The sequence below is a fragment of the Hibiscus syriacus genome, unplaced genomic scaffold (genome assembly GCF_006381635.1).
Source record: "Hibiscus syriacus cultivar Baekdansim isolate YM2019G1 unplaced genomic scaffold, ASM638163v2 tig00110009_pilon, whole genome shotgun sequence".
Classification (NCBI taxonomy): domain Eukaryota; kingdom Viridiplantae; phylum Streptophyta; class Magnoliopsida; order Malvales; family Malvaceae; genus Hibiscus; species Hibiscus syriacus.
The window spans coordinates 1,638,047-1,710,135 of NW_024062561.1; the positions used below are offsets into that span (position 1 = coordinate 1,638,047).

Below are 72,089 nucleotides of genomic sequence, written 5' to 3' on the forward strand. Positions count from 1 at the left end.
CTGTGAAAGTATACACAATCGAATCAAGTAATATAGGGTAAGAGAGTTATCGTCTCCTCAGGGATTGGTTGAAAGTTTTTAAGATTCACCACAACCAGAACTAGTTGTCACAAGCTAATTCCTACTATCTTGTCAAACTATAAAACTATTATTAATAAAACAGGAAAACACTATAACATATGATTGTAGAAAAGTTTGGTCGAGACAAAATAAATATGTAAACTGTCAAAATAAAATAAAGCAAAGACAAACGTTGATTCAAATATATTTCAAACAACCTCACATATTCAGACCTGTCATAGAGCACTTATGCTAATCTTTTGTATTGACCAACAATTATTCTAAGTCTAGAATAAATTATTATGACATGCTTAAGCTTCCCGACAGGATTACTAAGTGTTCTTAGACGGTTGCTATGACAATACTCCTCAGCGTTAGCTACAACCCTTGGTTTGTCATATTGTTGTTGTAGCAATACCTCTCAGCGTAAACTGTAGGCATTATCTATCCTACTTAAGCATCCAACCCTTTTAGTCGATTGAAACCCGCTCATTATCTCTAAGGTAGACAAGTTAGAACATCACCATCCCAGATTCATTCCATTGCTCACATAGATCTATCTTAATTCTCTCAAATCTAAGAATCAATATCTAGACAGAAGGAAATCTCTCGACGCTCTTATATTGCCAAGACATGTTTCACCAAGATCCCAGGTAATCTCTCAAAGCTCTTATCAAACAAAAAACAAAACAGACATGAGAAAATCCTAATTCATCATTAATAAAGCAAAAAATAATTGTCTAGGCAACACAAATATTAACACCAAGTAAGACAGTCATGGTGCTATCAAAAAGTCATCCAAGTATCATCGTTTTAATACAACCCCAATTACGTAAAGAATTAAGAACAAAGGAATAACGACTCCCAAAATTGAGGGCTCTATCGTGACAATTTTGATCATCACCGCGCCTGCCCTGGCGATCAGCCTCTCTCGAGACCTTATCGCCTCTCTGCTACAGTCTGTCTATGGATGACACCAAGGAAGGTCGATTGGTAAACAGTGGGGAAGCACTGCAGTTGCTCGCTCACACTTACAATAAAGCTCTTCTAACTTCCTTTTTTTCTTTGGCGGCTATGGATGGATATTTATATAGGGAATCTCCTAGGGTTCCGCATAAGTGGAGAATCCTTAAATAACTGTTATTGTCTTGACCAGCCTAAAAAGGAAAGGCGGTTGGCGGTTGTCAGAATTGTGAGGGCTTGGATGCACGTGAAGGAAGTCGTACAGCTGTCTTGTGACATAGGTGATTTCGCCATATCCACTTCAGACTTTCCAGATAAACCTTGCCTTGGCGAGATAAATCTGGTCCTCGCATTCTTTAACTTCTCTATTCCATTGGCCCTTACAAATTACATTGTCGCGACTGAAATGTTATTCCACAGTAAATTTCCTGCATATACACAATCCACCCAAACCCTTTCTTTTCAGCAACATCAGTCAAACCAAATAAATCTTACCGAAGCAAAACTTATCCACCACAAGAAAATATAACATAAATGCAACTAAATGCAACTGAAATAATGTGCATACTTTGTTTAGACGAGAGCATACTTTGTTTAGACGAGCAATAACTTAAGTGAAAAGACTAGAAATTGAGTCTTTTTACGGAGTTATTACATACCATCCTCAAACGAATGGCCAAGTAGAGATCATTAACTACAAAATAAAGCAAATCTTGGAAAAGGTAGTAAATCCTTCAAGGAAGGATTGGTCTTTACGACTTGACGAAGCTTTATGGGTATATAGGAAAGCTTACAAAACCCCTTTGGGATATTTCCTTATCGCTTGGTGTATGGAAAAGCTTCCCATTTACTTGTGGAGCTAGAACATAAGGTGATGTGGGGGTTGAAAAATCTTAATTTTGATCTCGATGATGCCGGCGAAAAATGGATGCTAGACCTCAATGAACTAGAAGAGCTTTGAAAAATGCTTACGAGAGTGCATGAACCTACAAAGAAAAAAATGGCATGATAAACATATCTTACCCAGGCAGTTTCATGTTGAAAAGAAAGTTTTGTTATTCAACTCTAACTTAAAGCTTTTTCTTGGCAAACTTAAACCTCGATGGTCTGGACCATTTGACGTAGCATATGTATATCCTCATGGGGCAGTACTTTTAAATAATTTGGTGGATGGGAGCACGTTCAAAGTCATTTGGAAACGTTTGAAGCATTATTACCAACAACAATTCCCTAGCATTACATCCATCACACTAAAAGAACCCCTTCTTTTTAATTATTTCTTGTTATAAATAAGTTAATTTTCTTGATATTAGTTTATATTCTTTCGTTTTTAGAGTTTAACTATTTTTTTCTTGTTTTAGCAGGTTGTTACTGAAGCTATTACGCTACCTTTTATCTCATATTACTTGCATGTGTTACATAGAAATTACTTTCAATTGTAGCACAGAATGCTATATTCGATGCTAGCAGGGTAAACTTTTGGCAAAAGTAAATAGTTTGAGCTCTAACCCACTATTAATCCTTTCGTATCCACCATCCAACTTACACTATCAAAACAATCAATCTCCTCTTATCTTTATCCTTATCACTCCATTTTAAATTTCAAAAAGAATTTGAAACATTTTTCCAACTTTACATGCCAACCCTTTAATACCCAACAACCCTAAAGAAATACACTTATTTCATTTTCCATCTTTTTACCTCCCTCTTCAGTCGTTTTTCCCTCATACACAAAAAAATCCTTCATTTTCTTTGAAAAATTTTCTCTCATTCCATACATTTTCTTCCTTCGACCATGGCTTCAAAATAAGGATACAATCAAGGGCTCTTGCAGCACCCCGACTCTTCAACTGTTGACTTCACCACCTCTACTGATGAACCATTGTGCTTTATGGAAGTCGAGCAACAAAGGTGATATAAGAGGAATTTTCTGATAATGAGTTCTACCACGAGCAAGGATTCGACCTATCCACCGCTGAAGACCTACAGGCCTTCGCCTATGTGAACGACACCATTGCGCGACTGAAATTGGAGACTATTTGTTCCAACCTTGGTGAAATCAACCATAATTGGCTCTGAGAGTTTTAGATCAACCTTGTAGCTGAAGAAAAACCTTTGGTTTTTTGTTCACAAGAAGCTAATCCATTGGTGGGCTAGACCCAAAAATGATTTGCTCATTCTAAATAAGGTATTTATGAGCACATTGAGTTTGTCAACAATCTCACCCCGACTGTTGTAGAGCAAGTTGGTGTGGAAGTGTGTTTACCATGCAAAACATGGACCAAATCTTCTTTTGGCGGACTATAAAATGACACAACTAGACTTGAAACATGAGGCACGGGTATGGTTCATTTTTCTTTGCACTCGTTTAATGCCAACAATTCACTTTTCAACAATCACTAAAGATAGGATTTTATTATTGCATTCTATTTTAATGGAAGAAAATTTGATGTAAGAAAAATCATTTTTGTTGAGTTATATACGTGCAGTAAAAAAACTACAAGATATTTGTATTTTCCTTCACTTATCACTGCATTGTGCCTTGATCACATGCATTTATGTGTGTTGTGGCACATAAATTTTTGCAAGTACACACAATCAATGCAAGCAATATAGCTGTAAGTTAGTTATCGTCTCCACGGGGATTGGGGGAATTCTTTAAATATTTCCACAACTAGAACTAGAAGTCACTTTTAGTCCTAAGTTTCTTTTTTAATGGTATTCGCAAAGAAAAAATAGGCAGTGACACATGGTATGAACAGATAGAAAAAGTAGGATGAGGCAAGAAAACTGTGAAGTGAAGTGAGTAAAAAAAATTTTCGTGGCAAGAAAAATATGCAATAGTAAACAAACAAAAGTTGTTAAGGCTAAAGTTCTGAATATAGAATGAAAAGCTCACACAATCATACTTCTAACTAAGCAATTGGGTTGGATTTGCTGTGGAGATAAATTATTCTATGCCTAGGATGATCTAGTATGCTATGTCTATGTTGCCCGACAGGATTTACTAAAGTGTTCCAAGAGGATTTCTAGCACATAACATGAAAAACTATTGCTAAGATAATACTACTCAACATAAACTGTAGCCCTTGGTTTGTCAAATTGTTTCTGTCGCAATGTCTTTCACCGTAAACTGTAGCATTACCCTATCTACTCAAGTATTTATCCTTCTTAGTCCCACGAAATCCTCTTCTTATCTCTAAGGTGAATTAGAATCTCATCATCTTGGATTAGTTCCCTTGTTCACGTAGATCTAACCTAATTCTCTCGATATTAGGTATCAACTCCTAGAAAAATAGATATCTTTCAACAACTCTTACAAAGACAAGGAATATTTTGCCAAGGCACCAAGCAATCTTTCAAAACCTCTTACAGTGCTAAGAAAAAAGATTAAGACAATAAAAAAAAATAACAATTAACAAAAACATAATCATCCATTAGTCATAAAATAAAATATCATCCAAGCATTTCCAACACCAAATAAAACAGTTTATGGTGTGGTTAACATCATCCCAAAAAATATTCGTTAAAGTACAAGCCCTTAAAAATAAGAAATAAAGAACAATGGGAAGAAAAACTCCCAAAACAGAGCTTTGTCGTGACATCATACCACCACCAAGACTGCTCTAGCGTGCTAGCCTCTCTCGAAGGTCTAGTCGTTGCTCCGAAGAAGCATGGCTATGAAGGGCACCAAGGACGGGCAAGAGTGGAATAGTGGAAAAGAGATGTTGCAGTTGCCTTTCTCCAATCCTTCTTTTTTTTCTTTTTAGGGTATGTATCTCTCCCCCTCTTTTATGGATGGTATAATGTGTTATTTATAGTGGGGAATTTCTAGGGTTTAGTGCCCTTGAAATTTCCCCAACTACCCATGAATTCATAGCCATTGTGTGAATAAAATGGTAGCTGGCAGTGGTCCCAAATCCTTAGTAGGGGTAGGAGTTTACGTGAGGTGCATTGGACAGCTGGCCATGCGACGTCATTAATTTTGCCTCGTATTACGTTAGACTTATGAGATAAAACTTGCCACAACAAAAATTATTCATCACATTCATCGTCTTCATTTCCTTTAGTCTTGGAACTGAATTTGTCTCGGCAAATAAATTCTTCCTTGGTCATTTCCTATCACTTGCATCATCACAGCCAACACACAACCCTTCTCATCAGCAGTATCAGTTTAATCAAATAAACTTTTTCACGGTTATCTACCACATGCAGAAATGTCCTAAATACAACTATATATAGATAAAATATTATGACAGTGGCTTTTAGACAATTAATAACTTGAGTAAAAAAATCCTAAAATATAGTCTTTTTACGAAGTTATCACACCCCCAACGTTAAGCTATTTCTTGTCCTCAAGCAATGGATAATGAACAGTATAAAAATAAAATGTCAAGGCAAAGTAAGAATTAGGATAGTCAAGTGGTTTAAAATTTCATCCCTCGACAACAAGTTTTGCCTTAACATGCTAGACTAAACAAGAAGTCAAGTACCTTTCCCTAGGTTAGGATCATTTGTCAGTGTGTGTGCGTGATTGTATCTAGTATATACTCAACGAATTTAGAAAGCTCCTAAGTGAATTCTTTTGGTTGGCAATGCAAAAAATTATTCATTAAGCACAATGTCACTCTTGTTTATTCAACATTTAAATTCATATTTGTTTAACAACACTGCTACGAAGGGATTCAGCCAATCACACCTACCATCACACACTCTAGGTGAAAGGGAGCATAGCTTCCACCCCCAAACTAGTCAGGTAGAGTCATCCCATGACTACTTTCACTCATTCATGTGTTAAGGCTACTATTTATTCAAGTAAGGTTTCCAGATAACGTCGTTTCATAGAGGAGTTCCCCTTTATAGTTATACCGAGACATTAATTTATAATTTAACATAATTCATAACACTAAGGAGTTCAACTTAATCTTTTCAATCATTTTATGCCACAACGCAAAAAATCTATCCTAAAAATTTTCTAAATACCTTAACCATAGAAAACATACAATCATGTTAAAAGAGTCACAAAGAATCAAGTCCTAAAGTTTGTTCTGTCCTCATCAACAGTCATGTACAATAATTCTAGCCAAGGAAAAATAAAAATAATTATTTCATCATTATTGGGAATCCTTAATTTATTCCATGTAACTACCTTAATCATAACCTATGCCATGACAAAAAAAATATTTCTACTAAACATTACCAATGAAAATAACTAAGTACGAAACACAAAGCCTCCCTCAAACTTGAAGGATGTATTGTCTCCAATACATGAAAACTAAATAAAGCTAAACTAGTCTAAATGCCATGCAAATACAAAGGTGGAGAGGTACCTCATTGTGGTGGGTTGGCCTTGTTGGATACTCAAGTGTGGCATCTCTTGAGAGGGGTGGGCTATCAGATCTGGTCTCTTCAGAGGTGATCAGTGATGGGGAAGTAATAATAGTGTGGTCGGCTGAGCGTTTGAGGTGACGCCTAGTCCTGGGGGAACTAACTCGTCGTAGATCTCCTCGGTGGGGGGATTCTTAGATGGTACTTTTAAGGGCTGGCTTGTTTTGGTCTCAGCAACAGGTTCAATGTTTAGGTCAGGGGTATGCTCATTGGTTTTCTCGGGAGTTGGTTGTTTAACAATTGAGTCAACAATAACTTCAAGCAGGGTAAACTCTTCTTCAAACAACTCTTGCAGAATCATCTAGAGGTTCTCCGAGGAGATCAGGCTAAGGTGTTTGTTATTTTGGCCTTGTCCTTCTTCAGAAACCAGAGAGAAATATGTAACAAGTGGGGAGCCTACAATCGGAGAGTCAGGCTGAACATTCTACATCGAGGCAAAGAATGTGTGCATGCCTGCTAGTGTTGGGTTTGGCAAGATCTCGTAAGCGACAGGTGGGAGACCCTTATTGGAGATTGGCAGTAGCGCCTTGAAGAATATATTGATCTTGGCATCCCTCACCTTAACATAATTAAATAAGCTATCCATATCGCCTTCCAAATGCTCCATTCTCTCTCTGGTCTCTCGGATGGTAGTCACCACATCAGCCATCCTCACCACGGCAATAGATTTTGCACTGCGCTCCAGTCCTTCACCTGGAGCATCATCATCAAAGCTCATTAACTCAGGTACCTTCTTAGCATTGCTTAGACCTGATGAATTCCTCTAGGGGCACCTCAGGTACTTTATTTTTCCTACACAATGCAGTGATTATATTTGTAAAAATTAAATTACCTCTATCATTCTTAGTACACTCATGGATTTGCTCGAAGATAACCTCCCCTGCATTGATTGAGAGTCCATATATGATAGAGTGAAGAAGTATCAGTTGCCTAAGCAACATTGTGGAATTGTGGGACATGGGCATCAGCTTGCCCTTGAGGAAATGGTTCCAAAGCTTAGTGATATGGTTAAGGGCACGACGATCAACTCACTTGTAGTTAGGAGTGTTTCCTCCAAATTTAGCCCATCCAAAGAACAGGTCTTTGAGCACCCCATCATATGTTTCAGAATCTACTTTGGCAACAAATTACATGTGCTGGTTCTCGACCTTGTCAAGCTTGAAGTAATGGTTGATGACTAAGGGGGTGAACTGGATGAACTTGCCTCTGACGTACACCGAGTGTTGAGATAGGTCTCCCGAATGGGCGTAAAACTCTTTGACCAATGTTGGTACCACGGCTTTTAGTTGCCTAGTGAATTTCTCCCAATTGTGCTTCTTAATAATCTCCATTACCTCAAGCCCAAATGACTCCTCATCGTCATCGAGAAACACAAATCCATCTTCGAGATAAACATGTTGTCGTTGTAACGCTTAAAATTTCTTATCGTATTCTTCACTTTGAAAACACTAGAAGTATGTGGCCTTGACATTTGAGGCTGATGCTCTAGGGTTTGGTTTTTAGCGAACCATGTTATCGCGATGGCTATATTTGAATGAAGAAAGTAAGAAAGTTTTAACTTGATGCGGAGGTTGTGGAGGTTTTAGGGGAAATTGATAAATTAAAGGAAAAAGATGAAGATGAAGATGAAGAAAAAGAAAGAGAAACAGTGAGAGAGAAAAATAAAGTGGGGTAGTTTTTTGAGAAAAATGTGGGTTAGTGGGGTGATTTTTTTAGGGTTAATAAATAAAAAGTAAAAATAGGGTTGGGTAATAAATAAAAAGATATTTGATTTGATGGTTTGAAAATAAATAAATAAAATAAAATATTAAAGGGGAAAATTCCCTCTCAAAGTTGTCGCCCAAACCAATTAACTAGGGTTTTTCTTCCTCCTTTCCCCTGTAACTTGTGCATCCATGTTAAGTTTCTTCATGGCCCAAAATTCCTTGTGTTCTAGTTTCATGGGAAAGTGACATGCCTTTCCATAAACTAACTTGAATGGAGACATCCCTAGTGGTGTTTTAAACGTCGTGCGATAAGCCTACAGTACCTCATCTAGCTTTGGCAATCAATCTTTTCTTCTTGGGTTGACCACCTTCTCGAGTATTTTCTTGTTCTCGCAGTTGAAGACCTCAGCCTGCACATTGTTTAAGGGGTGGTATGGCATGACAATTTCGTGACACACCCCATATCTTTGCAGGGCCTTGTTAAATAATTATTTGTCAAAGTGGGTGCTCTCATCAGTGATAGTTGCTCCTGGTGCTCCAAAATGCGTGAATATATTTTTTTGCAAGAACTTTAGCATGGTCTTGGAGTCATTTCTAGGTTTTTCGAAGGCCTCGACCCATTTGGACATGTAGTCCACAGCCAATTGTATGTATAGATCACTAAAAGACGATGAGAAGGGTCCCATAAAATTGATCCCCCATACATTAAAGAGATCAACTTCCAAAATATTTTACCATGTCATCTCATTTCTCTTTGATATATTCCTAATCCATTGGAAACGATCACATGACTTATAGAAGTCTTGCGCAACCTTGAACAAGGTGGACCAATATAAGCTATATTAGAGGACCATTGCAGCAGTCCACACCCCACCAAAGTGCCCTCCACACGGGTATGTATAGCAATGAAATAGCTTCTTCTTGTGTCCTTCTTCAGGGATGCACCTTCGGATTATGTGATCTCCACATTGCTTGAATAAGAACAATTCATCCCAATAATAATGTCGTACATCATGTCTGAACTTTTTTCACCCTTGGTAAGATAAATCTGGAGGCATAATATCACTAATAAGAAAATTAACTATGTCAACATACCATGGCGTTGCAGTGAAAAATAATATTTTCTCGTCAGAGAATTCCTCCTTAATTTCTTTCATGTCATGGCAATTATTTTTTTTTGTTCTCTAGCTTAGACAAGTGATCTGCTACTTGGTTCTCGGTACCTTCCCATCCTTCACCTCTAAATCAAATTCTTACAACAAGAGTATTCATCTAATAAGCCTAAGCTTGGCATCCTTTTTATTCACTAAGTATTTAATAGTTGAGTGATCAGTGTGTACAATGACCTTAGTGCCTATAAGGTATACCCTAAACTTATCAAAAGCGAATACCAAGGTAAGCACTTCTTTTTCAGTGGTGGTATAGTTAAGTTGTGCATCATTTAAGGTACGACTATCATAATAAATGACATGGAAGATTTTACCATTTCTTTTTCCTAGCACTGTCCCTACTGCGTAGTTACTTGCATTGTATATCAACTCGAATAGGGTGTCTCAGTTAGGTGGAATAATAATTGGTCTCGAGGCAAGTTTTTTTTCATATCCATGAATGCAATAAAAAATTCATCATTGAACAAGAACGATTGATTTTACTGAAGTAAAAGACATCAAGGCTTTGAAATCTTTGAAAATCATTAATGAAACGCCTATAGAACCCTACATGCCCTAGGAAACTCCTTATTCCCTTCACAGTGGTGGGTTGAGGCAAATTATCAATCACTTCCACCTTGGCCTTATTAACTTCGATATCGCGGCGAGAAATTTTGTGACCCAACACAATTCCTTCTGTCACTATAAAGTGACATTTCTCCCAGTTTAGCACAAGGTTCGCCTCCTTGAATCACTTCAGCACTTTAGATAAATTACCGAGGCATCGATCAAAGTCATCCCCTAAGATGGAAAAATTATCCATGAATATTTCCAAGAAATCCTCCACCATGTATGAAAAAATGGCTATCATACACCTCTAAAAAGTTATCGGGGCATTGCATAATCCGAATGACAATCTCCTAAGGGTATAGGTGTCATATGGGCACATGAAGGTGGTCTTCTCATGATCTTCTGGTGTTATGGCAATCTAATTATACCCATAATATCCATCAAGGAAACAATAAAATGCCTTGCCCGCCAAAAAATCAAGCATTTGATCAATGAAAGTGAGGAGAAATGGTGCTTCTTTATCGCCTTGTTGAGCTTTCACTAATCCATGAAAATCCTCCAACCCGTGACTATTCTCATCGTCAAAAGCTCATTGTTCTCATTCTTCATCAAGGTCAAACCACCTTTTTTCGACACGCATTGAATTAGGCTGACCCAAAAGCTATTGGATATGAGATATATCACTCCAGTATCTAGTTATTTAATGATTTCATTCATAACCACTTTTCCTTATTAGGTTAAGTCTCTTTTGGGTTCCACAGAATTGCCATGGCATTCATCAAACTGGATCTTGTGCATGCATATGGTAGGGTTGATTCCCTTCAAGTCTGATATAGTCCACCCGAGAGCTTTTTTATGTTGTGACAAAACATTCAACAAACTATACTCTTGCTCGGGGGTTAGACTAGAAGAAGTTATAACTGGCAAATTATCATCACTACCTAGATAATCATATTTCAAACGTGACGGAAAAGGTTTAAATTCTAAGGTAGGTGCATGTTGCAACGAAGGTTTTGGATGAATGAATTCATTAAAGTCAAGGGATTCAAATCTCATACCTGGTCTAGCTTGAAGTAAGATAGATTGTTCCACCTCTAATAAATAGTCCTCAGACTTCGCATTTTCTTCGTCTTCAGTAAGTCTTTCATTTGCCTCAATCGGGAAAAATTGCCTTGGAAAATTTTGTTATATGCCTCATTCTAAAAAAATTTGCTCTGACCAAAATTATTGTGTTCCTCCGACTGTAAAATATCGTCGTGGCAAACATTTTCACACACCATCTGAAAAATCTTGTCTTGACAGTGAATATCATACTCTACTAGATGTAACAATTTGCCATGGCCAAACACTTCTACCCCAGCTCCCTCCATCGAATCCATGTCCTCAACACAATGGCATTTTGTTGAATCATCAATATATTTACGAGTGTTGAAGACATTTATTGTGATGCTTTGATTACAACCCTCATCGTAAACTCTCCATTCTCACAATCTATTAGGATACACCCAGTGGCTAAAAATGGATACCCAAGAATAATAGGTGCATTGTCGTCAGCCTCACAGTCTAGAATGAGGAAGTCTGCTGGAAAAACAAACTTGTCCACTTTCATGATAACATCTTCAATTCTTACCTTGGAAAGAACATGTGATCGGTCAGCTAGTTGCAAAATCATAATGGTTGGTCGAGCATTATCCATTCCAAGCTTCAAAAATATAGACTTGGGCATTAGATTTACGCTTGATCCCAAGTTACATAAGGTTATCCCAACATATTTTTCACCCACAGAACATGGTATAACAAAGCTTCCATGATCTCTTTGCTTTGGTGAAAGTTTACTCAGTGCGGAACAATATTCTTTTGCCTTGGCAACATTTTCTAGTTTTTTCACCTTTCTCTTCTTCGTGATAATATCCTTCAAGAATTTGGCCAAGAAAGGCATCTGATCAACGGCCTCCCACAAGTATTATATGGTTGTTTTCGTGGCAATAAATTTTACTCCATCAGTAGGATGATTTGTTGAACCCTCGTCCTTTTCCTTCTCCTTAGGCAAATCATCTTGTTCATAAAGTTTAGCTTGACCTTCAGATTCTTCATGTGTAATACCGTGGTGAGAAATTTCTTTCTTCTTCCCCCAAACTTATCTTTCAGATTTAGCTAGGTACCACTCCACAACATAAGCGCACTGCATTGCTCCTTTCCATGAGGCTTAGTGACCTCGGTATCACTAGGAAGGCTTCCTTGTGAGCGAGAATGTAATATCATGGAAATTTGGCCCACTTGGTTATCCAACGCTCTCAAAGATGAGCTATGACATTACAATAAATCTACTTGGCTTTGCTATTGAGTGCCTCAGTTATTTATTTTTTATGAGTGTTCATGTAGCAGGGACTTTGTTGAAGCCATGAAATCTTTTATTTAGGCCATAAATTCTTGTAGTGAAGCTTCGAGAGAGTTAGAGTTTGAGGAAGATGATAAACCCTTATTAATATTTTATTAGGGCATCTGTTGATGCTGAAAATTTGGAGGTTCGGAAATATTTTGATGTGGCCTGTTAAGGTTGCCTGTATGGTTGTTGTTGGTCCCTTGATTACCCTAAGAAAAATTTGGATACTGACATTATCCTGGGTTATACATATTAGAGTAGGGGTTGTTATTGTTGCTTCTATTGAAATTGCCCACGAAATTGATAGACTCCTGATTTTCTGGGCATTCACTCTCATGATGGTTGTCGCGGCAAAAAATGCATGCTAAGCTGGTTACCTTGACTTCATTCATCTCGCCGGAACACTGCAACTTTTTCAACATATTTGTTATGGCAGAAAGTTGGGCAGACACTGAATCCTTGGCCTCAAGTTCAAATTCCCTAGACACTTTCCTTCTGATTCCAAGCCTTGTAAATGAGAATTGAAAATCGTTGTTGGATATCATATCAATGATATCAAAGGCTTCCTTGGGTGATTTATCAAGAAGAATACCATTCATCAAGGGATCCAACGTCACAACTTGAGTCTAATTGTGGAATCCATGATTAGTGCACTTGCGAAGCAAACTTTTGTATCGTTACTAGAACTCATACATATACTCTTCATCACCTTCGCGAAAACATGTGATGTCATTGCGAAACTGGGTGTTCTTGTTAGGCGGATTATATGGAAGCAAAACTTTTTTCCACAAGTCATCTCAAGACTCCATCGAGCCAAACGGGACTCCACTAAGTCAAGCTCTTTCTTGGTCATGTAAAGATTAGGGGAACAATTTTAGCTTCATGACGTCTTCGTGCACACCTTGTTGCCTAAACGAGCCGCACACTTCAAAGAATGCACGTACATATTGCCTAGCATCTTAATTAGGTGAGCCACCAAATTGACCAATAGAATTTAGCATGTTGAACATCACCGGATTGAGTTGAAAATATGCTACTTGAATTTTTGGTGCCACAATTCCAAGGTTCATATCATCGAGAATAGGGGTTAAGTGATTTCGTATAGCTCGTGGTCTTGCAATATTTCTGGGAACATTATTTACTACGACCTCGGGATCTTCTTGATCCTCCATTTGGTTATCAGCCTGATATGGCAATTAATTCATATTACCTCGGGCACGTTGAGCACGTCGCCTTCATCTGAACAATTGCTCGATCTCAAGTTTGATGGGTATTAATGGTTCATCAGTAGCTCCTCTGTTCATGCAATGAAAAAACCTACAAAAGAAATTAAGAAAACAAACAAGTAAAACTAAAATAAAATAAATAAAAATATAACAAGAAAATCAAATTTACTATGGAAAAATTTATCAAATTTCCTCTAGTTGCCAATCCCCGACAATGGCACCAAAAACTTGACATGTGTATATGTGTGTGTTGTGGCACGTAAATCTATGCAAGTATACACAATTGATGCAAGTAATATAGTAGTAAGTGAGTTATCACCTCTACAGGGATTGAAGGAATTCTTTAAAGATTGCTACAACTAGAACTAGGTGTCACTAATTAGTCCTAATTTTATTTTCTAATGATATTCACTAATGAAAAATAAGTACCGGCACATGGTATGAACATATGGAAAAAGTATGTCGAGGCAAAAAAGTGTGAAGTGAAGTGAGCAGAATTGCAGTAGTAAACAAATAAAAGTTGCTAAGGTTAAAAATGTTTGAGTTCTGAATATAGAATGAAAACCTCGCCAACCAGACTTCTAATAGAGAACTTGGGTTGGATTTGGTACAACGAGAAATTATTCTATGTCTAGGATGATCTAGTATGTTATGCCTATGTTTCCCGACGGGATTTACTAAAGTGTTCCAAGAGTATCTTTAGCACAAAACCTAACAAACTACTGTAACGATGATACTACAAAGTAAACTGCAGCCCTTGGTTTGTCAAACTGTAGCGCTAGCCTATCTACTCAAGCATTTATCCTTATTAGTCCCATGAAATCCTCTTCTTATCTTTAAGGTGGATTAGAATCTCACCATCTTGGATTAGTTCCCTTGTTCATGTAGATCTAACTTAACTCTAACGATATTAGGTATCAACTCCTAGAAAAATGGCTATCTTTCAACTGCTCTTACAAAGACTAGGAATATTTTTCCAAGGCACCAGACAATCTTTGAAAACATCTTACAGTGCTAAGGTAAAAGATTAAGAAACTAAACAAAAAAACATTTAACAAAAACATAATCATCCATTAATCATAAAATAAAATATCATCCAAGCATTTCCAACACTAAATAAAGAAGTTCATGGTGTGGTTAACATCATCCCAAAAATATTCCTTAAGTACAAGCCCTTAAAAAACTAAGAAATGAAAAACAATGGGAAGAAAAACTCCCAAAACATAGCTCTGTCGTGACATCATACCACCACCAAGACTGCTCTAGCATGCTAGCCTCTCTCGAGGGCCTAGTCGCTGCTCCGAATAAGCCTGTCTATGAAGGGCACCAAGGACAGGCAAGAGTGGAACGGTGGAAAAGAGATGTTGCAGCCGACTTTCTCTAATCCTTTTTTTATTTTTTTGAGGGTATGTTTCTTTCCCCTCTTTTATTGAGGGTATAATGTTCTATTTATAGTGGGGAATTTCTAGGGTTTAGTGCCCTTGAAATTTCCCTAACTACCCTTGAATTCACAGCCATTGCGTGAATAAAACGGTTGGTTGCAGTGGTCCCAAATCCTTAGCAGGGCTAGGGGTTCACATAAGGTGCATTGGACAGCTGGCCATGCGATGTCAGTAAATTTGTTTGTATTGTTTCAGACTTGCGAGATAAAACTCACTGCGAACAAAAATTATTCCTCACGACCATCTTCTTCAGTTCTTTTAGCCCTAGCAAAAAATTTGTCTCGATAATTAAATTCTTCCTCGGTAATTTCCTATCTCCTGCACCATCACAACCAACACACAACCTTTCTTATCAGGAGCATCAGTTTAATCAAATAAACTTTGTCGCATCAAAACTTATCTACCACATGCAAAAATGTCATAAATACAACTATATACAACTAAAATTTTATGACAATGGCTTTTAGACAATCAATAACTTAAGTAAAGAGACCTAAAATATTGTCTTTTTACAGAGTTATCATGTCATAAAGCGCAAGTGGTCTGTTTGCCTTCTGATCAGGTTTTAGAGAATCGGAGTGGTATTACCATTGCTGCCATTAAATGTACCTTGTTTAAGGAAGGCCTTGAGCTAGAATCATGGATGCCAATGTTTAGTTAACAACCTACCACTACTTAGAAATATGAACCCCAACCTGTTAATACGACCTTTGACCTATTGAATGCCCTAGCATCTATGGTAGCACAACAAGAGAATATAATGGCTATGTTGAGCACTACCATTCAGATTCAATCACAAATGTACTCATCTCATGTACAATATTTACAATATGCCCAGGCAAAATATTCAGTGATGAACAAGCTGTCAGCAAAGATATTCAATGATGGCAAGGTTATTTTCTCAGCATTCCCAACGAGTGTGCTTGCTGACCTCGTCCAATCAACTATGTCAGATGTTGCTGATATTTCTAATAGTGTTGGGGAAGAACCAGCTGCCAAAATTGATCTTGGGAAAGATTCCATGGAAATCGAAGTCAAAATCGATGAAGTGGAAGATAAAGAAAGAACCGAGGAAAAATATGAGAAAGAGGAATAGGCTGATTTGGCTACATTAAATGACGTTATTGCAGTTGTCTGTAATGATGTTGAAATTATGGAGACTAATGAGGAGACAACCAGCCAAGAGAAAGACAAAGAAGAAGCTACTAGCTAAGAGAAGAACGTTGTGAGGCAACTCTTAGACCTTAATGATGACAAGGCAGTACAAGATGTTGCATCCACTGAACAACAAAAGTTAGATGTTGCCAAGTTTGTTAGCAAAGTTCTAAATATGAAGAGAAAATTGTGAAAAGAAAAAAGTCTAAGAACCTTGTTGTTGAACCAATGGTTGACGCTACGGGGCAATTAGGGGACCTCAACGAGAAAAATCTTATTGCCATAACTATTGAAATTGTGGAATATGCCAAGATAATCAGTAGAATTGTCAAGGAAATTCAGCAGGCTACAACTAGCAAGCCTAAGAGCTCGGCCGTGAAGATTGTTGACAGCACTTAGGGAAATTTGGAGGACCCGGATTCTCAAAGTCTTGAACTAATCAAGAAGATTCCTCTCGTTATCCTTAATGTCGTTGTGGTGAAAACCATGTCAACGTCCACAAGAAAGAAGCAAAAAAACTCAATGAAGGAAAAAATTACATCAAAACGTGTTCGACCAAATATTACAAGCCCAAGACAACCAAATTAGGGGTGTTTTGTTCTCATTTCTCATGTTTTTTTATTTAATTTAATGTTTTCATGCATTAAGGGTAATGCACACCTTAGGTTTGGGGTGTATTGTTCAATTGTGTTATCTATATGTGTTTTATTTATGTTGTTTGCATTGATGCTGTTGAGCATTCTATCTTAGCATTTTGTTTAGGATTTGCATAAATAATACCATAGGTTAGTGTGATATCAATGGGATTTTAATTAATTTTTGTGATTCCCAATGATGAAGAATAGTTTAGATGATGAAATGTTATGGGATTGCTTAGGAATTTGTTCGAGTTAGAATCCATAGAAAATTTTTATACCTTAGGTGTATGTTTTCAATACTTAGAAAATTTAGGAAATTTTGAATTAAACTCACATCTTTATTAGATGATGTAGCATTTTCACAACTAGAAGTGCCTAAAACTGGCTCTAGTTAAAAAAAACTCACTCAACTAAAGGAGCCCGTAACTAGCTCTAGCAATAAAAAGGGTAAAAATAAGTTGGAGGTGTCTAAAAGTTGCTCCAGCATTAGTATAAATTAAGTTTCTATAGCATCGAAAATCATTAGCTAAGTATTGACTAAATACACCTAACTTGCACACTTGCACAATGTGGATTCTGATTTAGATAAGTTAATAATGTAGTTCCTAATTTGTGATTAATGGATGTTGTATGTGTTATTGTAGCAATTAATTGAGGGTTGAAAATTAAAATTAAATGCTTAGTTGATTTATTGATATTAATCCATGGTATTGCCATTTAGGTTAGATACATTTCATGCATTTTGTTGCTTGAGGACAAGTAAACACTTAGGTTTGGGGGTGTGATAACTCTCCAAAAGAGTTATCATATCAATCATTTGTACTTAGGTTTAGTTTGAACTTAAGCATGTTTAGAATCATTTTAGGATAATTTTTGTTACATTTGCATACATATTGCATCATGAGAAATTTGGTATATATTGGGTTAATTTTTATTTTTATTTCTGGAAAATATAAAAAAATGTTACAGCATTGGTTGAAGTTACAAAGGATGTTGAAAAGAGGTTGCAACAAGTGATGAATCATCACGTGCATAGCAGAATATTCTGGAATGGGAAGCTGGCTAGGACAGTTGTTATTTCTCCAATCAACACCTGATGCATGGAGCAATTTCATTAGAGAGATGATGGCTCCTTTCACCTATAAATAGGAGGGTCATTTCTTCATTTGATCATCAGGTTTTCAGCACTTCACTCTCCCAATACTCTCCACAAATTCTCTTGTCTTTTTCCATGGTTGCTTAAGCCACTCAGCCAGGGGAGTATTGCAGCATCTGAGGACATACTTTATGGACTAGCATCGGTAGTCAACTAATATCACTTCATCTAAACTTTCTCTCCACCTGAGATAGGGGAGTTACTAGGATAGTTTAAATTATATTTATTTTGTGGATGATATTGGATATAAACTTAGTTGTTTATTTGATATTTTTGCTATGATGTATGTTTTAAGTTTATGATTTTGTGCTTTGAGCTTTTGGATGGTTTAAGAAATTTTATCATCTTAAGTATGTTTATTCGTATAGTTTAGAAATATACATATTAATATTCATGTTATCTTTGTTGGCCTTGGTGTTGGGAGAAACAATATTGCATATTGAGATATATGTTACCAAGCATTTGACATAGATAATAGATGAATCGTTTGATTTAGTGAAAGTTGATTCTGAATTATTAATTAAAGTTAATCTATGTTAGATACATAGTACTAGATTTAAACACATGATTATAGTAGAAATTCCCCTTTATCATTCTAATTCATTCGATGGTTTATCTTATGCTCTACTCAATGCTGTAACATGACTTGGTTCCTTTATTATTGAAATTTACCCTTTATAACCTGTCTTCTATTGCTTGTCACTTTTAACCAAACACTTCTAACAACTCTTTTACACACTCTTAGCTATATGCGGGTTTGAAATCGAAAGTCTAGTAGCTTACACTTTTATTACATTGATACGATAGTGTATGCTTGCACTCTACTATAGTATTTATTATCAACATTAGTTATGTGTGTACATTTTTATTGTACATAAATAAAATCCAAAATTAACATTGATATATATTTGATATATATATATAATATTAAAATAATATGATTAATGTTGTTATATTTTTTAATAATATTCAAAATTAAACCCTAAGGGCTAGGGCAGTTGCATTATAAAAAGAAAAATATAGCCTAGTAGCCCTTTTTATCACATTACATTAAATTCTCAAATATAGTTTTTTAGAAAGAAAATTTTTCTCTCAACCAGGTGAACTGAGTAGAGGCTGAAACGTTATTTGTGGAGTCTGAGGATTCACAACTATTCGTGACTAGATTGGTGTTTTGTTGTTTTACTATGAACCCAAGGTAAATCACGTATCCCTTCCTCTTAAATTTGAATTTCGTACATGGACTCGTGGTGGGATCGTTGGATAACTTTTCTACTGTGCCATGGGGTGTACTGGTGATCCCAACAGTGGTATTAGAACTACTTTTTCGACGTGGATTCGGGTTAAATACTTGGTTGATGTGATTCTATGAGATACATGTTTTGGTTTTACAATTTTCTCGAAGAGTATGTGTCCGTGGTGGTATTATTGGATAATGGTTTTGCTACGCCATAGGGTGTACCAACAATCCCAACAGGTGTCCCCATGTCCATTAAAAGCTTGGCTTTCTTAGACCGTTCCTTGGTTATGCTCCTAATAATTGCCTTCAAAGTGATGTTCACCTCCTTTGGAATATCAACCTCAAACTTGATGGTCGTGAGTATCTTGGTCCTTTTTCCCTCATCTCGTTCCAGTGGTACAATGCATTGTTATTTGGGATCCAAGATGGTTAAAGCATCAACGTAATGGAAGATGAAAGCTTTAACATGGTCAAGGAAACTTAGACCGATCACAAAATCAAAGTCGTCCAATGGGATTACCTTGAAGTCTACCTTGTCCTTCCATTCCCCAATCTGGAATTCAATCTTCTGTGCCACTCCAGCAATCTCCACTCCCTTGGAGTTTACAGTCTTATTCATCCCCTTATTTTCTCCACTTAGAGATAAAGATTTTCTACAGCTCCTTTGGACATGAATAGATCGATTGCCTTAGTGTATACTAGAGCACTCTTCGATCGTCCCGCAACATAGTTGTTCACTTAAATCAACTCTTTCTTCTTCTAGCTTCCATTTGCCTTGATAGAACTTAGGATCATTATTCCAATACTCATAGCCTCATCAACTGTAGGATTATACTCCTCCTTGGACGTCTTGGCTTGATCCTGACAATATTGTAACCTTTGTGACCCCTCCTCTTGGTGACACATTGGTTTCTCCCCTTCTATCATCATCTTGACGGTCTTGATGCTCACAATCCTGCCAAGTCTACTTACTCCCTCTTCTAGTTTATCATATTGACATAATATGGCAGCAATTTTCTAATTCTTCAGGTAATTCCTTACCAAGTGCTTGTCCCCACAAATATACCATACCATCTGAGAGTGTCTTTTTACATGTACTATGAATATTTGCTGAGTATGTCGGATTTACCAATTTTTGGTTTCCCATCACCCTTTTGATTTTCATTGAATTAATCTGTGGATTCTTTCTCTTTATCTCCCTCACCATTTCCCCTGTATTTTGGATTTAGTTTGGATGGCTTGGTCTTTAAGACTTCAAATTATGCTATTGACTTGGTTACAATCAATGCCTAGGAGAGCTCGGTAGTCCCCTTCGCTCAATCTGCATCTTCACCCATCATTGTAACCCATCTATGAAGGCAAAGTAATATTTCTCCTCGCCTAAGTTCAAAATTTGCAGCTTGAGTTTGATGAAATTTTTTATGTACTACGGCATGGATCAATCATGCTTTAATTGTTTTAACTTTTCTAGGGCTTCGCACTGAGCATTCTTTGGATATAATTGTTCCTTAAATTCGACTTTGAACTCCCTCCATTATCCAATTAAGATTTCCTTACTCTTCTCCTCAGATCATTTGTGTCGTCACCATAAAAGAATAGACATCAATCAAATAATTAGAAGCAACATTTACCTTGGTGGCATCATCCTGGATACTCATGCGCTGAAAGTACTTCTTCATATTCCAAATGGAGTTCTCAACTTCTTGTCATGATCGTGCCCGTTTGAACTCCTTCGACTTTGGAACATTGATATTGGGTCTAGGTGTTGGTGCCTCTCATAGCACCCTATTTTCCACTACAACCTTATAGACAAGCAAATCGCTCTTGACTTCCTTCATCAGCCTCATCAACTCCATCCTCATAGCCAATAACATGCTCTCGAGACCCCTGGTTCGTTCATCCAACGTCTCATTCATCTCGTTGATGAGTCTTTGAGTCTTATGACTGAGTCATTCCTCTAGGGACATCAGCTTGATTAGGTAGGATTCTATTAAATCCTGAGTCTCTTGGATATCATTGCACAAATCCTCAAGTTTGACAGTCCTCCTCTCAATAGATCCAACAACATCCCTTTACTTTCCTCACTTTTTCTCACTGGTAGCACAGGTCCCAAACCCCTTCAAAGCTGTTAGGACCTCACCTTGATTTTATATGTCATCTCTCCTAACCTGGCTTGATACACTTGTCATCGCCACAAGGATATCGCTCTAATACCATTTTTCATGCCCTTAGAGCCTTAAACTTTGGAACGTGCGATCTTAGATGCCTCATAACACTTCTTGAACAGTTTTTCACTGAAGTAAGCCTGAAAACGCTAAGTGAAAGGGATTAGTTCAACACAAAAACACAAAGAACTTAGAAAAGAGATGGTTCACAAAACAAGAAGAGAGAACTGAGTGAATACTCTAGGTATTCCTCAAAAGTAAAGTGATTGTAAATAAGGAGATAATGCCTCTATTTAAAAGTTGAATCCCCTTACAATGAACGACTAAGATTAAAGTAGATCAATGGCTAAGATGAGCCCTATTAAATACAAATCCCCTAATTGAAGGGAAGACAACCAAACAACCATCTAATTAGTCTTATTATTTCCTTGCATGGTGTTCACACTGGATATGGTAAGAATCATCCACAATCTCTTTTGATTTGTTATTTTTTGTCATATTTAGTGAACTCATGTGATCAAGTCCTATATAATGCCATTTTCCATATTTTCACAACCAATGTGAATAGTGTCCTTAGCTTGCTCCGTGGATTGGGCCAAACTGATCGTCTGGATAAACTCAACATGTGACATATAACCTCTGTTGTGAACTTTAGTGCACATGTCTCAGGCTCAAACTCGCGGGACGTGACAAAAGGGATAAATACATTTTAGTGGTCTATTGTGAGACATGATGGATATATGTGCTATATACTTAGATTGGAGACATGTTGTTCTTTTTTTAAACATGTTATATGACAGAGGTATTTAATGCATTTTGGCATGATCATGTTAAATTTAGAGATTAAAAGATTAAATATATGAATATAAGGTTGATTGAACACTGTTTTTGAAATCTAATACAACTTATAGGTAAATATATAATTATCATTTAGGATAAATATCTTGGTAATATTCTAGATTAATATAGAAATAATATCTATAAATATATATAAAATGATCTAGATATTTGTATTATTTAATATTATGTCTAGAATTATCTATTAGAATAATCTAGATATTTGTAATGTTAAATGACTAAGATGTTAACATTTGTCAACAATCCAAAGACCACTAAAATCTATAAATAGATGTGAGTTTTATCATTACAATAAGAGTGAAAAATAGAGAAAAGAGTGTACCTAGACTAGGTTTTTCCTCTCTTTTTAAGGCAAAACTACTAAAATGATGTGATCACCCATTTTATCCTGGTGGAGACTTGTCATTTTTATATGCTATATAGTTTAGTATATGATACAATGGATTTCAATATATGGTTTTAAAAAAATTAAAAGATATAAAAAGGTGCGTAGTATATGGTATTAATGTGCATATGTTAATAGTATATAGTTTTCATATTAAAATGTTTAGTATATAATAGTGGACATATTATAACCCCATATTATAAGTGTTTTCCATATTTTTAGTATATGATATATTAGTGATTTAGTGACAAATTATATGTGTCATATTTTCATATTGTAAAGTTTTCATATTATAGTTAGTATAGTATGTTAAATAAGTATAAAGTCCATATTAAATAAATAATAGCTCATATTAAATAGAGTCCATTTTATAATAAGTATTAGCCCATTTTGTTTTTCTTTTATAAATAATAAACTTAATACAAAAAATACAAGCCCATTTTATTGAATAAATAGTATCTATTACATATTTTTTAGGCGCAAATGTTAGCCCGTGTATATATTTATAAATATAAAACAAACAGAAAAATGAAAAAAAAAACCTAAAGCTACAAGGCTTTGCTGCCACTTTCATCTTTGGTGAGGGGAAATATTTTCGACTTTTGACTCAGAAAAGGTAAGCATTAAATGGATCCATCTTTTTAGGTGCCAAGTTAGCAATCCTTATGTATATAAAACAAATCAATTTGGACCCATGATTAATAGGAGCGACGAGCAGTTAGCTCAATTTCGTGCTAAGAACACTGAGTTTATGAGATACATTGTGCAATTAAAGCAAGACTTGTTCCAAGAGCCGAGAAACCTCAGTGAGAGTCTTCAACAGAGGGATACTTTGTGTTGCCAAGTTCAAAATCTTGAAGAAGAGTTACATCACTGTCAGGAGCAGGTTGTCGACCTGGAGCACACCGTTAACGCTGCCAACGATGAGTGATAGGATGTAGTCGACGCTTGAATTCCACTTAGCATTATCATTCTCACTTAAAGCATTATTCAAAACATTGAAATTAATGTGTTCATCATTTAAGCGCGTAGTAAATTCTCCATTTTCAACATCAACTAAGACTCGACCAGTAGCAAGGTAAGGCAGACTAAGTATAATTAGGGCATCCTTATAGGCTTCAAAATTTAATATAATGAAGTCGGTGGAGGAAATGAACTTATCGACTCGTACTATCATGTTTTCAACTATGTCATTAGGATGTACAATAGAATGATTAGCGAGTTAAAGGGTCATGGGGTGGGCTTTGCTTCTCCAATGCCAAATTTTCTTAGAACGGTCAAAGGCATAAGGTTAATGCTAGCTCCTAAATCACATAATGTCCTACCTACAAATTGGTTACCAATAATGCAAGGAATATTAAAAATCCCTGGATCTTTAAGTTTAGGTAGTAAACAACTTATACCATTAACACTACATCCCTTAGTGAGTACAATAGTCTCAAATTCTTCAAATCTTCTCTTCTTCGAAAGAACTTCCTTCATGAACTTAATGTAGTTTGGGTTTTGTTCCAAAGCATCAATCAAAGGAATATTGATTATTAATTGTTTTAGCACATCAATGAATGCTTTAAATTGCTGATACCCCTTGGTCTTCTTAAATCTTTGGGGAAATAATGGTGGAGGTCTTGAATTGGGATGATTCATCATTGGTGGTTGTATCACAGGTGGTAATGTTTTAGGCATTACTGCTGGCAATCTCCTAGAATTACTATTTTCTCATACACCCTTTGAAGTAGCATCTTCAGTAGATGCTTCCTTATCCACATTCTTACCTTTAATGTGTTGCTCAATCCTCTCATCATCATTCTTCTTATTTTCTTCATTTGGCTTTACATGGTGGAGCCACTTCGAGTTGTTAGTGTCACTTGGCAATGCCCCTTGTGGTCTATGTGGAAATGTGTTCCTTCAATAGAGATTCCAATGTTGATGATGTACTAACTGAGTAGAAGATTGCCCTTGGTAATGCTACCCATTACTATGTTGTTGCTACGGCATTGCCTGATGTTGTGGCTACTGATACTACAGCACTGGTTGTTGTTGAGCATACTGCTATTGTGGATTCCAAAAATTGGTGTCGTAAGTGTTCCCATATACATTGGCGTTGTCATCCCTATTAAAATTCCATAGACTTGGTGTTTTATGGAAACTCTTCAAAGTTATGGCTATCTCCACAATAAACAGAAGAAACTATAAATGTAGTACCTCCTGGCTTTTTTATTTTCTTCATCATTTTGATTAGTGATTTGAATTATGATGCCAATGAGTTCAGCACGTTAGTATCCATTAACGTAACAATGCGCCTACCCAACATGATCTTGTATTGGGGTATTGATAGTCGTTATTGGAAATTTGCTCCAATATGTCATATGCTTTATTGCATGTTTTATCCAACAATGTTTCATTAGTAAAAGCATCAACAACCATCCTCATCTTCATATTGAGGTAGTTATAAAACATCCCCATCTCTGTCCAATGCTGGAAGCCATGCATTGGACACTTACGCAGTAGGTCTTAAAATAGCTCTCAAGCTTCATACAAATTCTCATCCTCCATTTTCTAAAGGAGGTACTGACATTTCTCAATAGTGCATTCATATTGGGTGGATTGAATCGTAACAAAAACTTTTGTGCAAGTTCATTCCATGATGTTATAGCACCAGGCAACAGCGAATTGATATGTGTTCTAGCTTTGTCGCAAATAGAGTATAGAAAAAGTTTCATCTTTAGGGCTTCCTCGGGTACTCCTTGTAGTACAAAAGAATCGCACACCTCCATGAATGCTCTCAAGTGTGCTCTAGGATCCTCGGTATACAACCCACTATATTGTCCCATGGATTATAACATTTGGAATATTACAGGCTCTAACTCAAAGTGAGCAGCATGAATGGCAGGCCTCATGATGCCAAGATTCAAGTCATCCATAATAGGCACAATGTGCTCTCAAATAAGCCTATTGTGGTCATCAATGTTGTAATAATTTGGTGGCATCGGAGCATCTCTCAAAGGTAGATATACTCTTTCATTTTACTATCGTTGGGTAGATTTTCATCATCCCCAATTTGCAATGGTGTAAAGCATTGTTGTTAGCACCATGTCGCATATTTTGTTATTAATGTCTTCTTTGACGGTACGTTCTATCAATTTTGGGATGAAAAGGCTCCAAGTCTTGATCAAGATCACAACAAACTTAATAAATCTTCATTTCTATAAATTCATCAAGATCACATACATAAAGATAACTTTATTTCTAAAATCATCTCAATAAAGCTCCAGCACATAGAAATATTGTCTAATAAAAAACATGAGAAAAAAACATTTCATCAAACATTTTATGTTCAAATCCAAATAACTTTCAAATAAAAGAACATTCAAACTTTATAACGCAACTTTCCTCTCTTAAAAAAAGGGACAGAAATAGAGTTGAATCCCACTTGATCACCGCTGCTACAAGGTAGTGCTCCCCTAACTGCTGCTACACTTCCTAGCATAGGGTTTAGGTGATCGTGGCTTGGAGAATAAAATTTGGTGAATAAAATATTTGGAGAAGAATGAACATCTAAAATGTGTGATTTCATCTCCTATTTATAGGCCTTGTAAGTCAAAGCTCTAGCCAATAGAAACATTGCACCATTTTTATAATTTTTTAGCCAATTTAAAAATGACGTGACAACTGTCCCAATTTCAAAAAATTCCATAACCACCTGGTGACTCAGCAGTTGCTACTAGTTCTGCTCATCAATTCAGTGTAGCATTGTAGCACATCATCACCTATAGCATAGAGCAATGCCATAGCATCAACTACAACATAGAGTAATGTCACAGCATCAACGTACCAATTTTCAGCATAAAATGTCAAAATCAGCCCAAATTTCACCAACTACTCCTATAATGCAAATAATATAAAAATATGTACAAATGATCCTAATAATGCTAAAGTTCAAGCTTAACAAGAGGTAAAAATATCCTAAATAATAATAGTTTTAGAGAGTTATCAATATACTATCTTGTAATCACCCTAGACTAATTCAAAAAAAAAAGAACTCGTTATTTCGAAAGTCTAAAAACAATAGTCTAATTTAAGGCTAAAAACGATAGAAATAAGATGCGACTGAAAATGTGATAGAAAATATAATATTTTAGGTTGGACGCAACATAAAATGTGACATTCTTCATAGCATTTTTAGTTACAAAGAAGGTCACATTTTCGGTTGCTAACCAAAAATATTACCAAGAAGGTAACATTTTAGGTTACAACTGAAAATGTTATGAAAAATGTCATATTTTATGTTATGTCCAACCTAAAATATTATATTTTTTTATCACGTCTCATTTCCATCTATTTTTAGCCTTAAATTTTATGTTGTGTTGCTACCCAAATAAATACGAGAGGAGTTCATGTATTATTTTCAATTTAATTTTAAATTTTAAAAATTAGGCTATTGAATATCTACATTATTATTGATTTGAAATTCTTCTTTTACTATTAACTTCCATCTAATTTTATTAATAACTATTGTCGTTAAAATTATAAAAAAAAATTCTTAATCCTCTGTATTTATAGTTTTTATTAATTTAATATTTAAAAAATATATAAAAATATAATTTTAAAAACTTCATATATTTAATAAAAAATATAATTTGGTTATTCAGCTGCTCCAGTGTCAGATTAATTTATCAGTGGTTTATCATCTTGTTGAGGTATGACAGATTTTAGAGGCTCATCCTCATATTTAAGTCACTTATATTCGGCGCACGGCCAATACTACGGTTAATAATCTCGCTGGTTGGGTTTGTTCTACTAATACTTCTATATTTTTTTTCTCATGATTGTCCGGATTCTATTTTCGATTATGTATTATATGATGTTAGTTTCTGTCAATATTAAGCAATGTTTTTAAAACCAGATCGGACCTTGAACCGGTGAAGGTACTGGTTCATTGGTTCAACCGGATTCAATCGCGGTTCAATCGAATTTTATATAAAATAATATTTTTTTTAAGTTTTACATAATATTAAAAACAATATTAATATATATATAACACTTTTTTTAAGTTTACAATATTAAAAGGTATAAAGATATCACAAATTATAATATATATAAGTTAAAAACATAAAATGAAGTGAAACAAAATGATTCAAATCAACTACAATATAATATTTAAGATAAAATATATTAAATATTAAATATAAATATATAACTATAATCAAAAAAATAAATTTGGGGCTGAAAAAAAATCATAACAAACAATGTTGTTTGGTTTAATTTTTTTTAAAAAAATAATCTCACATGGCTAAGAAACATAGAAGAGCATCCCAAAAGTCTAAAGAGTAAAAATATGAGAACAAAACAATCCCACATGGCTAAGAAACATAGAAGAGCATCTCAACTGACTTCTATAAATACTAGAGGTAATTTGGCATTCAAAATCATGAAGCCTTTTGGTGAGTACAGAGGAAACTATTCTTTTGCTTCAATTGAGCTCGAATTTCAGGCTTCAGTCGAGCTTCTAAAATTTTTTTGAGTTCGAGCCTTTTCAAGTTCAAGTTTCAATATTATATTTTGAGTTCGAGTTGAGCTTGATAATTTTTAGCTCGTGAGTTTTTTAGTCGAGTTGAGCTTACTTTTAAAGTTTTCGAGTTCGAGTCGAGCTCAGCAGTACTCGAGTTCGACTCGGCTCGTTTAACAAATGACGTCGTTTGGTTTAATTTTTTTTAAAGAAAAAAAGAGAACCATCGGTTCACACCGGTTTTACTTGTTTTCAGCCAGTTCACCCCGGTTCTTCCGGTTCTCAGCTGGTTCTTCCGGTTTTGTGCTATTCCGGTTTTAGGAGTTAACTGGACCTGATAGGCCACCGATTCACAGTTCAACTGGTCGAACCGGCCGGTCCGGTCCGATTTTAATAATATTGATATTAAGGATGTCTTCTTTTAAAAAAACATAAAAAATTAAAATGGCAAAAATCTTTAAATAAATTGAAAATTTATGAAAAACATAAAATCTCAGTAATTTTTATAATTTGATTTAAAATAATTATTGAAACAATAAAAATTACAAAATTATTAAACATAAAAAAATAAGTTGATACGGATATATCTAATCTGATGAAGACCCAAATCGCCAATAAGTTAATAACCTCGTTATCTTGTTGATGTAGGGACCTGCACAATTGACCATTAAACCGATTACAAATGTCATGGACCTAAGAAACCTGAACTCAGCGGGTATTTTAAGCGGCTTCAACGGTTCGAGCCTCAGCTGAAGCAAGGGATTGAGTTGGGCTGAGTAGCAGCAGTAATGGAAATGCAGTGCAGGTAGAGGTAGGGATTTAAATTGAGGTTGCATTACGTTTACTGTGATTATAGACATAACCAATATTGCGATTATTATGGGTATCGCAACCGTATAATAACCGTTTTAGATAACACCTTTATCACTGTATAACCATCGCTATTCCAATAGCGGAACGTAAGTGCCGCCATTGCAGATCAAGTTTTCCTCTTTTACAACATTGGTATACCATGTGGAGAAGGTACACGAACAGAAGAACAGTCTCCAGTCTATAAGATGTCCATTGATGTCTGCCCCAACCCCCAAGTGCAATAGAGGATTTCGTGATCCAGTTGCCCTAGCAGACAATGGCGAAGATAATAGAGACTAGTGGGACTATGGCCCTCAATAATTTTGAAAAATTATAATTTAGACTTCTAAATTTTTTTAAATATTTAATTTGATCCTAATTTTTAGAAATTTATATTTTTTTAATATTTTTAATTAATCTCTCTCATAATTTTTAAAAATTCTCATTAAACTTCTCAAAATTTTAGAAATTTTAATTATACCTTAATTTTTTTGAAAAACTATAAAATTAACCCTTCAAAATTTTGAAAATTTTAATTTAAACTTCTAAATTTTTTAAAATTTTAAGTTGACCTCCAAATTCTATCACCAAGTTCCGCCATTGCTTGTAGAGCATGTTGAGATGGATCACGGTGGTATTTCGAAAGCTTTAAAGAGGTTCTGGCGGTAAATTTGTGGATAAATATCATGTTCTATTGCTTACATTCTTTTACTGGAAACTGCAAAGTTGCTTTTGAGCAGTCAACCTGAGGTCAATAGATTTGTTTCATGCAAACTCAAATACTACTTTCTATAGGAATACATTAAGCTGCTTGTTCTCACCCACAGCATTTTTTTTATTGATTGATATTGCAGTCAATCCCGGGTACAAAATTATAAAACAAATCTATGAATGTTGATGATAAATAAAATTAAGTTCATTAAAATAATTGTAGATGATGTATAAATCTAGGGATGGACTGAGGGGTGTTGGGGGCTGGGGTCGTACCCCCAAAAGTATTAATTTACCTTGTATTTTATGTAACATAAATTCCTGTATTCGTATTTGTATAAACCCTAAACCCCGTACAAAAATCTAAAGGAAGGGTGACCTTTGAGGCACCCCTTTTCTCCTCCTTTTCCTAAAAGAATTAGGCCACCTTGTTGAAATCGGATCAAAATCTTCCTTCTTTGTCTCCTCCATCATTTCTTTCACACTACTGACCTACAAAAACAAAGCATCAAAATCGTTTTTTATTCTCCCATAATTACAAAAATCAATGAAACTTGAGACAAACGAAAAGGCTTCTTCTTACTTTGCATTCAATGGAGCAAAACTTTGTTGTTAAATACTGAAGTTCATACCCACAAACTTCACACTTTTCACCTCTTCCGCCATTAATGCGATTCTCATGCTCTTTCCTCCCTTTCTTGTTAATATAAACAAGCTTTGAAGAATTGCAGGTATAAGTCTGAATATCAGAAACGTCCATCAAATTCTTTATGCTATGAACCCTAAGCCCCGGTCTGCTTGAAGATTTGTAAACCTTTCCAGAAAAAACAACTAATATGAATCATGCATGTTATAATTATTCTGAGATCAACGAGAGAAGCAAACAACTTACTCGGAGACTTTGATGGCCGACATGTTTACGAGGGTGGTATAAGCATTCTTCACAGAAAGCTGATCCCATGCAATCCCTGCAGAAGAAACTGCACTGCTTTGAGCTCTCACATTCACATAGATTGTAGAATTCAGTTTGCAGCAATGGTTTCAGCCATGGCAGATTACTCAACGAGTCTCCTTCCATTGTTTGGGTTTCCCTTCGGTTATTGGATGAATATAATAAAAGAGTTTCTTCCATTGATGTTTAATATGCTATATATACTAATATGCTTAAATACAGTGAGGAAGTAGGGTAAGACTACTCTTACTAATGAAAAAAAATAAACCTACGAGTCATTATTTTAAAATAATGAGAAAAGGTTAATATTAATTAATATTTAATATTGAAAGAAGATTACTTTTGGGTCTAACGTCTTTTTTATTATTATTTTAACTCAATCCTGAAAACTAAAATTGATTTTTCGCTAATGTTGTATCATTAAATACAGTGGAAACAAACTAGCTAATTCCAATATTTAATTATATTTAATTGTAAACGTTTAATATCAAATTGTTGAAAATTATTTTTTAACAAATATTATTTTATATTTATCTCAAATTAATTAAGAAAACATAAGTAGAGACTCGGTCTTCGAAAAGATGTTGAGGATTGGGATATATATTATTCTGAGCTATCATATGGAGCCTGTGGCTTCAACGAAATAAGTTGGTATTTGATCCAGAAAGTATAAGATCCGTTTGGTTTTAGAAAAATATAAGTTATTTTTTTTTTCTTGGAAAATAGAAAACGTTGAAGAAAATATGTTTGGTTTTAAAATTGGAAAATGATTTCTGGAAAACGAAAACAAAAATAAGTGAAAATATGAAGAAGAAAAAAATACGTCAAACCCCTAACAACCAAATATTATTTTTGTGTCATTATTTTTCTAATAGTCCGAAGTGATTAGAAAGTAATATTTATTTATATTTTTTTAACCATTGACAACGTACATACACCTTGAACTCAATACCTCAAAGAAAAATAATATTCTTTCTAGTCGGTGAGATCGGGAGAACGAAGTTTAGAGGAAAGAAAATAAATAATTGTGTTCCAAAATGATTGTATAATCTCCCCAATCATTAAAAAAAGTTATATATTAGCTTAAGTTCTAACTAGTAAATAAATTTAATTTAATTATAACTTTAGTGTTTAAAATTTATTTGATGTCTAAGAGTCAGTTTATTATTACTTTTAAAAAGTATTATGGGAAAGTACTTTTAAAAAGTTTACTTGAAATTAAAATTTAATTATTTAATATTATTAGAAAACAATTTGAAACAAATAAAATATTTATTTTAAACGTATGTAAAATTTAAAATATATTAATTTAAATTATATCTTAATTCATTAATATGATTATATATGAAAATTTTCAACTTAAAATATTATTAAATATATCTCGATAACTCATCATCATCACTATTATTATTATTATTATTATTATTATTAGTATTATTATTATTATTATTATTATTATTATTATTATAGAATAACTCGTTATTAGCATTTGATGCTATGGAATATTTTTTATAAAAAAATAAATCTTGAATATATTAAAGGAAATAATATTATTTACTGGTAAACTTTTATTTAAATATATAAGTCATATTTTAAAAGATAAAATTACATGAAAATATAACTATTACAAAATCGAATATATTATTTTATATATTTAAAAAATCAAGAGAGAAATAACTGTAAAAATATTACAGAAAATACATTAATACTTGTAATATAAAGTGATTTTATTAAATTACGAGTTATTTCATTCACACTTTTTTACATTGATATGAGTTAATTCTTTCAAATAATAAACTATTAATACTTATTGATTTCTATGTAAATTAATTCTTTCATTTATTGAACTATCAATACTTGTTTACATTGATGTAAATTACTTATTTCATTTACTAAACTATTAATACTTGCTTACATTGATGTAAATTACATATTTCATTTATTAAACTATCAATATTGGTATCGATATTGTTCATATTATGGGTGATATCTGAATTTTATGGGTAATAATATCGATACCGAATGAATAGTTATCGATATCAGTCGCTTAGTATCGATATTAAGGGTAGTGGTATCGATATTAAGGTGAATTTTCGAACATCGAAGTTATATTTGATATTCATATCCATGGGTTGGTATCAATATCCATGAGTTGGTATCGATATCGTAGGGAATGGTATCGATGTTGAAAGTTTGTTATCGATATTTGAGGCTTGGTATCCAGACCAGATAAACTGGTATCCATTTTGGAGGCTTGGTATCCATGCTAAAGGTTTGATATCCATACCCGATGAACTAATATTCATATCAGATGAACTGATATTCATACTAGAGGCTTGGTATCCATATCGGATGGACTGATATCCATATTGAATATTGGGTATCCATACCAAAGGTTTGGTATTAATACCCAAGGAGATTTAGTGGACTACAATGTTATTTTAGGGACCAATAATCGATAAGAAGTATTGATACCCTATAGGCTAGTATTGATACCCATATAGAGATATCAATATTATCAGTAAGGATTGATTAGTGGACTTTGAGATATCAAATAGACTCGAGAACGAGGAGAAGTCTAATAGAGATTTAGATCGAGCATTTAACTTAAAAGTGGTAGCTTAAAGACAAGAAACTTATAATAGGTGAAGAGTAGAAATATGAATGAGTATAAAAGTATGATTGAAAATTGAGCTCCCGGGTGATAGCTTGATTAACAATGTGATTGAATAATGACAGAAGACTTGAGTGAAGAGTCTAAAATTGCTATAATTGATTAAAAATGGAAATGTTAATGATACTTGAATAATAATGTGAATGACTAATAATGGAATGTTTAATGATGTGTGCTGAGATGTTTAACTCTATAATGAGAGCTTGGTAATTAAGACTCGATAACAATAATGTGATGATAATGTTATATATGTGATAAGCATAAGAATATAGTGATGTGAGATTTCATAAGACTTATGTCTTTTTATTTGACACTCTAAAAACGATGAGAACACCTAGTTACTTGTATGTGACGATCTTCGATTATTTTTTATGGATATGTTTGATGGGTTATCTAGATATCCTAATATTCGTGCCAAGGCACTAAAAGTGTGTTAATCAGATGATGCTCTAATGCTCTTATGACCTAGACCTATCCATTTACTATAGAGGAGTAGGCTAGTCGGATGTATGCTCCTGATGCGAGAGTAACCCATGTCTCACCAAAGGTACTAGTCATTTGGGACCACTGGATGTACATTCTTGATGCAATTGTGACCCAGGTCTCACCCAAAGTACAAATGCCATAGGCTAGAGGGGTGTGAGTCATGTGATGTGCGTATAACTCTAAAGTATACCATGATGCTTGCTCATGTGTTATAAATGAATGTTTGATGTATATGTGACCCGAACCTATCTGGATGGATGTTTGAGTTATGTGACCCAAGACTCATCTTTTTTTTTTTTTGTATTGTGATCGAGATTGTGATTATGATGTGGATATGCATAAGATACATGACTAGATAACATTGATGACATTTGTAGCATTTCTTCCCTGACTATACTTGTTGACATACTTACATTATGAATTCATGTAGTATAGTAGAGTTATTGTGTGTCACTGAATTTGTGAGTTCAACATTTAGAATGTGTTTTCGTTCTTAGGATACAGGTTACGTGGAGCACGATGGGGAATAACAATATCATCGGAGGAGTCTCAACGGAGTTCCAGAATACAATGATGACAATTTAGTGGGCATGTAGATGTTATGATTTAAAAATGAGTCAACTTGTAATATTTTATATATTTATTGAATTTTTAAATTAGGGTCATACTTTTGTAAATTGTTACATTGTCATACTTAATGTAAATTATTTGAAATGTTGAGTAAATGGTTTTAAAAAAAGGAAATGGTTAGTCATTTCAATTATTTCATGTGACACTTTTTTTTTTAAAAAGTCATGTGATATTTGAATCCTTAGGATTAAGAGGTTATAGCAAGGGATGAGTGACATGCTGACGGATTACAAATTGGAGCTTGATCGTCTACCATTTGCGAAGAAATGGATCTTTATCGTCTATCATTAATAACCAAGTGAGTGTCAAAATGGATGGTTAAAGGATGTCAATATGACCAAATAATGCCAACTCAACCACCCAAACGTGCCACAACAATCTTTTGATAATACGTTAACGTTTGTTGAGGACCGAATTATCATTTCATTACTTTTGGAACTTACGTTTTGAAAAATAAAAAACTTACTCATACGTTAATTTCCGATGATCACCATTTATGTAGTTTACCTTCTTTTTTTTTCATTTTACTGTGAACCACTAGTATCTCTGCCCAGGCTTTTAACAGAGAACGTTCGGGCCTATCATCCCCTAAATTATCTAGACCCTTCTCCACCGTCGGATTAAGAGAGTGTATCCCTTGATCTAAATGGCTTTTAAACCTCCGTTTACGAAGCAATCACCAACCAAATCTGTTCTCTCTTTCCGGCAGCTCTGACACCTTCATATCTGCTTCTCCTTGACCCAATACCCGACCGCCCAAGTGTGTTGAACCCGATCATCGTAACGGGTGTAACACCCTTTTTTTTATTTATTCCAGATATATGGGTTTGATTTCATATCTTTGATGGTGCTCCAGTTTTTCTTTTTCTTTTTCTAATTCGTTTAATTTATTCTTTGTTTGTTATTAGGAAGAAAAAGAGTGATTGCTTTCTTGATTTTATGCATTGATTTTGGGTTAAGGATCTGCTTTCTATGACTTGGATTTGCAAGGATTTGAGTCAGATTGGATTGGATAAGACCAGAAGATTAGTAATTTCGGGTCTAATTGATTGTTTTTGTGTTCTATTGGTTTCATTTTGAAAGTTTGGGTTTCTAGTTTTGGTTTCTCTTAAAGAATGGACACTGAATATATTGGGTTTCCTAGGAGATTAGGGTTTTGAGTAGTTTTTATTGCTTCTAGTTCATTGGGAAACTTGGGGAATCGATTTTTTTTCTGCCAAGAAAAGTGGAAATTTGTAGGTAGGAGTAATTGTAGAGAGCATTAACACTGGAAATTGTTTGATAATAAATTCTTGAGAGATCCTAGTCTGTTAAGAGCAATACTCCCTAGGTTGTTAAGGATTTCCATGAATGCCTTAACTTAAACTTCAAAACACAAGCACCCAACCAAGCCATTCTACATGGAGCATGTGCCTTTAGAACCAATTTGAATGATAGTAGATGGTGCTGCCAGTGTGCTTCTTTTCGGGATAACTCAACCTCTTTACAAGGATTCATATTAGCAGGGTAATTTTTTTCTGAACATAGACTTGCTGAAATTATCAAGAAATTGATTAGAGGTTTTGTAGTTCACCATACATGGAGCCCTTTCTGAACTTGAGTTCTCTATAGGGATGTAAATGAACCTAACTTAAACAAACAAGGTTATGTTCGTATTCGTTTGTTTATTTTTAAAGGTGTTCATGTTCGATTCGTGTTCGTTTAAATTTTTAATATTGTGTTTGTTTATTTATTTTTGAAGGTGTTCATGTGCATTTATTTATTGTTCACGAACATGTTCGTTTAATGTTTGCGAACGTGTTCATTTAGCCCTCATGAACATGTTTGTTTAGTGTTTGTTTATATGATCAATTTTTAGTTTTATATTTTCATTTGCAAGCTAAAGAAAATGGTAAAATTATGCCCCTAGTGGTTAAACTCCTTAAAATTCAAAGTTTTAATTTCAACTTTTACCATGTGTTCAATTTAGTCTTTACCTTCGCCAATATTTAAAATGTAAAAGAAAAATAAAAAGAAAATGAGAACCGGGTAAATGAGCGTTATCATGAACATAAATGAACGAGTCGATAAATGGGCTTGTTTGTGAACATAAATGAATTGAACATAACTATGTTCATGTTCGTTTATTTATTAAATGAACATAAAAAAATTTATTCATGCTCGTTTATTTAGCTTAACAAACGAACATAAACAAATACTATACAAACAGTTTACTGAACGTTCTGTTCATTTACACCCCTAGTTCTTTGTTTCATAAGTTAGGCTTAGAGGTTGGTTGCAATATCTGTCTAATATGATGTTGAATTATACATTTCACATGTTTAAGACCTAGTTTTCATTCTTTATAGTTGATCTCAATGGCTTTGTTTGCTGATCAAGTTTTTTTCATAAGTTGGTTTTTTTTTTGTGTGTGTTAATACCTTTTATCAGTCAGTTATTTGCATATAAACTTGGCTATGCTAGCCAATTGTTTGTTCCTAAAATTTTGTTTTGAACATGCATAAAGATCTGAAATCCTGAATATTGTTTGAATTTGCATTTGCTAATATAAGTTTTTTTTTCTTTGGCAATAAATTTTTGTTACACAATGCCATGCAACTTTTACTCATTCTTTTCAGGTGGCTTGCTATTGCAGCTTGAAAATGGCAGCAAAATATATAATTGGTTCTATTGTGGCATCGTTTGCCATTGCCTATGCAGCTGATAAGCTTGTTGCTGATCAGAAGATTTTTGGAGGTAAGTTGCTGTACTTTTGTAGATTTTGTCATATAGGCTATTCCAGGGGGTTTAATAAATTATGACTCTTCCTCTCCTAGGGACTACACCTCACACTGTTTCGAACAAGGAATGGTGGGAAGAAACTGACAAGAAATTTCAGGCGTGGCCACGCACGGCTGGTCCACCTGTGGTGATGAACCCCATCAGCCGCCAGAATTTCATCGTTAAGTCGGGATCTGAATCTTGAAGACCAAATATTTGCTTCTCTTTTGTCAAAGTTTAAGTTTGATTTGCCATTCACTTGTGAAAAAATTGTGGCTTTGTTTTATCCAACTTTGCTTTTACAGTAGTTCTTAGCTGGGAAATTTGTCTGCTGTTTCTTATGTCAATAAAAATCTGCTAAGCAAATACCAAACTGCATTTTTTATATATCCCAGGATTCATCTGAAATCAAATAAACTTTGATGGTGTGAATAACTTTTCAAGAAGGCTGATTGTTCCTCTTGTCTATGACTACAATATTCAAGGCATATTTGGATTTTTTTTATCATTTATTTGTGATGACAATTTTGTTACAGGCTGGAAAATGGTTTTGCTAGACATGGTAAATTTGATTCAAGTCCGCTACTCAAATCGATTAACTTTATTTGAGATTAGATATAGATTCAAATATGATGATCCAGATTTGATTCGAAATTTTAATAAATCAAATTGAATTGAAATTGACATGAGTTTTTAATCAAATCGAAAGGAACCCGGATTAAAAGTAATTTGAATCGAAAATAATTCAAATTGAAAGTAATCTGAACTGAAAATAACTTAGACTAAAGAACTCGAATAAAAAAAGTCTGAATAAAAAATAACATGAATTTAATTTATCTAAATCTAATTTGAATAGAACATCAATTTGATTTTAATACGATAATTAAGTTAAAATGGATAAATATTTTTTATTTATTTATATTTTAACAATGTTATAAACAATAAAATGGTAAGATAAAATTCATATATATTTGATTTGAATTTTATTTAATTATTTTTATTAATTAAATATTTAAATTTAGAAGTCAAATACTTAGTTAAATATTCAATAATTAAATAAACCTAAATTAATTTCCTCCATTAAATGATTTTATACAATTTAATTTTTATTTCGAAAAATAATAATAATTTTGTCATCTTAGATTTTATGTAAAATTTTCAAACTTTTAATTTAAAAATATTTTTTTTAATTTAATAATAATTTTAGATTCTATTAATTAATTATTAAAAAATTTAAATCTGTAACCCCTCGACTCGACCTAGACGTCACGACCGAATCTAAACGATCACATATTGTATTCATAAATTATTTTCATAATTAAAACACATTTGAAATCCAATATAACAGTATAATATAGGACTAACCATGAATAAGGTTAATACATTAAACATATACAGAACAAATTACTGGTAATATAAATATATCAAAACAGTAGCAAAAACATGTGTCACCAAAATATAACAAAAAGGGCATATAGAAATATATAGTGGTACAAAAGTGAGGAGTAATCAGTCCTCTTGATGCCAAGTCTGCTAGTCTATTATCTGGTACAATATGAAAATGTTAAAATTTTAAAAAAATGAGCTAAAAAGCATAGTGTGCTCCATGCGGTGTATAAAAAAATACATATAAATACTTTGGTAAAAGTTAATTTATAAGACAAATTAAAAAAAACATGAACACTAGCCCCCTTCCAAACACCAGAATGTGTAGGTTCACCTGAACCATACACTAACATGTACACCCGGTAAGGGCCTTATACTTTTAGCATAAGGACCTGAGGTAAGGGCTTACCTTGTGCACAAAGCAGAGGAGCTTACCTTGTGCACAAAGCAGAGGAGCCTACGGTAAGGTTTTACAAGTCATAGACTAGGCCTAAGATACTTCCCTCCAATAATACCCTCATGACAGTAATAAACATGTATGTATCCAAGTGAAAACGATAGTTTAACTTATTAAAACATGAAAATATTTTATATTCCAAAATCAGATACAAAAATATAGTAACGAGAGATCATATAAAAAATATACGATAAATCAGATATTAAATCAACGATATTTAGAAAATCATATATCATATCATAAAAATATTCAATATCGCTAGAATTCTAAAACAATTCAGATAGGTAGTTCAAAACAATAATGTAACACACCAATATTGGTCTGATCGGGTAGCTTACTGTTGGGTCTGCCTATCATGATCAGCGACAATGCTAGATTATACGAATCAAAAACCTATATAACAATCCTAATATGATAAATAATAACCTCTATTTAAATAAATTACGAAAACATACGAGTAACTCTCGAAGTACGTGGATCGTACGGATCTATCTGACTGAAAGCATCGGATATAGTCAACCTCGTTCGGAAGAAAAATGAGTACCTTCATAAAAATATATTTCTGAATCAATTTCATACTCAAATCTCAAATAAAAGTAAAAATGCTAAACATACTAAGCATTCTCGGGTTAGCAGGCTCGATTCAAGTCTTTTGAGTCAGAATCTGGCAAAACAAACTGCAAAATCAGACTCAAGACGTCGAAAAACATCAAGATGGAGGGTTCCAAAAAAAGTAAACGGTCAAAGTCAGTCGGCGGTTAACGGTTGAATCGGTTCTGTCTGATTCAGTTTGGTTCAAACTGGACTGGTTGGGATTTGGGGCCAGTTTGGATTGGGATTGGGTTAACAGATGGGTCAGTCGTGTTGGGTCAAGCGAGTAGGGTTGACTTATTTCTAGAAGTCCAACAGGCGGAGGACAAGCCCCACACGTAGCGGCGGCGCGTGAGATACTTTTGGGGGTCGAAAAAATACATAAAATTTTCTAATATTATTTTAAGGGGTTTTGAGACACTTGTCAAGCTCAATTCATAACAGTGAACATCGAAAAACTTGTCATTCCTCACCCCCTTCACATACCGAGGACGTTGGTGACAAAGCGGACACCGCTGGACTTGGATCAACACAAGGATTCTCATGGTATGGGAGGTGTAGCAAACGGAGCTACGATCGGTGACAAAATGACGTTTAAAGTTTTTTAGCTAAAAGAGGAAATGAGAGATTGAGGTTTTTAGGATTTCCAAAAATGGAAAGTTTCAGGTTTTTTAGATTTTAACATAACATATTTGCAAAATGACATAATTATGCCATAGGTCCTCTAGTTTTTGTTACTTTCTGAATTTAGATCTGAATTTTAATTAGAAATTCATTTTGGTTCCCGAATTTAACTAAAATTTCAATTTAATCCTGAAATTAATTTTAAGAAAAAAATAGACCCTAATTTGGGATATGACAAAATCAATCCTTAAATCATTTAAATATTGTTTTAATATTTCATTTTATATTCCATTAAATAATTATTCAAAGTTATTAAATTGGTTTTCGAATCATTTAAATCAAATAATCATTTATTAATTTAATATTTTTGTTGAACTATGTTTTATAATATTTTGATATAAAAAATTTAGGCAAAATGTTTTTGGACTTGATTGAATTTGTTCAAAGTTTTCAAAAATAATTCAAGTCAATTAAACTAGAATTTGAGCACAAAACTGTTTTCTGGGTAAATAGGTATCGATATTGTTCTTACAGTGTCGATACTATATGAACAATACCGATATTGTTCATGTGGTATCGATACAAAGGTAAGAGAAGTATTGATACTCTCTAGGTTGTACCGATATTACCTATAGTTTTCCAAATTGTTCAAATTCCAAAATGCAAAATAGGTACCGATACTCAAGGGGGTACCGATACTACTTTACACAGTGGTATCGATACCATGAGCATTGTATTGATACTGGTCAAGCCCAACAGTCTTTAACGGCTAGTTTATTTAAATATTACAAAGGTAGTATCAATACTCATTAAAGGAGTACCAATATTCCCTGTCCTAAGCAGTTTTATTTTGCAAAAAATTAATCCCCAATGGCTAAAAACGACCATAAACTCATTCCAACATATAAAAAAAAGTTAAGGACACTTGAAGAAGGTTACAACACCTATCCAAGCAATAGAGATCAAGAGAAAAGATCTTTCACTCTTTATCTTTCATGTTATCTTGTACATAAGTGTGTTTGAGCTCATTGCAAATATTTTAATTGTTTTTCTTGTGATCTTAAATCTTATAAACACCTACATTTGAGAGGTTTTCTTGTTTACTTCTTTTAACCTTGTAAAAAGGGAGTGGTTTTAGTTTAGCCATTGAAAATCTAAGGGTTTTGTAAAGGTTGTTCTTGATCCTAGAAAAAGAAATAACAAATTAGTGAATTTGTTAGAAAATCCTTAGTGTGGAGCTATGATAGTGGATGTAGACTTGGTTTAGAAGTCGAACCACTATAAATCTTTGTGGAAATGTTTCTATCATTTCTCCTCCATACCTAAAATTTTTCAATTGGCCAATTCACCCCTTCTTCTCAATTATTCGGTTGTTCAATTGAGCTTCATCAATCCTAACAATTGGTATCATAGCTTGACTCATTAGAAGCTTTAACAACCTTGAGACGATCCTTGAAGAAGCTCTATATTTCTGACACAACCGAGTAGATGGCTTCCACCTCCAGCTCATTCCACGTAGAAGGCTCCCAACAGATCGACAAGCCTCCATACTTCAATGGAACCAACTACCATCATTGGAATAAATTAATGAAGCTATTCATCTAATCCAATGATCTTGACGCATGGTAGATGATCGAGAATGACTATTATTCTCCAAAGAAGAAGATGAAGGAGTGAAGTGCCCAAGAATGGAAGAAAGCTCAACAAAATGCTAAGGCCATGCACATGTTGTTTTGTGCATTTAGTCCCAATGTCTATGAAGGAGTTTTTTCATGTTCAAATGCCAAGGAACTTGGGAATAAGCTCGAAGAAATACATGGAAACAAGAAAGAAGAACCAACAAAGGTGGTGTGCTTAATGGCTCTTGAAGAGCCCGAGGTATCTTCTAACTCAAGTGAATCAAATTCTTATTCTCTTAATGAGTTACAAGTTGCCTATGATGAATTGTATTTAGAATTTGAGACCATGAATTCCAAATATAAGAAATTGATTTCAAAATTGAAAATGATTTTCTTTTGAAAGAAAAATTGGATTTTGAAAAACAAAATGAAAATTTGAAAAATGATTTTGAGCTTTCAAAAAGAAAAATCAATGATTTAAAAAAAGAAAATCTTGATTTTAAAGTTAAGCTTGAAAGCTTAATAAAGGAAAAAGAATTAGTTTCTGAAACCAATTCATCATATTTAAAAATGATAAAATGCTCACATTGTCATTTTCATGGTCATTTGGAACATATTTGTCCTTTAAAGAAAGGAAAACGCTTTAAAATTAAGCAAGTATGGGTTCTAAAGGGAATAAGGGACATTAGCACTAACGTTCAAGGATCCAAAGCAATTTGGATAACAAAATCAACATAAATGTCACTTGTAGGTGTGTGGGAGCAATGATGATGAAAGTGAAGATATTCAAATGCTCTAGCCACACTTGAAAATGAATGGATAACCGCTAAGCTTATTTTGATTATCTTGCATAATTGGTTGCCTATTGATTTTTATGTATACATGAGTATTAAGCATGAATGATAACTTTTTGTTTTCTATCTCATGTATGTTAAAAATATGTTATGATGAGCACTTAAAGTTTCAATGATTTTTCATAAGTTTTTGGTTCATCATAATTATTTTTGGTCAAAATTGGTTTAAATGCTTTGATTTTACAAAGTTTAAATTTTTGACCTTAATTTAAATGATTATGCATGTGATTTATTGCAAATGATATCTCTCTAACAATTGATATCAATTTTTCAAATGCATAACATTTTTGGATAGCTTTATGCACATGCACTTAAATTCAACAATTGGTCTTGCAATAAAGTATTTAGACTTGTATATATTGAATTTCTTGTGCTACTAACATGTTTGTTAATCTTTGTTGAAATTCAATTTCTTTTAAGTGTCAAGCTTTTAAAGTCAAATTTTGTTTGGAATGCACCTTTTGAGGGGGAGCTTTGATTTTTCAAATGTTTTTAATGCTAAGTTCTCCACTTACTCTCCATTGTTATTTCTGAACTTTAAAGTTGAATTATTTTTTATATAACAAAAATGGGGAGAAGTATAGGTTTAAAAATTTCAATTTCAAGAATGAAAAAGGGGGAGCTTTAATATTTTCCAAATAGTTCTCTTTTTCATGAATATTTTATTAATGGAGAGTTTTGCCAAAAATAATTTTTCAAATGTTTTCTTATATAAAAAGGGGGAGATTGTTGAACTATGTTTTATCATATTTTGATATAACAAATTTAGGCAAAATGTTTTTGGACTTCATTAAATTTGTTCAAAGTTTACAAAAATAATTCAAAGTCCATTAAACTAGAATTTGAGCACAAAAATGTTTTCTGGTAAATAGGTATTGATACTGTTCTTACAATATCGATACTATATAAACAGTACCGATATTGTTCATGTGGTACCGATAGCAAAGGTAAGAGAAGTATCGAAACTCTCTATGTAGTACCAATACTACCTATTGTTTTCCAAATTGCTCAAATTCCAGAATGCAAAATAGGTACCGATACTACTTTACACAGTGGTATCGATACCATGAGCATAGTATCGATAATGGTCAAGCCCAACGATCTTTAACGGCTAGTTTATTTAAATATTACAAAGGTAGTACATATACTCATTAAAAGAGTATTGATACTCCCTGTCCTGAGTAGTTTTATTTTGCAGAAAATTAATCCCCAACGGCTCCAAAAACCCCCAATGGCTAGAAACAACCACAAACTCATTTCAACATATAAAATAAGTTGAGGACACTTGAAGAAGGTTACAACACCTATCCAAGCAATAGAGATCAAGAGAAAAGCTCTTTCACTCTTTATCTTTCCTTTTCTCTTGTACTTAAGTGTGTTTGAGCTCATTACAGATCTTTTAATTGGTTTTCTTGTGAGTTTAAATATTGTAAACATTTACCTTTGAGAGGTTTTCTTGTTTACTTCTTTTAACCTTGTAAAAAGGGAGTGGTTTTAGTTTAGCCATTGAAAAATCTAAGGGTTTTGTAAAGGTTGTTCTTGAGCCTAGAAAAAGAAAGAACAAATTAGTGAATTTGTTAGAAAATCCTTAGTATGGAGCTAAGGTAGTGGATGTAGACTTGGTTTAGAAGTCGAACCACTATAAATCTTTGTGCAAATTTTCCTATCCTTTCTCCTCTATACCCAAAATTTTCAATTGACCAATTCACCCTTCTTGGCAATTATTCGGTTGTTCAATTGAGTTTCATCAATCCTAACAATTTTACTTTGAAATCAATTAAATAACTTTTCAAAACTATCAAATTAATTTTTAAATCACTTTAATTCCTTCATACATATATATATATAAGAGAATACAATTACTTAAATTCAATATAAAAATAAATTATTTTTTTACAACAAAAAAATAATTAATTTTTTTAAAATTTAAAATTAAAATACTATTGAGAATATAATATCATATATAAAAAATATTTAAACTAATATCCATTCAAATATAATATTATGTTATTTTTAAAAATTCAATAAAAATATTATATTTATAACTAAACATCTAGTTTAAAATTTTAATTGATAAAAAAATTTATAATTGAAAATTTTATTTTTTTATCAAATATGTCACACTTCAATTTTTTTGGATTTGATCAATAAGAAAAATATCACAAATTCTAACACGCCTCATGGGTCGAGTTTAGGTTAAATTATCATACTTAAAGGATTATTAAATTTGAATAAAATTGAGTATAAATGATAACATTGAAAAAAAGATACATTTTTTTACAAGAATATATTAATAATTCTATATATACATAATTTGACTTATATAAAACTCAATCCCAGTTGACTCGAAGATCCAAGGTTGACCTGAACCGAAAACAATTGATCTGATATTAACTTGACCCAAAAACCAACCAATATAATAATGACTGACTCGAAAATCAACCAATCTGATATTGACCTGACTCAATACCCGATCCGACTTGACTTATCATAGACTCGAACTAAATCTGAATCCGAAATGATCTAACTTGAATTAAACCCGACCCAAATCAAGTCTAAACCTAAAATAAGCTAACTCGAAATAATCTGACCTGAACCCGATTCGAATCACTCATTTTCCATCTCTAGGTTTTATGGTTTGGCATTTGTTGTTACTTAAATTTAAGTCATTAATGGAGATATATATTATGTATCACCCCTTTGATCCTCAACATTCTTTGATGCAGACAATAAATGAATATTATTGAGTTATTTAGTTGATTTTTAAGTCGTATATTATAATTTGATATTATTTTTTATTTTTATTTTATAATAGTTTTTATTATTTAAAATATAATGATTAAATTTTATTTTATCATAGTTTTTATTATTTGATAAAATTTTATTTTTTATAATTTTTTAACTAGACAAATATTTAAATTACTAAAAATTAATAATCATTATATAACATTTTAAGTTATTTTTATTATTTAAAATATAGAATATTTAATCATATCATAAAAAATAAAGTCAATTATAAATTGAATAAAGAATAAAATTTAATTTAATTTAATTCTATTGGATTTTCAATTTATTTAATTTCTTTACTTATAGTATTTCAAATCTATTCAATTTCAAAGTTGCCTCTCAACTCTCCCATTTATAAAAGCTCTCATGTCACAATTAGATATTTTTACTATTAATATGAATATATTTCAATCTAATTATAAAAGCATTTTTAATAAAAGATCATGTTTTCATCCTTGATCTTGAATCTGTTTTCATTCTCGATCTTGAATCTGTTTTCACACACACACACACACACACACACACACACACACACATATTTGAATCTGTTTTCACACACACACACACACACACACACACACACACACACACACACACACACACACACAACACACACACACACACACACACACACACACACACACACACACACACACACACACACACACACACACACACACACACACACACACACACACACACACACACACACACACACACACACACACACACACACACACACACACACACACACACACACACACACACACACACACACACACACACACACACACACACACACACACACACACACACACACACACACACACACACACACATATATATATATATATATATATATATTCTTGTGGATCATGTATTTGGCCCTTTCTGATCTTTTCATAGATTGAATATAGAATCTGGAACCTGGAACCACTTCCTGGTTAATGAGTCATTTTTCATGAAAGACTCATTGCATGGGTTTTTTGTCCTCTCTTTTGATGAATTTAATATTTTAATTTAATTTGAGAACAAACAATTTCTTGCATTTAGAACATCTCTTATTGTTCTTAATTAGATCTAGTTCTTCAAATAAATTATACCTGATCATAATTGTTTATCTTCACTCATGTGAGGGAAATTCTCTTTAACCTTGCCTGATGTAAGGCTCTTCTGATGCCTTAACAAATGATTGTGGATCTAGGAAGGAAGAAAAACAACCTGCAAAGTGAACGGCTCAAAACAGAATAGTTAAGGGTGGTAAACGTATGGGTGATTAGGTGGGCTATTTAATTGAGAGATAGAAGCGGAAGATGGTTTATATGGCTATGGTTATGGTTTATGAAACAAAGGGGTGGTTGTGAGGATAATATCTTAAAGAAGACTCAAAGAAGAACCAATGCTATATAGAGCAAAGACCCAGACTTTATATTGCTTCTTTAAGGGGTGGTATGAAGTACTTTGACCCACTAGTTATAAAGAACTAGGAACCAGAAGTATCAAGGTGAAAAGAGAAGGGGTTGACGCCACAAGTATAAATTATACTTGATAAGTCGATAAAAAGTCTCCAGGACTTAAGGAAGAGAATAATCTCGCTTTAATTAAAACAAAAGGTCTGTTTACAAATGATGAATGCTTTCCTATTTATAGGAAATAGAGAGACATGGCCGAATGGTTACAAGAGTATTCAGCCAGCCTTGTGCCTTCCTATAGAGACATAATTTAATTACAAATAGAGATGATGGTTCAGTTTAAATGGAGGGAAATATCCCTTGGCCGAATAGTTCTTGTATCTCTTCAAGTTGGCGCCAATTTGTATGAGAGATAATGCTTGGCCGAATAGGGAGAGAACTCTTCATCTTGGCGCCTAAATGAACCCACATGCAAGGCACATACTTGAATGATGCACATGGCAGCCTACATGAATGCACATGGGTCTTCTTGCTCTGCTTTGATGAGGTTGCAACCATAGGATGATGTCTTGAAGTCCATGGAATGAAGATAGGCAACAACTAGGCGTGAATTGGCTTCCAACGTGTATCTAGATGACATGGCATCCATTGGGCAGCCTAGAGATGAACTAGCTTCAAGGTAAGCTAGATGAGTGTCTTGGTAGCTAACTATGTGAGTTATAGCTTGATAAACTCAAACTAATTAGCTTTGGTCTTCTCAGCTCCTCAGCTACTCTCCCAGCTACTTCCTGCTACCTTTAGTCCACTTTTCAACACTTTGGTCAAAAGCTCTCCTCCAGCTAAGTTCAGCTACATGCCAGCTCCTCTAGCTAAGTTGAGCTTTCCTTAGTGTTCCACGAGCTGCCATGATATTTGTGAGTTGTTTATGAGCTGCATATGACGTCCAAATACTCTACCAAGCTGCCTCATCATGCATCACACTCCAATGTACCTCTATGTGCAAGGAAACAAGGTAAGTCCATGATATTGAGATGTTATGAGCTAAATACCTGGGTGCCATGTATGATTATGCTGATGTGAGCTATGTTTGAAGGTCATGAGCTAATTATATCATCTCAAAATATGTGTAAGATAATGCATGAAGCTTAAGAGCTAATATGAATGCATATGAACTAATGAAATGATTTATAATGATGCTGCCTTGATGTATATATGATAATCATGCTTAATATGATTATAAGACTATCCTAACATGCTTATAACATTGTGTATCAATCATAAAGATATGGGTATATGTTGTATGCATGAATATCATATAACATGGTATTCATAAATGATAAATGGAAACATGTAATAATAATATCCTAAGAAATGATATGTAATCATAGCATACATGATCAAATAAGCATATGATGGAAATAATAATATGATAATTTATACTAACATGTGAATACATGCTTATGATAGAATAGAATGTATAAATGATATAGTATAAGATAGGGTAATGAACAAATCCCTTAGAAACAGCTTTGAAGAACATCCATGGTGTGTTCAAGTCATGGAGAAAGTTGGAGCTAGTTTGGATCGTATCATCATCCCCTTCTTTTAGGCGATTTGTCCTCAAATCAAATTAGTTTCTCATTAAAGACCTTCTTGATGTAGGAAGGATTGAATCCTTATGTTTTCCTCCAATAGATGATTCACACGATATGTTCAACCTTTTGGCTTCAAATCTGGTAACTTCACGCCCTTTAATGAGAGGACACAATGTTTGGGAACCATCACATGTCCTTTGAACAGGAGAGATATAGCTTTGCAAGAACCAACTTGATCCATTTTCTTTATTCTTTGAATAATCACAATGCTTGGAAAGGACCTCTATATCTTCATTTCCTCTTTTTAATTCACCATGCTTGTTGGTGAAAAGGTTTGTCTCTTGGTTGGAGTCATCACGTCACTTGGTGAAGATAAGTGTTCTTTGAATGACTTTTTGGGGCTGATTTAAACCATCGTATCCTTTCACCATTGTGCCTCTCCAAATGATTGCCTTGAAGGTTGGCATGATTTCTTCACCATAAGGATGAAACAAGTTGCTGCAAAACAAATCAAAGTTAGTAAATGAAAAACTATTAACAATATGAATGGAAATAACAAACCATGGAGAATGTTTAATGGGTGTTGGTTGCTTTATGATGAAAAATTCCATTGGTTGCTGAAATCCCTTCAATATGTGCAGTGTACTTGGAGTCTGAATGATGTCAACTCTTGGTAATTCAATTGGCTCATTATTTTGAATTTCAAGAGGTACATCCTTTGAAATGTCAAAGGACATATCTTGTGGATCACCAAAAGTCACGTCTATTGATTCTTCAAAAGTCATGTTTCTTGAATCTTCAACTTGAAGTGACATGTCTATTAGATTGTCCTACACGTAAAAAGAAAGAATAGGAGTAGGATTAGATAAAATATGTTCTTCACCCTCATTTTTCTTTTTCTCTATGCTCCCATATTCAATCATTTCATTTTGTTCATTTTCAACTCTCTCCACTCTTTTCTCATGCAAAAATTCACTTTCCACTTTCTTCATGGCTTTAGCTTTCTCCTATTCCTCTATACGTGATTTGAGGGTAACCTGACATTCATGTACTTGATTTGGAAGCATAGGCGCCAATATGATTTTCTTTCCTTGATGTTGGAAAGAGTACTTGTTAGAAAATCCATCATGGGTAGCCTTCTTGTCAAACTGCCAAGGACGTCCTAATATAATGTGGCTTGCACTCATGGGCACCACGTCACAAAGGACTTCATCATTGTATCTTCCAATTGAAAAAGGAACAATAACTTGTTTGGTTACCTTGGCTTCCCCCAAATCATTGAGCCACTGAAGTTTGTAAGGATGAGGATGCTTGGAAGTCGTTAGACCCAACTTTTCCACCATGTGAGTACTTGCTACGTTTGTACAACTTCTTCCATCAATGATCACCACGCAAACTTTATCTCCCATGTGATATTTTGTATGGAAGATATTTTGTCTCTGTTCATCTTCTTGACTTTGAATGTTCAAAGTCCTTTTGACTACAAAGATGTTGGATGGAAGAGTCATGTTAGCAAATAAAGAAAAACGAGATGTGTGTAGGACCTTACCAGAATGTACTCTCACAAAGCCTCACGAGTCACTCTAAGGAAACTTCAATGTCACTCAATCCACTTGTGTTTGCACTCTAGGACTTAATGGCTTTTACTTGTCCTCTTCTGATCTCACACACTCTCCAACCTTTTTCCTCTCAATTCTCTTGTCTCAAGTTCTAGAGAACTTTACTCAAGACTATATCAAGTAAATTTCTACTTGTTTGGCGTCGGCTGTAAAAGGGTTACTAGGAAGGGAAAACAAATATAATGAAATGGTGGCTTAGAAATAGAAAGAAAAGAATAAAAAGGGTTACTTACACAAGTCACTTCACAACCTTCTATCACCACAATCAATTTTAAAGGCTTACTTGAATGGCTTGGTGATGAGAATTTTTTATGAGTGCTTCAACTTTCTTTCTTTCTTTTCTTTGCTTTTCTTCTTTTTGAGTGCTGGAAATTTGTTTTCTGATTTTTCTTGATTTCTTTGACTTTGCACTTCACTTACACTTCTTTTTGTATTTTTCTTTTTGTTGTTGTTGCACGTTGCTTCTTCCACCAAAGCTCTGATTACCGCTTGATGTAAGGCTCTTCTGATGCCTTAACAAATGATTGTGGATCTAGGAAGGAAGCAAAACAACCTGCAAAGTGAACGGCTCAAAACAGAATGGTTAAGGGTGGTAAACGTATGGATGATTAGGTGGGCTATTTAATTGAGAGATGGAAGTGGAAGATGGTTTATATGGCTATGGTTATGGTTTATGAAACAAAGGGGTGGTTGTGAGGATAGTATCTTAAAGAAGACTCAAAGAAGAACCAATGTTATATAGAGCAAAGACCCAGACTTTATATTGCTTCTTTAAGGGGTGGTATGAAGTACTTTGACCCACTAGTTATAAAGAACTAGGAACCAGAAGTATCAAGGTGAAAAGAGAATGGGTTGACGCCACAAGTATAAAATATACTTGATAAGTCGATAAAAAGTCACCAGGACTTAAGGAAGAGAATAATCTCACTTTAATTAAAATAAAAGGTCTGTTTACAAATGATGAATGCGTTCCTATTTATAGGAAATAGAGAGACATGGCCGAATGGTTACAAGAGTATTCAGCCAGCCTTGTGCCTTCCTATAGAGACATAATTTAATTACAAATAGAGATGATGGTTCGGTTTAAATGGAGGGAAATATCCCTCGGCCGAATAGTTCTTGTATCTCTTCAAGTTGGCGCCAATTTGTATGAGAGATAATGCTTGGTCGAATAGGGAGAGAACTCTTCATCTTGGTGCCTAAATGAACCACATGCAAGGCACATGCTTGAATGATGCACATGGCAGCCTACATGAATTCACATGGGTCTTCTTGCTATGCTTTGATGAGGTTGCAACCATAGGATGATGTCTTGAAGTCCATGGAATTAAGATAGGCAACAACTAGGCGTGAATTGGTTTCCAACGTGTATCTAGATGACATGGCATCCATTGGGTAGCCTAGAGATGAACTAGCTTCAAGGTAAGCTACATGAGTGTCTTTGTAGCTAACTATGTGAGTTATAGCTTGATAAACTCAAACTAGTTAGCTTTGGTCTTCTCAGCTCCTCAGCTACTCTCCCAGCTACTTCCAGCTACCTTTAGTCCACTTTTCTGCACTTTGGTCGAAAGCTCTCCTCTAGCTAAGTTCAGCTACATGCCAGCTCCTCTAGCTAAGTTGAGCTTTCCTCAGTGTTCCACGAGCTGCCATGATATTTGTGAGTTGTTTGTGAGCAGCATATGACGTCCAAATACTCTACCAAGCTGCCTCATTGTGCATCATACTCCAATGTACCTATATGTGCAAGGAAACAAGGTAAGTCCATGATATTGAGATGTTATGAGATAAATTCCTTGCTGCCATGTATGATTATGGTGATGTGAGCTATGTTTGAAGGTCATGAGCTAATTATATCATCTCAAAATATGTGTAAGATAATGCATGAAGCTTAAGAGCTAATATGAATGCATATGAACTAATGAAATGATTTATAATGATGCTGCCTTGATGTATATATGATAATCATGCTTAATATGATTATAAGACTATCCTAACATGCTTATAACATTGTGTATCAATCATAAAGATATGGGTATATGTTGTATGCATGAATATCATATAACATGGTATTCATAAATGATAAATGGAAACATGTAATAATAATATCCTAAGAAATGATATGTAATCATAGCATATATTTGAATAATATGAAAAACATGATCAAATAAGCATCTGATGGAAATAATAATATGATAATTTATACTAACATATGAATGCATGCTTATGATAGAATAGAATGTATAAATGATATAGTATAAGATAGGGTAATGAAGAACACCCTTAGAAACAGTTTTGAAGAACATCCATGGCGTGTTCAAGTCATGGAGAAAGTTGGAGCTAGTTTGGATCGTATCATCATCCCCTTCTTTTAGGCGATTTGTCCTCAAATCAAAGTAGTTTCTCATTAAAGACCTTCTTGATGTAGGAAGGATTAAATCCTTATGTTTTCCTCCAATAGATGATTCACACGATATGTTTAACCTCTTGGCTTCAAATCTGGTAACTTCATGCCCTTTAATGAGAGGACACAATGTTTGGGAACCATCACATGTCCTTTGAACAGGAGAGACATAGCCTTGCAAGAACTAAGTTGATCCCTTTTCTTTATTCTTTGAATAATCACAATGCTTGGAAAAGACCTCTATATCTTCATTTCCTCTTTTTAATTCACCATGCTTGTTGGTGAAAAGGTTTGTCTCTTGGTTGGAGTCATCACGTCACTTGGTGAAGATAAGTGTTCTTTGAATGAATTTTTGGGGCTGATTTAAATCATCGTATCCTTTCACCATTGTGCCTCTCCAAATGATTGCCTTGAAGGTTGGTATGATTTCTTCACCATAAGGATGAAACAAGTTGTTGCAAAACAAATCAAAGTTAGTAAATGAAAAACTATTAAATATATGAATCGAAATAGCAAACCATGGAGACTGTTTAATGGGTGTTGGCTGTTTTTTGATGAAAAATTCCATTGGTTGCTGAAATCCCTTTAATATGTGCAGTGTACTTGGAGTCTGAATGATGTCAACTCTTGGTACTTCAATTGGCTCATTATTTTGAATTTCAAGAGGTACATCCTTTGAAATGTCAAAGGACATATCTTGTGGATCACCAAAAGTCACGTCTATTGATTCTTCAAAAGTCAAGTTTCTTGAATCTTCAACTTGAAGTGACATGTCTATTAGATTGTCCTGCACGTAAAAAGAAAGAATAGGAGTATGATTAGATAAAATATGTTCTTCACCCTCATTTTTCTTTTTCTCTTTACTCCCATATTCAATCATTTCATTTTGTTCATTTTCAACTCTCTACACTCTTTTCTCATGCAAAAATTCACTTTCCACTTTCTTCATGGCTTTAGCTTTCTCCCATTCCTCTATACGTGATTTTAGGGTAACCTGACATTCATGTACTTGATTTGGAAGCATAGGCGCCAATATGATTTTCTTTCCTTGATGTTGGAAAGAGTACTTGTTAGAAAATCCATCATGGGTAGCCTTCTTGTCAAACTGCCAAGGACGTCCTAATATAATGTGGCTTGCACTCATGGGCACCACGTCACAAAGGACTTCATCATTGTATCTTCCAATTGAAAAAGGAACAATAACTTGTTTGGTTACCTTGGCTTTCCCCACATCATTGAGCCACTGAAGTTTGTAAGGATGAGGATGCTTAGAAGTCGTTAGACCCAACTTTTCCACCATGTGAGTACTTGCTACGTTTGTACAACTTCCTCCATCAATGATCACCACACAAACTTTATCTCCCATGTGATATTTTGTATGGAAGATATTTTGTCTCTGTTCATCTTCTTGACTTTGAATGTTCAAAGTCCTTTTGACTACAAAGATGTTGGATGGAAGAGTCATGTTAGCAAATAAAGAAAAACGAGATGTGTGTAGGACCTTACCAGAATGTACTCTCACAAAGCCTCATGAGTCACTCCAAGGAAACTTCAATGTCACTCAATCCACTTGTGTTTGCACTCTAGGACTTAATGGCTTTTACTTGTCCTCTTCTGATCTCACATACTCTCCAACCTTTTTCCTCTCAATTCTCTTGTCTCAAGTTCTACAGAACTTTACTCAAGACTATATCAAGTAAATTTCTACTTGTTTGGCGTCGATTGTAAAAGGGTTACTAGGAAGGGAAAACAAATATAATGAAAGGATGGCTTAGAAATAGAAAGAAAAGAACAAAAGGGGTTACTTACACAAGTCACTTCACAACATTCTATCACCACAATCAATTTTAAAGGCTTACTTGAATGGCTTGGTGATGAGAATTTTTTATGAGTACTTCAACTTTCTTTCTTTCTTTTCTTTGCTTTTCTTCTTTTTGAGTGCTGGAAATTTCTTTTTTGATTTTTCTTGATTTCTTTGACTTTGCACTTCACTTGCACTTCTTTTTGTATTTTTCTTTTTGTTGTTGTTGCACGTTGCTTCTTCCACCAAAGCTCTGATTACCGCTTGATGTAAGGCTCTTCTGATGCCTTAACAAATGATTGTGGATCTAGGAAGGAAGCAAAACAACCTACAAAGTGAACGGCTCAAAACAGAATGGTTAAGGGTGGTAAACATATGGGTGATTAGGGTGGCTGTTTAATTGAGAGATGGAAGTGGAAGATGGTTTATATGGCTATAGTTATGGTTTATGAAACAAAGGGGTGGTTGTGAGGATAGTATCTTAAAGAAGACTCAAAGAAGAACCAATGCTATATAGAGCAAAGACCTAGACTTTATATTGCTTCTTTAAGGGGTGGTATGAAGTACTTTAACCCACTAGTTATAATGAACTAGGAACCAGAAGTATCAAGGTGAAAAGAGAAGGGGTTGACGCCACAAGTATAAATTATACTTGATAAGTCGATAAAAAGTCACCAGGACTTAAGGAAGAGAATAATCTCACATTAATTAAAACAAAAGGTCTGTTTACAAATGATGAATGCTTTCCTATTTATAGGAAATAGAGAGACATGGCCGAATGGTTACATGAGTATTCGGCCAGCCTTGTGCCTTCCTATAGAGACATAATTTAATTACAAATAGAGATGATGGTTCGGTTTAAATGGAGGGAAATATCCCTTGGCCGAATAGTTCTTGTATCTCTTGAAGTTGGCGCCAATTTGTATGGGAGATAATGCTTGGCTGAATAGGGAGAGAACTCTTCATCTTGGCGCCTAAATGAACCACATGCAAGGCACATGCTTGAATGATGCACATGGCAGCCTACATGAATGCACATGGGTCTTCTTTCTATGCTTTGATGAGGTTGCAACCATAGGATGATGTCTTGAAGTCCATGGAATGAAGATAGGCAACAACTAGGCGTGAATTAGCTTCCAACGTGTATCTAGATGACATGGCATCCATTGGGCAGCGTAGAGATGAACTAGCTTCAAGGTAAGCTAGATGAGTGTCTTGGTAGCTAACTATGTGAGTTACAGCTTGATAAACTCAAACTAGTTAGCTTTGGTCTTCTCAGCTCCTCAGCTACTCTCCCAGCTGAATCCATCTACCTTTAGTCCACTTTTCAGCACTTTGGTCGAAAGCTCTCCTCCAGCTAATTTCAGCTACATGCCAGCTCCTCTAGCTAAGTTGATCTTTTCTTAGTGTTCCACGAGCTGCCATGATATTTGTGAGCTGCATATGACGTCCAAATACTCTACCAAGCTGCCTCATCGTGCATCACACTCCAATGTACATATATGTGCAAGGAAACAAGGTAAGTCCATGATATTGAGATGTTATGAGCTAAATACCTTGCTGCCATGTATGATTATGGTGATGGGAGCTATGTTTGAAGGTCATGAGCTAATTATATCATCTCAAAATATGTGTAAGATAATGCATGAAGCTTAAGAGCTAATATGAATGCATATGAACTAATGAAATGATTTATAATGATGTTGCCTTGATGTATATATGATAATCATGCTTAATATGATTATAAGACTATCCTAACATGCTTATAACATTGTGTATCAATCATAAAGATATGGGTATATATTGTATGAATGAATATCATATAACATGGTATTCATATATGATAAATGGAAACATGTAATAATAATATCCTAAGAAATGATATGTAATCATAGCATATATTTGAATAATATGAAAAACATGATCAAATAAGCATATGATGGAAATAATAATATGATAATTTACACTAACATGTGAATGCATGCTTATGATATAATAGAATGTATAAATGATATAGTATAAGATAGGGTAATGAAGAACTCCCTTAGAAACAGCTTTGAAGAACATCCATTGTGTGTTCAAGTCATGGAGAAAGTTGGAGCTAGTTTGGATCGTATCATTGCCTCCAAGTGTGGAGGGTGATCCTTAGTTAAGAACGAATCCAAAGAATAATATTTGAGGCGCAAATGTGGACAATAATGTATATTTTTTCTCATGTGAAAGGATAAAGAAATAATGTCGTTCATCATTTCATACATGAAATTCTTTGTGAAAAAGGTATCCCAAGGGGATAGATATTTAGAATTAACTTTTTTATTCACTAAAAAACAAGTCATTAATGCATGATGTTTTGTTTTTTCTCCCCGATTTATGGCAGAATGGCGGAATGACTTGACTTTGGAGAAGGTAAAATCATGTCCATGCTAACTGCATATGAAAAGGAAAGGACATGATTTTGATGCCCAATTATAGGGTAATGTCAAGGTTGAGTTTTCTGTTTTTGGTTGCGAATGATTTCGAATGAAACATTGAGGAACTGTGTTTTAGCTTAGGACGAGATACGAAGGTCTCATTTTGTCACATGTCAAAGGTCTATAATCTCAATCCTCAAAAAAGCATCTCATTACCTAACCATTAAAAATTCTTCAAGTTTTAAAGTTTGTTTCATTATTCATAATCTAAGAGGTAGCATTTAATGAATAAAAAACGTTTAAATAATCAAAGAAATAACAAAAATAAGTTCAAACAATATAAGATGTTTTTCATGTAAATGAAACAAAGCTTCATTTCGAATTAATGATGATATTGTTTTTACTTATCCCAAGATACCTCATTTGGTTTGCTTCCTATTATTGATCCATCCTTGGTTCGATTCAATTCTCGAATCATGATGAACTAGCCCTTAGTCTTCCCCTAAAATAAAGACATTCATTCTCTCTTACTTCAAAGTATTTAATCTCATTCTTTTCGACCTGTGCCATTCTCAACAAGCGTTTCTCATCTCTACTTTGTAGCTCTTTAATCCGATCCAAGAACATTGGATTTAACATAAGCTCTGTAATTAAGGCACCATCTTCCTTCAATGACATTTGTGCATCCAATGCTCGTAAAGATGCAAAAATCTTTCGGCTTAGTGCATCTGCTACTACATTTACCTTTCCATGATGATAATCAATAACGATATCATAATCCTTTAGAAGCTCAATCCACCTTCTTTGCCTCAAATTAAATTCTCTCTGAGTCAATAAATACTTCAAACTCTTGTGATCAATATAGATATGGCATCGTTCCCCATACAAATAATGACGCCATATTTTTAATGTAAACAAAACTGCTGTCAATTCCAAATCGTGTGTCAGATAGTTTTTCTCATGATTCTTCAGCTGTTTGGAAACATAAGCCACCATCTTATCTTCTTGCATCAACACACAACTCAGTCTGTTATGAGATGCATCACTAAACACAACATAGTCTTTCACGGACTCAGGTTGTACCAATACAGGGCCTCTGTCAATATTCTCTTGAGCCCTTCAAAACTTTCTTGGCACTTTTCCTTCTAAACAAAAGGCACATCCTTTCACAACAGCTTAGTTAGCAGCAAGACTAATATTGAGAAGTTCTTCACAAACCGTCTATAATAACCGGTAAGTCCCAAGAAACTCTGAACCTCAAAAAATATTCCTTGGAAATTGTCAATTGACTATAGCTTGGAGCTTTCTCAGATCTACTCGTATGCCTTCTATGGAAACTATGTGACCTAGGAAAATAACCTCGACTAACCAAAATTCTTAATTTGAAAATTTAGCATACAATTTCTTCTCACGAAGTGTCTGAAGAACTACTCAAAGATGAACATCATGTTCTTCTCTTGCCTTGGAATATACCAATATATCATCTATGAATATCACCTCGAATTGATCCAAATAAGATTGAAATACTCAGTTCATCAAGTCCATGAATATCGCTGGTGCATTAGTCAAACCAAATGGAATCACTACAAATTCATAATGACTATACCGAGATCGAAAAGTTGTCTTTAAAAATATCATCGTCTTTGATTTTCAATTGATGGTACCCCGACCTTAAGTCTATCTTAGAAAACACCGATGCTCCTTTCAATTGGTCAAACAAATCATCAATCCTCGGAAGAGGATATTTGTTCTTTATTGTGACTTTATTCAACTAACGGTAATCAATACATAATCGCATTGATTTGTCCTTCTTTTTCACAAACAAAATAGGTGCTCCCCAAGGAGAAACACTAGGTCTTACAAACCCCTTATCGAGTAATTCTTGCAGTTGAGCTTTCAATTCTTGCAGTTCATTCGGAGCCATTCTATACGGAGCCATAGAAACAGATTTTGTACCCGGACAAATCTCAATCCTGAATTCCACCTCACGATCTGGAGGCAATCTCTGTAAATCCTCAGGAAATACATTCAAAAGTTCCCTAACCGTGGGAATATCATTTATTCTAACTTCTGAAATTCTAATATCTACCACATTGGCTAGAAACGCTATATATCCTTTCAACATCATCTTCTTCATAGTCATGGTCGATATCACATTCGAGGGTGATTTTGATCTTTCGTCGATCACTACAATTTCTGAACCTTCAGCATTCTTTAAAAACAAATGTTTCTTACGACAATCAACCCATCCATAATGTGAAGACAACCAATCCATTCCTAAAATAATTTCAAATTCATCGAAGGGTAATTCCATTAAGTTGACCAAAAATACAATTATCTAGATCTTTATAGGGCATTTGCTACATACTTCAGATACTCTCACACTGTGACCCATAGGATTTACCACTATCATATCACTCACAATTGGTTCTAAAGGAATTACTCTAGCTCTAACCAACTTTGTACTAATGTATGAAAGTGTAAAACCATGGTCAACTAAAACAAATACAGGTTCATCAAAAATATGAAAAATACCTGTTATGATTTCAGGGTCATCCCGATCCTCAGTGGTCTTAATGTTGTAAATTCTAGAGACTCCCTGAGATTCTTGTCTCTGCATTGAATCCGTTTGTCCCCTGGATCTACCCCTTTCTTTTCTTCTATTTGAGGTTTCCACTGATCTTTTAGACTGTGTCGAATTATCCCCAGATTTCTTAGGGTAGTTTATGGAAAAGTGACCCATATCGCCACATAGGAAACAAGTTCCACTGATAAATTTACATACTCATCAGTGCAATTTGCCACAAGTTTGACATGGATTCCTTTCCCCAGAAGCTCTACCCGAGCTAACAACAAAAGATTGAGATGGTCTACTCTTCTGTGATGATACTAAAAAACTATCTCTCTCAAAGAATCTGAAACTTGAGCCTTTTCCTCTTTTAGCATGATGGGAAGTGGAAGGTATTCCCACTCTTTTCCCCGCTTGAACACTCTGCTACGTAGCTAATGTTTCCTCCTGAGCTCTTTCAATAGCTTTGGCTCTGTATATAACTTCTTGTAGACTCGAAAAGTTCAAGGCCAACATCATCTCTTTCAGCTTCGGCCTCAAACCCTCTATGAACCAATCATGTCTTGTCTTGCCATTTGGAACAACTTCAATGGCAAAACGGCTCAACTTGTTGTACTCACCCTCAAATTCATGAACAGCTCGATCATCTTTCTTTAAATTAAGGAACTTCAATAACATTGCTCATTTGAACTATTCACCCACATACTTGTTTTTGAATTCTTCCAGGAAAAATTGTCAGGTGACTTGCTCCGGTGGTACATACATCGTAGTGTTGGACCACCATACTCGAGTTGATCCTCTAAGAAAAGATACAAATCCTCTCAAATTTTCCTGATCTGAGTGTTGCAGGCTTTCAAGCATTAACATCACATCATTTAATCACATATCGGCCTCCATAAGACCCTCACCTTCATCTCCTCGGAACTCTAGAGCTCCCAAACTCTTCAGTTCCTTTGGGATCAACATTCTAGGTACTGGAGGAGCAAGGGAAGGTTGAAACCAATTCAGTATAGGATCAAGGGCTTGCATGAAATTTCCAAACTTAGGAGTCAAAATCCCTTGAGGTGCAGGTGCACTTACATTTTCAGAAGGAAGAGGTTGTGCACTATTATCATCATAACTTTCACTCCCCATTCCCTCTTGTATTTCTTGTTCCCCCGCTCTTCGCGAGTTCGAGGATTCTGGCATCTAATAAAAATTCATAATAATAACAATACCATTAGTAAGGAGTATTATCAATCACCCCCTAATGACACCATCTCAGTAACATGCAACCTTATTGGCATGTAATCGCTTTTCTATTTTAAAATAGAACTAGATTTGGCCGAGAATTGGCTAAACATGTAGCTCTTATACCAATAAATGTAACACCCATATTCTATATATGTTTACTTATACAAATACAATTGTTACATTACTTTAAAAAAATGTTTACTCATTTTGAAAAGCCTTCAAAATTTTGTTGCAAATTTAATTCCACATAGATAAACATAATAAACAAGTATTCATTAAGACATATTACAAAATATTTTGTTAAATTTAATTACATGCCAAACAAGTTTCCAAAATGATTACTATTGTCCTAATGTTATTGGTGAGTCAACCTTAGTGGAGGATATCTGTTGCTACGGCTGCACTCCTTACTTGATTTTTCTCTGTTGTTACCTACGCGTGGAAACACACACGTTAAGTATTTCTTAGTGAGTCATAATATTGTAAAATAACCCTTATGTATACATAAGTATTTTATTCATAATTATCATGATCATTGGTCATTATTCTTTCTTTTCATTTATAACCTCCATTCATGTTTATAATGCACCATTATGCATTTTTAACTATAACATATTTTTCTGTTTACAATGCACCCATATGCATTTCAACTATGGCATACTTTTCTGTTGATAATGCACCTATATGCATTTCAACTATAGCATACTTTTCTGTTGACAATGCACCCATATGTATTTCAACTATAGCATACTTTTTTATTGATAATGCACCCATATGCATTTCAACTATAACATACTTTTCTGTTGACAATGCACCCATATGCATTTCAACTATAACATACTTTTCTGTTGATAATGCACCCATATGCATTTCAACTATGGCATCTTTTCATGCCAATAATGCACCTATATGCCTTTTTTATTTTCATTCGTTTTAGAGCAGTTCATACTCTAAAACTCATTCACGATATCATTTCCATGTATTCAATAAAACATAGTAATTACGGTAAAACATACATTAACGTTTAAATATTACATCTTGAATAATTTCTAATCACTTTCATCTAGATTGCATACAATAAATGTACTCATCTGGCTTGCCTTGCTTTGATATCCAAAACTCACCAACTGCTACTCTGGAACTTGGCCTTTGCCTTTTACTTTACTTGATTCAGGAGCTTGATTCTGATCTACACCATTATCCATTAAGTACTCATAACCTACCAATGTTAGTATACTCTTTAACCTTGTACCTTAAGAATATTCAAATATCATTATCTCAATTTCTCTAACAATTACAACCTAATTGGTCGTTCCAAGTTCAGTAGTATCGATACTACTACCCTAGTACCGTTACTTCAATACTATAGTACTGATACTTCCTCTGGGTACCGATGCCAAAATTAGGTTTGATGTTACCTGGTATCGATACCCTTGTCATGGTATCGATACTACCATACTATGGTATCAATACCACATTACGGTATCAATACCAAAATTAGATTCGATGTTTGCTTGGTATCGATACCCTTACAATGGTATCGATACTACCTCAATGGAATCGATACTGATTGAATCAATATCGATACTATCCAACAAATTCATCTCCTTTTTTCATATAGTATCACTACTGTTCTATCAGTACTGATACCCTTGCCCAGATTTTACAGTTTTTAACCCAGTTATTGGCCAAATTGAGACAATTTTCTTTATATTTTACACCCAACAATGCTATTTAACTCTTCTCTACTTATCCATACAAATTTTCCTTCATCTTGTTTCATAAAACATATAACATCTATCAAGAACATTAAGTTCTAAGAATCACACCACTTTTTCTAATGTGTTTTTAATCTTATCCAATTCATCTAATATCTCATTTGCCTCTATAACAAGTCAAATTTACCATAAAACATCCATAAGCACTCCTATATTAACATATCCTTTCAAAACCCATTTTAGAAAATTCCCATTATTTCTTTTATCTCTTCAATTTAATCTCATCTAATCCTTCCTTATGCACATATATCACTTAATGATACCAATGCAACCGATAATTTAAAGAAAACACTAGCTAATGAGAATTTACCTTATGCTAGGGAGGAGAGAGCACCTACGTGAATAAGAAGAAGAAGAAGTGTAGAAAAATACCTTACTTTCTTTTTTCTTCCTATTTAAAATCCCTATCTATTTTTAATTGCATTTCCTCTTAAAAGACTAAAATGCCCTTTTAACTTATCTATTGATACAATTTAGTTTAAACACTATTCGAAATCCTTTTTTTTCATCTTTTACCACTTATTCATTTTAAGTCTTAAATTTTCTAATCTTTTTGATATAGCCCCCGTTCTAATATTTGGGATATTATAGTTAGAGTTTTGAAGTTTTGAAGGAATTTGTTTTTGTGGATTTTTTTTAGTGATTTTGAAGTCATGTAAAATGAATTTCACAATAATGAGTTTTCAGTTGCATGAGAGTAATTTTTAATCGATCTAGCGGTCTTTAAGAAATGTTACGTAAGAGTTGAAGTTGTTGAAGACTTGACAATGGTGTTTCAATGAATATGTGACTTATGTAATGATTGAAGTTGTTGAAGACCAATTTTTGATGAAATTTGGGTCAATGGAGAGAATTGTTATATTTCGACCCAAATTATAATTGGTAATTAAATTAGATTTTATTTTAATTCTAGTGTTTGGAGATTACTTAGTAATTAAGTTTTTTTAATAGCTAAATACTTATTTTATAAGAATTCTTGGTGACAAAGTATGTGACTTTATAAATAGAAAATGTTTCTTAGCCTTTAGAATTAAGTGAGAGAATTATTTTAGAGAGATGCGTTATTTTTTTTGGATCTTTGTAACTTTAAGGGTTTATATTGTAGAGATAAATTTTGTACGGATATTGAGAGAGTGATTTGGGATACTTCGAGTTTTGGTATAGATACTGAATTTTAATATACATACGCTATTATGTATTTTTATCATTTGTGATCTCTATATCTATGGTAAATTATTGTTATTCTAGCCCGTGGAGGTAGGTAAGGCCGAACCGCATTAAATCATGTCTGTTGTGCATGTATGTTGATTTTGTTTTGGTTTTTTTTTCACTGTCAAATTTCTAATGTGTTAATAAAAGGGTTTATCCTGAGAATTAGATAAAATTATGGGTAAAGTGCACAAATGATTCCCTGACTATAGGTGTAATACCCTAAACCCGATTAGACCTAAAATGTCACATTGGGTTGCCGAAACAATCACTAAAATTTAAAACCTTTTTCGTTTTCATTTAAAACACCATAAACTCATTAAGAGACATCCATAACTATTATAAAAATATTTTTAGAAATTGGATTGTAGATACTGGATTTTAAGATACATACGATATTATGTATTTTTACCATTCGTAATCTCTATATCTATAGTAAATTATTGTTCTTCTCGCCCGTGGAGGTAGGCAATGCCAAACCACGTTAAATCCCGTTTGTTGCGCATTTATGTTGATTTTGTTTTGGGTTTTTAGCTGTCAAATTTCTAATGTGTTAATAAAAGGGTTTATCCCAATAATTAGTTAAAATTATGGGTAAAGTGCGGTGTAATACCCTAAACCCGATTGGACCTAAAGTGTCACATTAGATTACCAAAGTAATCACTAAAATTTAAAACCTTTTTTCATTTTCATTTAAAAATACCATAAGTTCATTAAAAGACATCCATAATCGTTATAAAATATTTTTTTTGCAAATTGGAGATCCGTAATACATAGTTTAAACCAAAATGATACAATCTTAGAGTTTATTAAATTGAATACAATAATGAGGGTCCTGTGAATACACATGCCCAATAAAAGCTATAGTATTATACTCTGAAAAGAATGCTGGAAGTCCAATTGTGATAATGCTCCTCGAACAACTCAAGATATTAACATATAAATTAAAACATCTGAATGCAGAGCTTACAAAGTTTATTAGTATAATCACTTGTCTAGAGTAGCATTATGGATCTCATAAACATAAGTATGCTCGTAGACATGATTATAAGCAATATGTACATGCATGATCATAATCAAGTGCTACCTACTTAAGGTTCAACAATTCTATCATAATAGTACGACTCTCATGTTTCCCTTAGTCTACTACTAAGGGCCTCACCACGAGTATACATATACTAGGTATCTAACCACAATATCATACCACTATACATCATCATATGCGACACATAATCATCACACAAACACAATGATAGTACCTGATATCACAATAATTGTCAGGTATTAATCACATATGGAGGAACTCGGTCATCACATAGCCTTGGTAAAATTCTCACCAATCATACAAGTGATCTCCCAATCTCACATAGCCATCGGTAAAGATCATGGAGGGGAACTCAACCATCACATGGCCTCGGTACAATTCTCACTCATAGTATTGGCTCGGTGTCACACAATCGTCAAGCCAAGCATCATGGATATATATATCAATAAACATTAATGCAATCACATATGCATACAAAGGTACCCATAGGCCACACACATTAATCAATGCCACACAAAGGGAAACAAGGTAGCTTGACTACTCATTATCATAATTCATCACAATCAAGTGAGGCCATCCCCTCACTTATCGTTATCTCGCTCTTTTTCTCATCTAGAACATTATGCGAGGGTTTATTAGTCTTTTTACAACTATTAGTTCGTTAGACCAAAATATTCTCGTCATTTTAATTCACATAGGCATTTTGGTCATTTCTGCCTATAAAAAGGTCTTTCGGTGTTTATACTCTTATGACACTTAATATTATAACTACCCATTTGTTATATTATTTGTTAACTTGATACTCAAATATGGGTTAATTATTCGTTAGTGACTCTTTAGTCACTCTCATTACATTTTCATTCAATTCACACTTGAACTAGAGGGACGACTTGCAAGTCATCAATTTATCGACATACACATGGTATGTAGTTCTCCTAGCACATTATATGCATGGTATAGCATCTCACTTGCAAGCATATCCTTCGTGATGATCTGTCGTTCATTATGTGTATGTTTAAGGGTATTTTAAAGTTTCTTAGGTATTTTAAAGTTTCTTACCTATTAAGGGTATTTAGGTAATTTATGGCACCTAAGGGGTATTTGGTTCATTTCATAAATTATGACATTTTTCCAAGCTTAGTTTTACATTTTATAGCAATCTATAGGCATTCGAGTGCGACGAGCGATGTTTCGTATCTTTTGGTATTTGGAGAGTATTAATACTTAATAAAGTAGTATATGTATTACATGAACACTAAAGATACTACAAGAACAATATAGATACTAAAAGAATAGTACAAATACTATAAGAAAATTATAGATACCGCAAGAATAGTACTGATACTACAAAAACAGTATCGATACTAGCATTGATACTATAAGAACAATATCAATACTACAACCTAGAAAACCTAGAATAAGGCTCGAGAATCATATTTTAATGATGTCTAATGGCACCGTCGTTTCTTTTAGGCATTGGCTCGATGACATAATGTTTTAAGCATTAGCTCGACTACATCATGTAAACGAAGGAACGATCCATAAAATATAACTCAAACAATTTTGGGATCAGATTTCATCATATATCAGTCAGAAAGTTAACAACCGACGTAGAAAGATGTCAATTTTTAATAAAAAATGACGAGTTTGAACCATATGAATAGTTGAATTATTATTTTGTAACTTTTAATAGTCTAGGGACTCAACAAAGTAGCTCCCTATGGTAAGGGACTAATTTGTAACTTTTTATAGTTTAGAGACTCAACAAAACAATACCATATAGTCGGAGGACCATTGTGTATTTTATCCTAAAATTAAATATTAATTTAAAAAATTAATTGTGATATTTAGGTAAAGAAAAACATATTCCCCTTCTCAAATAAAAATACTAGCACAAACCAAGGTATCTACATGGATTATTTTTATATTTAGAGGTTTAAAATTTGAATTTTCATATATATAAAAGGCATACAATGTGTGTTCATTAATCTTCCAATTTCTTTCAACGCAACTTCTTATTCTTCTTCATAGTTACCTGTTATTTTTTCAATCCCAAGTTTGTTCTGATTTGACACCCTCCTAACTTGTTGGTACTTCTGCCTTAAAAAATCACGAAAGCTTTAGCAAAACGCTTTTTCCTCTTATTCTATTCAAATATTTAACCCTTTTGCAATTACCTTCTGCCTAACCAATTTAAAGACTTAAGGACGGTTTGTGTGTCTCTTAATGGAATTATTTAACGTTGAATGCTGAATTGTTTAATATTTAGCGCGTTTGTTTCGTACCTCTTAATGATTTAGTATTGACTGATTCAACAAAATAATGTTAAATGATTCAGCACAGAAGTACTGAATGATTCAGAGTCATTATCAAACAGTATGTCATATTCAGAATTAATTTATTCAAAACCTCCGAATCATTTAATATTTAAATCATCCAACGCTTAATTATTATTAAGTAAACAAACAGCCCTTATATTATTTCCCCTTCCGAGGATCCTTTTTTACTCTTATCGAAGGTGTGAAGTTGCTGTATATCCAATCTGTTTATTTCTCTTTTCCAGCTTTCTTTTCTTCAAAAATTTAAGCTCTGTTCAGCATTAAAAAATTTATATTTTAGGTTATTGATTTTTCCCCTTTTGCTTTCATTGTATTCCGGTTTGAAGACATGGGTTGTTTAAATCTTGACATAAAAACCAACTGAAACTTTATTTTGTAGCTTGTTTCTCTCTTCTTGTTGCTTTTTTCCTGGCTGTTTATATTTGTATGTCATGCATTGCAATGTTAGATTTGAATATGGGTTTTGATTTTGGGCTTCTATTTTTGAACCTCTAAAAATTTGGTCTTTTTTTCTTTTACGTTTATTTTGTTCTTAATTGACATTTAATTATGTTAATTCTATGTAATAGACTTATCTTTCATTTCAGTGCATTTGGTTTACATTGTTTGATAGATCTGAGAAATATAAATTCTTTTGGTTTGATCACTTTTATGTTTCCATGTGTATTTGTCAGGAGAATCTTGTACTGGAGGCATTGATCTCCATGGTGAGCCATTAAACATCGTTATGTCTTGTGTAATATAAATTCATTTGGATGGAAATTGCTCTTATTCTCTTATCTATAAAAATTAAAAACAAAAGGGAAAAAAAAGACAATTACAGGCAATCTAATTGAGTTTTAGTTGACCTAAACAATAGTAGTTTTATTTTGATTTGATTTGGTTTTGGTTTACAATCATCAGGGTGAAGCCCCAGCATTCTGTTTTGACAATCTCCAAAACGGATTTGGTTTCAAATCCAAAGGCTTTGAGACTTCTTCCGGCGTTGGTGACAAAACAGTATGATAATTTAATGCTTAATTTGTTCTTTCCCCCTATAAAGTTCTTCTCTTTGTCACCGGTTGTTATCTCTTAGCTAATATATTCAATTGTCCTTTTTGACTGAGGATTTGTGTTTGTATCTCTTGGCAGTATGTGATTGGTGGGGCAAACAATGATTCTACATCATATATTGGGGTTCGGATTTATGACAAATCTACAGGCAAATTGATGCAGGGGATCCGAGACAGATGATGCTGAGCTGTCAGATTGCACGTTGATGGCGCTGAGATACCATGAGTTGGCAGATCAGTGCAAAGGCGGGAATTGATTGTGACATGTTCCTCATTGGGGTCGTTTTGAGTATGTTTCAGTCTTTTGGCCATAACTTTAGCTACAGATGTCAGAATCGCGCATAAGACCCCAATCCGGAAAGCTTTTTTCGACGCGCACGCTCTCCACATGAGCTACGCTCTATGTGGCCTTTTTTTCAACCTCAAATTCTGCCGTTTTCTCCTCCGAATCACTAGATTTAGTTATTTTTTACTATTTATTGTAATATTTCGATTGTTAATTAGAAAGTCAATTTAAATCCGATTTAGGCCGGATTTTTGGGAGATTGCTTATTTTAATTTGAATTTCAATTTAGAGTGATTTTCGGGATTTTGCTATTTTTGGCAAAATTCGAATAAAGACGATTTTTTTGCTATAACAGTCCGGCTTGTGGACTGTTTTTTGATAGTTTTGATTTTATAATATTTTATTAAACCCTAGAGACTTTTTATCTGGTTTTTGGGCGAATTTTCTCTTATGAATCGTCTGTCGGAGCTAGACTACAGGATAATCACTATTCTGTCTGGCGTCACAAATGGTTAGCTACTGGCTAGAACAAGCTAATACAGTTTCTTCTTCCGGCTTTTGGTTTAGAATTACGAGTTCTCTGTTTCTGATATTATTTTCAGTTTGATTCCCACAGCTCTGGGAACAAAACCAAAGGCATGTAAAGGCCATTCAGCCATTCTTTTGAATGAAGATCGAATAATGATTATTATTAGGGATTCAACCACAGATGACTGCATGTGGTTTCTTGAGGTGATATTCTGAAAACTTAAGATCTTTTAAGGGTTAATATACGATGAGCTTCACATACCTTAGAATTAGAATAAATCATTCTTGTGGCATTTGTACATTCAATAACCTCGTGCTTCTGATTTGAATAAAAACTATCTTAATATTTTGTTACCTAAAAGTGCTTGATCTATTTAAATATTGGTAGGTGGACACCAAGTATGTTAAGGAACAGAAAAAAGTTTTGGGAAGTGAAGTTGTCGCTTGGAGGAAGGGTATGAGGGGTGATGCTGAGAAGCCAGTTGTTATCAGTGGTCCTTCTGGAGTTGGTAAGGGGAAGCTATTAAACATGCTTATGAAGGAATTCCCATCCATGTTTGGGTTCTCTGTCAGCCACACAACCCGTGCACCAAGGGGCAATGAGAACAATGGAGTTCACTACCATTTCACTGATCGAAGTGTATTTGAGAAAGATATAAAAGATGGGAAATTTCTCGAGTTTGCTTCTGTACATGGGAATCTATATGGAACCAGTATTGAAGCAGTTGAGGCAGTAGCAGACTCTGGGAAGGTAAACTGTACATATTACGGTTCTATTAATAGTAGTTATAGTACCAAATGGGAAAAGCAGTGATTTAGAATCCGAAGATAATTGAATCAGTTCACGAAGCTTGTTTTCTTATGGGAACACTTTAGCATATCAGATCTCATGAAATTATATTCACATCAGCCAGCCCTTTTTAGCAATTAATGATATACTAATGATCTCCTTGCATACTTTAGCAAAGGTATATTCTGTCACTTGTATATACTTCGGGTAACTTGATGACCTTTAGATAATATCATGTAGGTAGGACTGGATGGTTCAGGCTTCAGTATTGAATTTTGGATTTCTGGTTGTGTATTTCTATGTTACCTTGCTTCTCAATTGAAGGTCTTTTTATCTTATTTCTTTTTAAATTTCACTATAGAGGTGCATTCTTGATATCGATGTTCAAAGAGCAAGGTCTGTGAGGGCAAGTTCTCTTGATGCCATTTTCATTTTTGTCTGTCCACCTTCAATGAGAGAGTTTGAAGAGCGGCTCCGTGCAAGGTGAATCAGTACTGTCCATCCGATATTTATCACATTACTTTCATCCTAGGCTTGTTATAATTAGAATGCTGTAAATAGGGGGACCGAGACAGAAGAGCAAATCCTAATTCGGCTCCGGAATGCGGAAGCAGAAATTGAGCAAGGGAAATCATCTGGCATCTTTGATCATATACTACATAACGATAATCTTTAGGAGTGTTATGAGAACCTTAAGGTGATTTCCCTTTCCCTTCAACCATGTTATATACATATAAGATCTTCAGAAATTATTTTAGAGAGGATTAAGTTTCTTTTATCATGATATGATGAATTCGGTTCAATATAGAAATTCCTAGGGCTGGATGGAAGTGCACCAACTAATCATAAGCCATGTAAGAAGGATACCTTAAGATTACTATTTTTCCCCATTACATTTTATGGCAAATAGAAAGTAATTTGTTTTAAATGTCATCCAGCACCCAGAGTGATTGATCTGCCTTCGAACCATTCAGTGTCCAAAATGGATAATAAGATCCTCATTAACTGTGAGACCCCAGAACTAGGGACTGCATCGAAGAACTTGTAAGTTCATCTTTGCCCTTTCCCCCTTTTAAATGCTAGATCATGACTTAATTTGGTCCTTGACTAAGCATTCCTGGTTCATCCAGGATTGTCCTCGATGTGTTGTCGCTAAAAGGAGGGGCTCCTGGTCGGACAAGAGGACTAAATTTCTACGCCATTGATTCATTTTCCGATGGCTTAAACGAGAAGTCTAGCTAACGTCTGCAACCCTTTTGTGTTTGACCAAAGGGGAAGTATGATAAAGCTCTACTTGTCTTCTAAGTTCATTGCATGAAATGGATTTCTTTTTACTCAATTCTTTGCTTGTTTAAGAACCGAGATGATGTATTTGAACAATTTAGTCTTCCCACATGAGCAATGAGAGAGAGTTCATGTTTTGTGCGGCAATAAAAAAGCATATGTTCTTTTGGTTTCATGAGTTTATTTACTTTTAAAGTTATAATAATTAAAAGATGTGGGTGTCTAGGGAGTGTGAAAAAATCCGAATCTATCTATTGACTCATTGATTCGATTAAAAAATTTAGATATTCAATCTGTTTTATTTTTCTTTTTACTTTTTGAATAATTTGGATCAGATATTTGAAAAAAAGGAAAAATCAGATTGTATATGAATCGTCTAAATTCTAATTTCGAATTATCTGAAAATTTGATTCAAATTGAGTATTTAGATTTTAGATATTATTTAGTCCAATAAGTGAGTAACCCAGCAACCCATTAAGCCTTTAGCTCGATATTATATAGAAAGAATTAATTGGCTCTCATGCCATCAAAGTATGACTCTTATTTTAAATTGATCCCTATATTTTTAATTGTTTCAATTACACCTCTAAATATGAATTTTGAATCTGAAAATTTTGTCAAATTAAGTTTTATGCTTGAATCTGAATATTCAAATAATCAATCTGAAACTGAAAATCCATGCACCAAGTCGCATGATTTCATTTAAAAATCACCAACATGTAGCCTACGATATGAATATGGTGACATGATAACTTGAATATAATAGAATCATAGGTGCAACTAGATAAGTGTCGCGGCCTTCTTTCGAGTGAACCCGGAATTGGGCTTCAACTTGAATTAAACAAATTAGAGTCGCCACCGATCACTTTAAAACGATATTTAGGTAGATCGGACACCGTCTTACCTGATCTGCGTCTTACCAGAAATGTGTCGGGTTCAGGAGTCGGTTACGGTCAAGGAAGGATTAGCGCCCTTGAACCGTCCTTTCGGTACCAATTAATTTGTTGGTTGCCTTTAATTGCGAAAAATTGAAATTTAAAACGTTCGATTTGAATTACTTACCGTCAATCGATTGAAATTACCACTTAAAATGAAAAATGTAAGAGGGTAAAGTAAAGATAAATACGAAGGAAGAAAAAGAATATATATATATATATATATATAATAATAATAATAATAATGATACAAAATAGATAAACAAAAGCTAGTAAAAAGATAAAAGAAAATAATGAAATAAAAAATAATAAAAAGGTTAGTAAAAAACAAACAAATAAATAATAATAAAACAAAAAATAAAAAAGTAATAAAATACAATAAAAATTAAAATCGTGAGAAAAAATAAATTAGAAAAACGGAAAGGACTAA

General features: G+C 34.0%; 1 protein-coding gene and 1 pseudogene across 2 annotated transcripts; both read left to right on the plus strand.

Annotated features, from left to right (window-relative positions):
* The first annotated feature begins 34,946 nt into the window (after window positions 1-34,946).
* LOC120212279 lies at window positions 34,947-37,377 on the plus strand. 2 transcript variants are annotated; one of them, XM_039210643.1, is made up of 3 exons: window positions 34,947-35,054; window positions 36,930-37,030; window positions 37,111-37,377. In XM_039210643.1, exons 2-3 carry the CDS (start codon window positions 36,937-36,939, stop codon window positions 37,257-37,259), a joined length of 243 nt encoding a protein of 80 aa, XP_039066574.1. In that variant the 5' UTR covers window positions 34,947-35,054; window positions 36,930-36,936; the 3' UTR covers window positions 37,260-37,377. The 2 variants fall into 2 exon arrangements, with proteins under 2 accessions (XP_039066574.1, XP_039066575.1); XM_039210644.1 differs by lacking the exon at window positions 34,947-35,054 and having other exon boundaries at window positions 36,906-37,030.
* A 30,072-nt stretch (window positions 37,378-67,449) lies between these two features.
* LOC120212280 lies at window positions 67,450-70,780 on the plus strand (annotated as a pseudogene).
* Window positions 70,781-72,089: the final 1,309 nt, after the last annotated feature.

Coding starts and splice junctions, on each gene's coding strand:
- LOC120212279 (XM_039210643.1), top strand. CDS start 36,937: ATGGCAGCAAAATATATAATTGGTTCTATTGTGGCATCGTTTGCCATT. Junction 37,031..37,110: donor TGATCAGAAGATTTTTGGAG/GTAAGTTGCTGT, acceptor TTCCTCTCCTAG/GGACTACACCTCACACTGTT.